This window comes from Bos mutus, chromosome 13, assembly GCF_027580195.1.
Source record: "Bos mutus isolate GX-2022 chromosome 13, NWIPB_WYAK_1.1, whole genome shotgun sequence".
Taxonomy (NCBI): domain Eukaryota; kingdom Metazoa; phylum Chordata; class Mammalia; order Artiodactyla; family Bovidae; genus Bos; species Bos mutus.
In genome coordinates this window covers 37,520,163-37,592,251 of record NC_091629.1, presented here as the reverse complement: position 1 = coordinate 37,592,251, position 72,089 = coordinate 37,520,163, and the positions used below count along the sequence as shown (strand labels likewise).

At 42.7% G+C, this 72,089-nt stretch overlaps 1 long non-coding RNA gene across 1 annotated transcript; it reads right to left on the bottom strand.

Annotated features, from left to right (window-relative positions):
• Positions 1–32,238: 32,238 nt before the first annotated feature.
• Positions 32,239–71,351, bottom strand: LOC138990422 (uncharacterized). The gene is made up of 3 exons (XR_011466525.1): positions 71,259–71,351; positions 43,638–43,734; positions 32,239–36,795 (listed from the first exon to the last, which is right to left on the bottom strand). It is a non-coding gene; the product is annotated as an uncharacterized lncRNA (long non-coding RNA).
• Between the last annotated feature and the right edge of the window lie 738 nt (positions 71,352–72,089).

Genomic DNA, 72,089 nt, shown 5'->3' with positions numbered 1-72,089 from the left:
TTCCAATGAATATTCAGGACTGATTTCCTTTCGGACTGACTGGTTTGATTTCCTTTTAGTTCAAGAGACTCTCAAGAGTCTTCTCCAACACTGCAGTTCAAAAGCATCAATTCTTCAGCTCTCAGCTTTCTTTATAGTCCAACTCTCACATCCATACATGACTACTGGAAAAAACATAGCTTTGACTGGATGGACCTTTGTTGGCAGAGTAATGTCTCTGCTTTTTAATATGATGTCTATGTTGGACATAGCTTTTCTTCCAAGGAGCAAACGTCTTTTAATTTCATGGCTGCAGTCACCATCTGCAGTGACTTTGGAGCCCAAAAAAATAAAATCTGTCACTGCTTCCCCTTCTCCCCTTCTATTTACCATGAAGTGATGGGACAAGATGTCATGACCTTAGTTTTTTAAATGTTGAGTTTGAGGCCAGCATTTTCATTCTCCTCTTTCACCATCATCAAGATGCTCTAGTTCCTCTTCACTTTCTGCCATTAGAGTGGTATCATCTGCATATCTGAGGTTGTTGATGTTTCTAGCAATCTTGATTCCAGCTTTGATTCATCCAGCCTGGCATCCAGCCTGATTTTAGTTATGGTTATATAAAAATTACATATATTACATTACATGTTATAAAAACAGTATATCAAAAAAGTGAAAACCATTGTATCCAAAACATTTGCTAAAGTTTCAAAGACAGAAAACTGTAGAGCAATATCACGAAGTTCTGAACTATAACCCTATACTTTTATACCCAGCTGTTTTAACTTGTGTGAATGAAATGGCAACACACAGACAGTTTCAAGTGTGAATCCAAGAAATGCAGGAGAATAAGACGTTGTTGAAAAAAGACTCATTTATTAAATCCGGCCAACAAAGAGATAAATCAAAATAAAAAATTCAGGAAACAAAAGGACTAGTGGTGAGCACAGAATTATTTAAATATGTAATTAAAATTAAACAGCTCTAGTAATAATTATGATTGCCAAGATATCAACATTCTAAATCTTAACAATATAAAAATAACAAAAATTTGCAAGTTTGAGAAAAGAAAATGAAAAGAATTTTAAGGGTGCTAAAGCTATCATGTTTCATAACAGGGAGTAATTCCATACTGTCTAGGAAAATAGTAACTAAAAACTAATCTCTTGTATTTTATAATTTTTTTCTTAGCCTTAAACTGATTTTTAAAGTCTTTTATTTTGAAACAATTTTAGAATTACAGAAAAGTTGAAAACAATCATACAGAGAATGTGATATGCTCTTCATTAGTGTACATGACCACAGTACAATGATCAAAACCAGGAAGTCAACACTGATACAACATTACTAATGGAACTACAGACTTTATTAAAATATCACCAATTTTTCCACTAATGTGGGAAAATTTTCAGTTCAGAATCCAATCCAGGATCCCACCTCATATTTAATTGCTCTTATATCTCCCAAATAATTCTCATAATCATTAAGAAATTATAACCCTCAGGTGAAGAAAAATTACTTGAAAATCAGCAATTACTTCCATTTCATTTCAGTTTCTTTTTTCTTTAAATTCAGGTAAAGTTAAATTATATTTTCATCTAAAACACCAAGGAACTCTATTGTAATAACACCAGTGTCACATGAGTTGAAGGATTAATATATCAATATTCATTAGGAAAAAAACTGATCAAGGTGCTGAGATGTTTTCTGAAAATCTAATCTTTACTAGCCACACAGTGCCCAGGGACAATTGTAGGTGATGGGAAAACTTGGAAAAATTTTCAGCACAGGAGTTACTGAATTTGTATCATTCACAATATACCTTGGCTGCTGTGTAGAGGATGAATTAGAGGGCTAAGTCTGGAGGAAGCAAGTTGAGAGGCTGTTATAATAAAAATAGGTAAACTATTTAGGAATCCATTTGGCTCTAAGTAACAGAAAATCCAAATAATGGTGGCTTATGCAAAAGAGAGGCTTATTCTTCTCACAAGAAAATCAAGGGACAGCAGTTACTGGTGTTCACTATTTCACCAAGGAGCCAGGTGGTTTTTGTTTCTTATTTGTCTTTTTGTTTTATTACATAGACAGTCATCTTCACAGTTGTCACTTCATAGTCCAAGTTGGCTGCCACAGCTCCAAACATCACATCGATGTTCAAAAAAAAAAAAAAAAAAAAAAATTCAAAATATATATAAGGCTCTATGTCTATTTCTTTTAATCCAGGAGATTAAAAGAATGTTTGCTTTCATCTCCTTGGTCAGAACGGTCACTTTTAAGGGCAAAAGAGGCTCAGAAAGTGAGTACTTAATCTGAGATTAAGCACATTATAGATGCAAACAAAATCATGATGTTTTTAGAAAGGAAGATGGAGGGAAGTATATGTTGGGTAAGCAATTAACAATGTCTATCAGATAGGTATGAGTTTAATAGCCCCAAACTATGTCAGTGAATGGGGACTGAAAGTGAGCTGATACATTTGAGCTACATAGAAGACTGAAAGGGCAGACCCTGGTGGCTGATTGGCTATCAGGTATGAGAAAAAAACAGGAATGAAGGAAACCTCTCAGGTTTTTGAGTTGGTGGAATAGGAGGATAGGGATGCCTGGACTGCAGGGGAAAATGTTACTTGCTATTTACTTGGGGCTCCCAATGTATTGAACACTAAGAAAGTGTTCCTTAATTAATGTAAAAAAACATTTAATAAGCACAAACACTGGACTAGGCATATTACCAAAAGTTTTATATGTGTTATCTCATTTAATCTTTATAACAACTCAGTGAGTTTAGTGTGTTTTAGTCATTGGAATTGCACCAGTGTCCAGAAAAGCACCTGACACATAGTAGGTGCTCTAAAAATATTGAACAAAATAAAAAAGAAAAGCAGGATTATTATTATCTTATAGGTGAAAAATCTGAGGTTCAGAGAAGTTAAATGGCTTGCCTAATCTAAAGTCATACATTTGTAGAATGGTAGAGTCAAGATTTCAGCTTAGCTCTGTGCTTTTCTACCATGGTCTATCATCTTTCTGTTAAATAAAGCTATGAAACTCCCATTTCTTCAGAAAAAAATGGAACCACTGGGAAAACTGGACCCTTTCCAGAGGCCAACTCCTTCCGTAGCTTCCCATACACCGTGTAAGCTGGTTTCTCTCTACCTCCCAATCCAGTGTCCTGTCACTCTCCCCATCTTGCTGCCCTCAGGTCACTTTGCTCCATCCAGCAGTTCCCAAGTGGATGGATGGCTCTTTCTCATCCATCAGCATTCAGAGGCTTCCCCCAATTGCAAAACTAGATCAAGTTCCCCAGATCCCCTGGGTATCTTAACACCACCTATCCCTTCTATAGCACTTCCCTGAGCCTATGGCTAAAAAGATAGGAACATGATTATCTGTCTAAACTCAAGCTAGAATGTAAGCTCCATAAAGGCCAAGTATCTGACTCTTTCACTCTATAAATCCCCAATCTTCAACACAGTGTCTGGCACACAGTAGATTCTCAGTACATATTTTATGCTTGAAAGGATAGATAAATGAATGTGATGGATAGGTAATTAAATGAATGGATGAATATGATGGATGGATGAGTAAACAGACAGATTGATGTTATAGATAAGCAGCCAGATGCTATGGATGGATGGATAGATGGATGGGTGGACAGACGAGAGGCTTTCTCTAGACCACTATTCCTGATGCTTCTCATCTCATATTCCCATGTTTCTTGGCAGGCTGCCTCCTGCTACAGCTTTTGATGACTCCTCCTTCTTTTGCTGGCAAAAAGTTCCTGGTTGGATCTTACCTGGGCCCACACTGCTTGGCAAGTAGCCAAGAGACTCCAGATCTGACTTGATCTGATAAGACATTGTGGGCTGGTGTGAAAATATCCTCTCCCTGGGGAGAAGGTGGGCCCAAGGCAATTATGCAACAGAAAGAGCTCTCAAAGTAAATCTGTCTTGCACAAACAGGTTAGAGTTAAATTTGACCTGAGCCATGAATCATGCTGTCAGTCTCCCATTCAACTGCATCACTGAGCCAGCAACCTTTGTGAGCGCTACTATTTATATAGATACAAGTATATGTATCTATACAGAGGTATGTGCGCAACTGAAGTGTTCTGATTAATTGTATCCTTGGTGAGAAAGACTTTTTTCATCACTCCTCCTATTGTGTTTAGACAAAGCTGGTTCAAGGATGTGGAGATGAAGGCCCTTGAAGGACTGGGAGTGCCAGGAGTGGGAGGAGAGATCAACGATTCATTCATCGAATGTTTCCTGATTCTGACTATGGGAGGAGCACTTGGGAATGAGAGTGGGGTGTTGGAAGGTTCGAAAGTTAATACGACGTGCTTTTCGCCCCCATGTTATTCAAAGTCTGGTGGGGCTGCTGACTGACAGGAGGAAGGATGGTAGGTGGTTAAGAATTTAGACTCTGAAATCAAATAGATGGAGATTCAAATGCCAGCTTCATCATGTACTTGCTGCATGACCTTGGCAAGTTATTTAAAGTTTCTGAGCCCAAGCTCTCACTTCTATGGGTAAAAAAATATATATATATATATATATATATATATATATATATACACATACACACACATACATACACACATATATGTATATTTATCCACATATATATATATATATATTTAGTCCAAGGACTCACAGAGAGTTGGCCACGACTGAGTGACTAACACTTTCACTTTCTTTCATATATATATATATTTTTTTCTGTCTTCTGGAGTTTGCGTGAGTCTGGAACAAGACAATGCCTATAAAGCCTGGCACAGAGTAAACACTCAAGAATCATCATCATCATTGGCATCATAACTAACACTTTTTCAGTTTTCAGTATGTGCCAGGGACAAGAGGTATTTATGTGTATTTACTCACTTAATCCTCCCACAGGCCCTAGAAGAGAGATATTATTATTCCCCTCCCCACACTCCCCCCCATTTTTCAGATGAAAAAAGGTGTGACATAAAGAGGTAAAGTGATTTGTCCAAGGTCACGCTTCTACTAACTGGTGGAATCAGGCCTCAAACTCAGAATACAAACCCAGATCCAGAGGGTTATGGATCCACCCCCAGGATTCCTTTAGCACCCTTCTGGTACCCTTTTCTTAACTGCAATGATCCCCCTGGCCCAACCTTGAGGATAGAGGGAAACTGCTTCTTTGATCATCAATTATTGTTGAGTGCCAAGTTTTTTTTATATAGAAGGTACAGTGTTGTACAGTGTTTATGGACCGAATCCATGCTCTTCTCTTACGTAGAAGAAAAGATTCATAACAACAGTTACCAGATGAACAATCTAACTTGAGTTCATGGGGAGGGGAGGGGTCCTGAAGGGCTGGATGGTAGCTGGGAACTGCCTGATCCTGCAGGCACTCCAGGAGGAGGGGAGGGAGAGAGAGAGAGGACCATAAACACTGATGGTCAACCTCATCACCTTTACTAATTTACTTCAGAACCAGAATGTACTCTCCCCTTAGTCTCAGTGTCCACACCTTAGCACTCACCTCCTGACCCTAAGCCTTGGTCTGAAGGGTCCCATGTTCTATCCACCTACCCCAAGGAGCTTATCAATGTAGTCTTTTAAACAATTACAGGGCTCTCCAGGCCCCACACAGTCCAATACAAACCAAACCTGTAGGGGTAGGACCCAGGTGTTGGTACGTTTCTTAATCCCACCACCACAACCACCACTATCCATAACCATTTCCACTCCCCTTGAGTGGTTCACTCTCACTGGCCTTTTCAGTCTCACTTCCTCCAGGAAGCCTCCCGGCTGTTATTCCACAACTCCTAATTGGGTACATCTCCTCTGAACTCCCATGGCACATTCTGTGTCTACTACGTTCAAACTCATGATCTTGGTGAAGTTGTGCATTTACTTTCTCTTCCACTCTGAACCTCGAGTGTTACATCCATATTGTATCTTATTGTGGGCATCTCCCCAGACATTTCCCAAGTCTAGTACAAAAGTCTACCCCATTGTAAAAAAGCTTCAGTAACTGTGGAATAAATGAGTGATTGAACAGTGAGGATGCTTCTGGCTTTCTGCGCTTAAAAATAATAGTGAATATATCCATAAATATGTTCATTATTGTGTTTTAGAATATTTCCCTTAAAGTAGGGCTGCTGGAACAAGGGCATAAAGATTCTTGTGTCTATTTCTGTAGGTATATGTGTCAACAATACCCAGAGCGTGTCACTCATAGAGTTTAGATGGGATTGACCCAAGCCTAATCCCTCAAGTAAATCTGTGGTTTAGTCCAATCAGGATAACCTACCACTCCCTACACGCACTGCCACAACAGTGATGGATGTAGGATCATCACCAGATCCGAATTTTTTTTCCCCACTATTAGGAATATGTATTCTTCTGACAGGAGCCAAAAAGCATATAATAACCCTGGTGTTGGTGACTCCAATCCTGTGGCCAAAAGGGAAATCTAAGGATTAGCACATACCCCTGCCTCTACAAAGAAGCAGAAGAGAAAAATTCAGAAAAAGGAACTGCTGTGCTCACATTGCTGCTGGATTAAGCCTCACCTGAAACTTACCTCTCAGGTTTTGAGTTATGTGAGTCAGTAAATTTCCTTTCTTGTCTAAGACACTTTAAATTCGATTTTTTGTTGTTTGTACTTATTTTCAAATTTACTTTCAAAAGCATCTTAACTCATGTACTACAGTACTGCCAAACTGTTTTTCAAAGAGTTGTCAACATTTGCAACTAGGCTGAAATTGTCTTTATCTTGTTAGATAAGACAGCTGCTTCTAAGAATTCAATAATTCAGGATATCAGGGGTCACAAAGACTCTAGGAGTGATTCAATCACACTGCCGCCCCTTCCTCCACCCCAGTGAGCAGTAGAGTATAAAGTCAAGTGATGTCTGTCACCCCTAACCTGGAGGAACAGTAGAGGAAAGACAAATTTCTGTTCCCAGATGATGCTGTGAATTTTTTTTAACGCCTAAAGATTTTAAGAATAATCTTTTCTGTTTTTTTTTTAAACATAAAACAACCCTTGCTCATTACAGAAAAATCAGAAAATACTATATTTCAACTACCTACTGCTTTGTAAGGAACCATTCCAAAGTTGAGCAGCTTAAAATAACAATTTTTTTAAGCTACCACATTTTGTGGGTCAAGAATCTGGAAAAGGCACAGTGGGGATGGCATGTATTTGCTCCACCATGCATTTATTCAACTGGAAAGACCAGATGTCGGGACTGACTTGATTGTTCGGGCAGAAGTATGCATGCGTGCATGCTAAGTCACTTCAGTCGTGTCTGACTGTTTGAGACCCCATGAACTGTAGCCCACCAGGCTCCTTGGTCTATGGGATTCTCCAGGCAAGAATACTGAAGTGGGTTGCCATGCCGTCCTCCAGGGGATGTTCCTGACCCTGGATTGAACCAGCATCTCTTACGTCTCCTGCACTGGCAGGCAGGTTCTTTACCACTAGCACCACCTGGGCAGAAGTGTATCTAGAGGTAACTAGACTTGCATGTCTGCCTTTGATGCGGCTGTTAGCTGGCACTTCAGTTGGGGCTGGAATACATACATATGGACTGTCTGTGTGGCCTGGGCTTCTTTGTGGCATGGCTGCCTCAGAAGTCTTACATGGAAGCTCAGAGCTTATGTTCTAAAAGAACTGGACCAAAACTTTATGGCCTTTTCTGACTCAGCTTTGGGAGTCACATAGCATCACTTCTACCACATCCCAATGGACATTCAGTCACTAGGGTCACTCCAGATTCAGTGGGAGAGACCACAGACCCCATCTTTTGCCAGCAAGGGAATCAAAGAATTTGCAGACATATTTAAAACCACCATAATATTCATGTGAAAAGACCATAGCAACAACTCAACCGTGCCCACTCAGGGAAAATCACAATCAAAATCTTCGTGGCTACCTTTATGGATACTTTTCTGTTTTTGACTTTATAACACTGGTTTAGTTTTAAGTCAATACTCTTTGCCTTAAAAGTGGGAGAAATCCAATTTAAACTAATGTAAGCAATAAAGAATTGATGCTTTTGAACTGTAGTGCTGCAGAAGACTCTTGAGAGTCCCTTGGACTGCAAGAAGATCAAACCAGTCAATCCAAAAGGAAATCAAACCTGAATATTCATTGGAAGTGTTGAATTCATTGGAAGGCTGAAGAATTCATTGGAAGGCTGAAGCTGAAGCTCCAATAATTTGGCCACCTGATGCAAAGACCTTACTCACTGGAAAAGACCCTGATCCTGGGAAAGATTGAAGGCAGGATGAGAAGGGGCAACAGAGGATGACATGGTTGGATGGCATCATGGACTCGATGGACATGAGTTTGAGCAAGGTCTGGGAGATGGTGAAGGACAGGGAAGCCTAGTGTGCTGCAGTCCATGGGGTCGTAAAGAGTTGGACATGACTGAGCAACTGAACAACAACAAAGCAATAAAAGACATGTATTGGCTCCTAGAGGTGCAAATCCCACAGAGCTGACTTCAAGAGATGGTGGATCCTGAGGCTTGATGAGTGTCACCAGGATCTATCTTATTGCACCTCCTGGTTCTTCTTTCTCTTAGTTGGTTTCATCTCAGGCACACTCTCCCACATGGTGCCAAAAGGGACACCACAGCTCTTGGCATGCATGGTCCTCAGTCTTTATGCTTGTAGAAAGAGAGTTGCTTCTCTCCTGAGAGATTTATCACCATTCTAGGGATGACCTTCATTTGGCCCAGCTTGAGGTATGATCCCAGGGCATCCTTTAATGAGTAGCCTGCCCAAGAGCGTCCTGAGGAGATGAAAAGCTCATGTCCACCATGGGCAGCTTTGTTCTCTGCTTTTTTCCTGATTAACTTTATATTCATGCCTATTAATATGCTTCCAATAACATCATTTAGAATAACTGCTTTGTAGCCCTATGAGGGGATGCACCATTATTTAATTTAGTTCCCTGTTGTTGAGCATTCTGATAGTTCCAATTTTTCACTGCAACCGTCAGTACAGTATGCCTTTTAACTAAATCTGTGCAAACATCCACTAAATATTATTTCTAGATGTGGAATTGCTAAGTCAAAAGACATGCATGTTGTTAATGCTCTTGATGCTTTTTCATCAAATCATCTTCACAAAATGTAACAACTTATACTCCCACCTACACGATTTAAGATCGCTGATTTCCACCACTGATACTGGGTACTAACACTTTAGCAACAAAATCTTTGCCAAACAGACAAAATGATACTTTGTGGTTTTAATTTGCATTTCTTTCATTGCTAGTGAGGCTCAGTGAATTCCAATTCCTCCTGTACAAATTGCATTTCCTGGTAGAAAAGCAAAATGCCAGTCAGAGTGGCCAGTCTCAGAGCCCCCAACCCCTGAGAGGCAGTGGGGAGTAACAAGACTGCTAATTGTAATGATAATTGAAATAATCATAAGGCCTGTCAGAGACAATTTACTAGGATCAAGTTTTGTGCCCAACACTCTCCAGTCACCATCACAGTTAGCCTCCATGTTGATTGTTGATTACCACATCCATTAGGGTCTTGAAGACCTGGAGCTTTGCTCAGGGACCCCAATTTCATGGTTATCAAATCTCCCTCAAAACTTCTGCAAAGGGATTTTCTTTAGTGTGCCCTCTGCAGAAAAGTCTAGGTTTCATCCTCTGTCTACTCTGCTTTTTCATGTATTTGTCCAAGATCTCTACTCACACAGAGCACTTTTTAAGTTTTGTCAACATGAATAAAGATGGGAGCCACAGGAAGCAGTCAAGAGGCTTATTGCACACTGTCTGGGCAACCTCATTGATTCTTATTTTCTCTGTCCCTCTGAGGAGCAGAATACATTCCTCTCTCTCTCTGTACAGCAGCATAGAACCGCCTTAGTGGTTCAAATATGCCCTGGTGAGGGTGAGTATGTGTCCATCATCCTCCATAGACTTATCGAAGTGTTTATTTCCATACAAATAACAGGAGGGAAATGGAAAATAAAATTTTCTCCCAGGCTTTTAACATCTAGAGGGCCAGTAGAGGGCTGGTGCTGCTTCATTTTATAGGTGAAAAAAAACTGAGGTTAGAAGAACTGCAATAATTTGTTTGCAGTCCTACCCTTTCACCATCTCAGAAACTCTAAAAGATGCTGCCCTGCAACAGGAACTATCTACTGACCCTGAACTTGCAGCACATCTTCCTGCCCCCATGCCTTCCCTCCTGCTGTTTTCTGTGCTTCTCACTGACTGTATGTACAACATTCTTTCATTCTCCCAGTATATACTGCACAAATAGACCCTATCACATCCTCCAACCTGCAGAACAATGCTCAGCCTGTAAGGGTTGGAGAACTCCAGCACAGCCACACACCCACGTCAGCTTGAAAGGTAGGAAAACGTGACCTTGAGACCTGTTTCTCCAGCCCTCCCAGAGCTCAGCCTTGAGAACAAGGAGGCTTGAGCACCCTTGAGTGGGGCACAGCTCCCTGGGGCCAAGGAGCAGTCTGTACCAAGGCTGACGACTGACTCATCCACCCAGATCTCTCCCATTTTCTCAAGGCAGGCAGTTTCTGATGCAGAGCTGAAAATTCTCTGCTACCTCATTGTGTGCCTGTACTTGAGGGCGGGGGCTTTGGGTAGATTTCTGAAAAGCAATTATGCTTATTACTGGTTAGGATTTCAGAAACCTTCTCTGTTTGCTGAGTGCATTAATTTGCAGCCCTTTCCTTCACTCATGCTTCCTGACAGTTCCATTTTGCAGGTGGGAAAATATGCAGATGGAGAGCGGTAGAAAAAGGCTGTAACAAGAAACCAAAAAATGGAAGAGAAATTCGAAGATGGAAAGAGAGCAGGCTAATGACATTATCAGTGACTGGAGAGTTCCCCGGACTTCACCTTGGGCATTTCCGCTATGTAAGTCAATAAATCCTCCCCTTTACTTAAACCAGCTTGAGTTGGATTTATTTCTCTCACTTGAAATTACAAGTCTTCTGATTATTATGCCCCTTGTATATAGTGTCTTTAAAAAGAAGGAAAAAGGTTTCCCAGATGGCTCAGTGGTAAAGAATTTGCCTGCCAGCCAGGAGACACGGGCTTGATCCCTGGGTCAGAAAGATCCCCTGGAGAAGGAAATGGCAACCCACTGTAGTATTCTTGCCTGGCAATTCCCATGGACAGAGGAGCCTGGCAGGCTACAATCCATGGGGTCGCAAAGAATCAGACATGACTGAGCAACTAAACAACAATATACATATACACTGAATGTTATATATATAACATTTTAGTTCTTGTTTTACAAATTGCTCATTTAAAAAACTGAAATCATACAGAACTATTTAAGGTATAGAGTTGGGGTTAAGCAACTCTATGGTTATATGCACATAACCAGTGAAGCACATGGGCTTCCTCTGACCCTCCTAAATTCCCACTACAATTAAAGAGGTAAAAGATGTGGCCCACAGGGTGGGGAGAATGAGGATGAAGATGACAGCAATAACACTTAGACACTCTGTAGCAATGGGCAAATGGTGACTAACAGCCAGTCTAAGAAAGTTGAACCCTGTACAAGGCCGCAGAGAAGCAGAAAACCCATCAGATTTATGCTCTGGATCCTCCCAAAGGCTCAGGAATTGGAGATGTCATGTGCCTTTTAAAATAGGGAACAGAGAGGGAAGGAAATGGCAAGTTTATTCAAAGTCCTTAAAAGAAGTGATTAGGCCTACGTGTGAGGACCTCTCGGTCAAGCAGATTAGACGGTGTCTTTCTGGCTTGAAGCAAGAGACTCTGGCCTTGGGATTTCCATCTGGAAATCAGGGAGAGGCTGAGTTAAGAGAGAGGTATAATCTGAAGGCAGAGACCTCATTATCCTCTCTTCTCTGAGAATCAGGCTTTTACTCCACCAGGCAGGTAACTGGAAGGTTTCTAATATGGGAAAAATGAGCAATCCAAGAGAAAAGGCCTCCAAGTACTCAGAGTTGAGGCTTCCCTCAAATAAACAGCCCAGCCAATCAGGATTTTCCCAATCATCACCTTTCTCCTATGCATTTATTTACATATATAATACTTACACCGTGGGCAAGGCTGTAATTATCCACATTGTTCTGACACTTGTTTTCTTAATCTAATTATATACTTTGGACACAGCCTGGGTATGTTGTACACTTAAGCATTTATGTGCAATAGACTTATATGTATGAAGAACAGGATAGTCATGCAGTCTCCAAATGTCACTGCAGAGGTTCCTTATTTACCAAAGTTGGTGTGGGGGGGATCTTTTCCAATAAGAAATCTGATGAACAGTGGTTTAACCAAAGGCTCAACTTTGGCATCACTGATACCACGTGTCTTTTTATGTGTTGCACGACCAAGGACATATTACTTCCAAGTCTTTCCTACGGAAAACACACATCCTGAACCTAACCCAGAGGAAACAGATAAATCCAGAATGTGAGAAAGTCTCCTAGATGCTTCAAAAAAGTCAATATTATGGGAGCAGGGGGGAAAAAAGTTGGAAATCTCTTTAGCGCTGCCTTCTAGATTGAAGGCAACTAAAGAGACTTGGCAACTAAATGTAGGGGAATTTTAGACTGGGAAGAAACTAGCTAAAAAGGAACTCTGAGGGACAATTGGAGAAATTTGAATATGGAATGTAAAGTTGAATATAGAATGTATTAATGTCGAATTTTCTGAGTGTAGCATAAACGGTGAAACCAGGTAAAAGATGAATGGGCATTCATTATACTTTTCTTTCAAGTCTTTAGTAGGCTTGAAAATTTTCAAAATAAAAAGCTGGTAGATAAGGCAGTTGACTCTGGAGTCTGATCTACACGATCCATTTGGGAAGGTGACTCAACTTTTCCAAGAGCTTCTCTGTCACAGGGTGATAATAATAAAACCTACCTCATGAGCCTGTTGAGTTAAATGAGATGATGCCTGCAAAGTGTTTTTCAGAGTTCCTGACATAGTAAATGTTAACTGTCATTATCATCTGCCTCCTTCTTTTTAATGGATACATAATTCCATTGTCTTGAGTTTCTCTTGATTTAGCAGGAAAGTCATCACCCAGCTAAAGAGTGCTGCTTTCTTGTCAGCACAAGATAAGGTGGTCACAGTTTGTGCTGTGGGGTGGAGCAGAAGGAGGTCTCACTCCAACTGTTGAATCTGGGTGCCTGACTGCTGGACACCTGTGGTTTAGGGCCCCTTCCTCCACCTGTTTTGATTAATAAAAACCCGTTTATAGCTGGGAATCAACTCAATGTGATTTGAGTTGGGTTAACCCTGCTTCCTCTACTGCTACCAGAGCAGCCACCCACCCAGGTTCACATAAAGCTCCTTCCTCCAAGCCACAGTGCTTACTTTAAGGATAAGAAACATCTTACCCAGGGTTCTTCCTGGGAAACCTTTGCCGCCACAATCCAGAAAACACCTACGGTGACCCAGAAATACAGAAGTGGATATATCCCAGCCCTGGCCCCAGGATCCCCTTGAGTCTAGAAGTGGAGACTGACAAGCTGCAGATCCAGCTCTCCAGAATCCCAAATCCCCAAAATATCAATGGCTTTCACTTCTTTGTCATTTTTTCAAATGAAGCAACTGGATTTTGAACTTCTCAGAAACGGGCTTTATCGGCAAGGCAGAGATTTAAGGTTCCCTCCAGAAGACCCTGAAGGTAATTTCCTCCCAATTACCATGAGTTTCTCATCAACACCATTCCCTTGGGAGGCATTACTAAAGGGGAGATGGTACCGGATGATAATGTCAGAGAACCTGCACTATTAAATAACTTCTGAAAATTCCCAAGGTTTAATGGCAATGCTTTTCCTTTGAACTCCTTACTTCTTTTTTTAATGCACTCTTCATTTTATTGTGTTCAGGCCATCCTTTGACGCAAGTGGAACAAATATAGTCATATCCGTTCCTCTGAAAGCAGAGAGGATAGTGCAGTGTCGCAGAGGGAAGCGTGGGCTCTGGCGTCAGACTGCCTGCAATCACTCTTGGTGCTGACAAGTAGCAGCTTTGTAATCTTGGGGACTCTTTCTTTGAGCCTCAGTTCCCTGATCTATCAAGTCAGGTGAAAAGTACTTTCTTCATAGTGTTGTCATAAGCTCAAATGAAATAATGAATGCAATAGCAAAACCTGGCACACAGCAAGGGCTCAATAAACAATAGCTATTACTATTATTGTTCTTACAGACAGTCCTGGGGTGACAGAGGTGGACGAGCAATCGGGGAGATCTGCATGTGGTGTTAGACATGGAGATAGACACAGAGGCAAGAAAACTGTCCTGCTCTTAAGGATCTCACCTTTAGATTAGGGGAAGGGCAAATGCAAATTAGGGCAAAATGCAGCAGGAAGCAAAACAATAATGCAAGCAATTAAAAAGGAGTCCCCTATAAAAGATGTTTTGAGGTAGCACTGATGCTCATGCAAATAGTAGGCGTTGGAGTGAGCTCCACAGAGTGAGAATGGAAACCGCTGCTGCTGCTGCTGCTGCTAAATCGATTCAGTTGTGTCCGACTCTGTGCGACCCCATAGATGGCAGCCCACCAGGCTCTCCCATCCCTGGGATTCTCCAGGCAAGAACACTGGAGTAAGTTGCCATTTCCTTCTCCAATGCATGAAAGTGAAAAGTGAAAGTGAAGTCGCTCAGTCGTGTCCGACTCTTCGAGACCCCATGGACTGTAGCCTCCCAGGCTCCTCCGTCCATGGGATTTTCCAGGCAAGAGTGCTGGAGTGGGGTGCCATTGCCTTCTCTAGAGAATGGAAACTAATTCATCTCTAACTGGGAATCAGCCTAGAATCAATCTCATGCTGATGCTCAGGTGAATACAAAGACATCTGTTACAGACAAACATGTTTTGAGATGTGTCCTGCCGAACTCTCGCAGGAAAGTAATGTTAGAGATCATGGAATTGGCCTGGTCTAGAATTCAGATCTACCTGATGCCAAAGCTCCTAATCTTTCTATGACATCCCATTGTCTTCACTGATTTCTCTCTACATCCTCACAAGTTCTGAAGCATAACAGCTGCCCATCCTATATTGGTGGAGAGGATGGAAGGATGGATAGATGGTGTGTGGTGGGTAGATTGTGAAGAGATGGATGGAACATGAATAGGATGTAGAGGAGAGATGAAGGATGGTAGATAGATGGATGGATGGTGGCTAGATAGACGTAGAGTGGATGGATGGGTGGATGGGGGCTGGAAGAATGGTAGGTGGATGGATAGTAGGGTAGTTGAAAGATAAATTGATGGTGAGGAGATGGATGGATGGAAGATATGTGGACAGAGGCACAGACTTGCTTTGTACTTATAAGCTCATGACAGTAGCCCAGGGTAAAGTGCAACAAAGTGCAGCCAGGTACTTAACAGCTCTGTTGCTCCTCGTTAAAACAACATCTACTTAATGGTAGTTGATAAATACTATAGTTCAGTACTTGCTATGTGCCAAAACCAGTGTTAGGCCCTTTACAGAGATCATTTCACAAACGTCCTGAGGTCATTAATATTATTCGAAAAGGAACTAGAGCTTACAGAGCTGCTCCAAGATATACAGCAAGTAGCTGGCAGAATCAGGACTCAGGCTGCTAAAAACTCCAAGCTTCTGTTCTTAACCTGTGTGGTCAGTTTCTGTGATAGACTTTTTCTTTATGAGGAAGCTCATAACACCGTCTAGGAGTCAGGAAATATCTATCAGAGAAGGAGACACTTGAGCCAAGTCTTAAAGGCCAGGAGAATAAAGGGCTTTCAAGACAGAACAGAGAGCCTAGTGCTGTATCAGTTCCTTCCTACAGGTGATAAGGAAGCAGGAAAAAAGACAAGATAGAAAAGGTAGGCTAGGACCAAGTCATGGAGGGTCTTTGAATGCCATAGACAGAATGATTAATGGTGATATTAGTAGCAATGAATGCTATGAGTCAAGCTCTTTGCTAGCTGCTTTTACTTGTATCCTCTCATCTTAACCTCTCAAATATGTGAGACTAATTGCTACTTTTACCCTAATTTGCAGCTGAGAAAGCTGAGCATGTGATTTAATAACTTACTAAAGGTTACATAGCTAAAATGGCAAAGTCAAGACTTGAACCCAGGTCTCTCTAACTATAGAGTTCATGCTTTTAACCACCATGCTATACTGCCCTGTGTGAAGTTGAACTTTATCCATTCCATAAGAATTTTATTTTCATCCTGTCCAATGGGAAGCCATTGAAAGCTTTTAAACAGGAAACTACCTGAATAATGTATGCATTAGAAATATCCCCTCTGATGACTATGCAGGTTGGACAGAGTAAGACAAAACTGGTCTCTTCTGTAAGTCCACCTTTTCTGCATGCCTGCCTTTGCCTGCTGCTGCTGCTGCTGCTGCTAAGTCGCTTCAGTCCTGTCCGACTCTGTGCAACCCCAGAGATGACAGCCCACCAGGCTCCCCTGTCCCTGGGATTCTCCAGGCAAGACATGCATTTTACCTCCCAGGTCCCTGAGTCTGTTTAGTGACTGGATGAAAAGCCAAGACAGCTAACTTGCTGTGTGACCTTAGATAGCACCTGACCTCACTGGACCTCAGATTTTTCACAGGATAGGAAGGGGCTGGCTCATAGATTCTTAGGGCTCTCTCCAGCTCTGACATTGCACTTCCCTCTGTTCTCTGGGATTATGTGACTAAATGTGCCACATTTTGCCACTCATAACAACCTCAGGAAAGTTGACATCTGCAATTTTTTTCTGCACTATCTTGAAGTTCCAAAGCATAGAAGAGTTATTTTTGGTCACTGTTCAATATAAAGCTTTGTTCTCCTGGCCCTCTGACGTCATTGCCAGCTTGTCTCTACACAATCCTCTTCAAGACACCTTGGCCTTCCAGACCCACTGACTCCAAGGAAGAAGCTATTTATAAACCTCTGACAGGGTATAATTGCTAACTGCATCTAGCTGAGGAGTTACCAACAAGTAGCATTAGACCAGAGATTGGCTCCCCAAATGCCCACAGACGTGTCAACAGTCACTTCCTTGAGAATTGAGGAAAGTTCACACTCCATTTAAATGCAGTCTAGGAACTAAGCTGGAGAAGGCACTGGCGACCCACTCCAGTACTCTTGCCTGGAAACTCCCATGGATGGAGGAGCCTTGTAGGCTGCAGTCCACGGGATCGCTAAGGGTCGGACATGACTGAGCGACTTCACTTTCATGCATTGGAGAAGGAAATGGCAACTCACTCCAGTGTTCTTGCCTGGAGAATCCCAGGGATGTGGGAGCCTGGTGGGCTGCCATCTATGGGGTCGCACAGAGTTGGACACGACTGACGTGACTTAGCAGTAGCAGCAGCATCAGGAACTAAGCAGGGTGGGAGGATAGTTGTAAACCAAATAATGAACACGGCCTCTGGCTTGTGCCCTGAAGAGTACTTGAGTAGGACTGACCCCTCAGTCTTAGTGGAAAGACAGGTACTAATGAGCGTGGGACTAGAGTGTGGGCCTCATGGATGTGGACTTCGGAGTCAGACTGCCTGTATCCCAAGCTTGCTTCCAGTTCTTACAGGTGATACAACCTTGAGCAAGTTACCTAACATAGCTGTACCTCGGTTTCCCCATGTGGATGTGGATGTGGTGTGTTTGAGTGAGTCATTGTGTGTGACATCATAAGAACAGTACATAGTACTTAGTACATAGTACATGGTACTGTACATAGAACTTAGTACATAGTACATAGTACTTAGTACATAGTACAGTACAACAGTACAAGTACATAGTAATTAAAACTCAACATTCAAAAACCTAAGATCATGGCATCCGGTCCCATCACGTCATGGCAAATACATGAGGAAACAATGGAAGCAGTGACAGATTTTATTCTATTGGGCTCCAAAATCACTGTAGATGGTGACTGCAGCCATGAAATTAAAGATGCTTGCTCCTTGGAAAAAAAGCTATGACAAACCTAGACAGCATATTAAAAAGCAGAGACATTACTTTGCCAACAAATGTCTGTATAGTCAAAGCTATGGTTTTTCCAGGAGTCGTATATGGATGTGAGAGCCGGACCAAAAAGAAGACTGAAGAACTGATGCTTTTGAACTGTGGTGTTTGAGAAGACTCTTGAGAATCCCTTGGACTGCAAGGAGATCAAACAAGTCGATTTGAAATCAACCCTGAATAATCATTGGAAGGACTGATGCTGAAGGTGAAGCTCCAATACTTTGACCACCTGATTCAAAGAACTGACTCATTGGAAAAGACCCCGATGCTGGGAAAGATTGAAGGCAAGAGGAGGATAAGATGGTTGGGTATCATCACCAACTCAGTGGATGTGAGTTTGAGCAAGCTCTGGGAGATGATGAAAGACAGGGAAGTCTGGTGTGTTGCAGTCCATGCAGTTACAAAGAGTCAGACACAACTGAGCAACTGAACAACATAGTAATTGCTAAATAAAATGTTGGATTATCATTATTATTGGGGCTCCAGGGGCCATGAGAGTCCCCACTAGCCTAAAGAAATAAGTATACCATAAGATTGTGATCCTCAAAGTGTGTTCCCATCCCAGCCTTACCAAGCTTGTTTCTAACAAGGCAACTTGTTAGAAATGCAAATTCTCAGGCCCTACCCAGACCCACTAATTAGATGCTCTGGGGGTGGGGACCACAGATTTGGGCTTTAACAGACCCTCTGGGTGACACTGATACATGATAAAATCTGAGAGCTGTAAGCATGCCTCCTAAAACACCCCTCATGGTGACTGCTTTAAGACAGACAAACATAGTTGCAGTGGCGATGACTCAGGTGGGTCTTTCTCTCGCCTGAGCCATTGTAAAGTGTAAAATGGATGAAATGGGTGAAAACACAGGGTTGTTGTGCAGAGCCACCGAAGTCAGGGAAATGACAAGCCTGTTGTTGGCCCATTCTACCTGCTTTGTCTTCCTGGAAGTCCTTAGGAAAATGTCCCTGGGGAGGTAAGGTAGTCCCCTGCTAGTTTAACAGTTTAGTTCACTGGCTTTGGAAACATGCATATCTTTATAGTAAAGGGAACTCCAACAGAGAGGAAAGGCTCTGAGTGACTCCTGCAGGTGGCTTCCTCCTCTCTCAGCTCCGGTTCCTCCCAGCAATTTATAAACCTGGGAGCAGAGGACCTCCAAACCAGATGACTGAGGGGAGAGGAATGGCTTCCACATGACCAGAACTCAAATCTTGGCTCCAGGTGAGTGACTTGGGAGCTTTACCACACCTCTCTGAGCTTTTCCGTAAAGTGATTATCATCATCTTCCCCATTCAAGGTTGTGGAGACAACTAACTGAGATCGCTTGCCCAAGAGACTCTTATTAAGAACCTACTATGTGTAGGCTCTGTTCTAGCCCTTCAGATACAGTGATGACAGTGATCATGATCTGCCCTCATGGGGCTGATGTTTTAAAGAAGAAGATGAATATTCCATGTCTAGCTACAAAGTTAATTTTCTTATTATAATTGTGATGCAAACATGATGACATAAAGGGACCTAGTCTGATATATTGGAGAAGGCAATGGCACCCCACTCCAGTACTCTTGCCTGGAAAATCCCATGGATGGAGGAGCCTGGTAGGCTGCCGTCTGTGGGGTTGCACAGAGTCGGACATGACTGAAACAACTTAGCAGCAGCAGCAGCAGTCTGATATATGGGGTAAAGGGCAGGTGAGGAAGTAACGTTTGGTCTGAGAACAAGCCCGACCTTAGCAAAAATATTCTACAGCAAAAGTATAGAATATTTAAGGCCTCTTTGAGAATTTTGAGTGATAAGCAATAAAAGATTTCAGCAGGAGTGTGAAGTGATCAAATAAGAATTTTTGAAAGAATCCTCTTAATAAAAAAAAACACAATAGACCATTCCAAGAGCTGGTAAGGATGCGGAGCAACTGACCTCTTATACAACTCTGTGCAAATGATCACAACTATTAATACTTTGAAAATCATTACACTGTACACTTGAAATTAATATAATGGTGTATGTCAATTATACTTCAGTGTAAATAAATAAACAAAAAATAAGAAAAGCAGTTTGACAGTTTTATATGAAGATAAAAATACTCTTACTATGAAGCACAGAAATCCCTCTAGGTATTTACCAGGTGAAATTAAACACATGTTCACACACATCAAAAAAATAATAGAGATGAATGTTTGCAGTGGTTTTATGTATATATAATCACCAAACACTGGATGCAATCCAGATGCCCATTTACTGATCAAGGGATTAACTAACCACAGACAGCCTTTCAATGGCATGCTCCTCCACAACAACAATACACATGACAACATGGATGAATCTCATAAGAATTATACTGAATGAAACAGACTCAGAAGAGTACCTACCGTATTATCCTATTTACAGGATACTTCAGAAAAGCCATAACTACATGGATAGAAAAAGGATCAGTGGCTGCCAGAGAGTAAGGGAAGAGGGTGGGGTTGACTGAAAAGGATCATAGGGGAACATATTGGCTTGACAGAACTGTTTTATATCTTGACTATAGTGGCAGTTACCTGACTCTGTGTGTTTGTCAAAATTCACAGAACTGCACACTATTTAGTGTTCAGTGAATTTTATTTTCTATGGATGTGTGTGTGCTCAGTCACTCAGTTGTGTCTGACCCTGCAACCCCATGGACTGTAGCCCAGCAGGCTCCTCTGTCCATGGAATTCTCCAGGCAAGAATACTGGAGTGGGTTGCCATTTCCTTCTCCAGGGCATCTTCCCAAGTCAGGGATCAAACCTGCGTCTCCTGCATTAGCAGGCAGATTCTTTACCACTGAGTCACAAGGGAAACCCTATTTTTTTTAAATGAATAATACCTTTTAAAAATAACACATTTGCTACCAAGAAGGAATAGTTCGGGTTGGAGGACAATTAGAAGGCCTTTACAGGTAAAAGATGAGAAATGATGGTGCCTGTTTTGGCACGTGGTGGTGAGGATAGAGAAGTAGGCAGGTTTAAGAGCCAGTTCAGGCTGCTCCTTCCAGGTCAGCCCACTTCCATGTCACAGGAGTGTACTCTGCTCTTTTTAATAAAGGATTTGTCTGCTTGAGCTGTAACTGAGCTATAACTAGTCTGTTGTTTTGAATCCTTGCTATGATAACACAGGAGCCTAGGAATCCTGTCTGAGCTGTAATTAGTCCATCATTCCAAATCTCTGTTACAATGAGGCAAGAATCCACGGAGAGAAATATACTGACCTGATGATAATAATGTATCAATATTGGTTCATTGACTATAATAGATGTACCATCATTCAGTTCAGTTCAGTCACTCAGTCGTGTCCGACTCTTTGCAACCCCATGAATCACAGCACACCAGGCCTCCCTGTCCATAACCATCTCCCAGAGTTCACTCAGACTCATGTCCATCGAGTTGGTGATGCCATCCAGCCATCTAATCCTCTGTTGTCCCCTTCTCCTCCTGACCCCAATCCCTCCCAGCATCAGAGTCTTTTCCAATGAGTCAACTCTTCACATGAGGTGGCCAAAGTACTGGAGTTTCAGCTTTAGCATCATTCCTTCCAAAGAAATACCAGGGCTATTCTCCTTCAGAATGGACTGGTTGGATCTCCTTGCAGTCCAAGGGACTCTCAAGGTCTTCTCCAACACCACAGTTCAAAAGCATCAATTCTTCAGTGCTCAGCCTTCTTCACAGTCCAACTCTCACATCCATACATGACCACAGGAAAAACCATAGCCTTGACTAAACAGACCTTTGTTGGCAAAGTAATGTCTCTGCTTTTCAATATGCTATCTAGGTTGGACACAACTTTCCTTCCAAGGAGTAAGTGTCTTTTAATTTCGTGGCTGCAGTCACCATCTGCAGTGATTTTGGAGCCTCCCCGCCCCCCCCCAAAAAAAGTCTGACACTGTTTCCACTGTTTAACTAATGTTTAAAAAAAAAAAAAAGAGTTAGAAGGGGAGGCAGCTGAAGGCTGGCATCTTGCAGGCTCATTTTTGTTGCTCTCTTTGTATCATATATATGAGCCATAAGCATACAGAGTTGTTTAATTGTTAAGTCACGTCTGACTCTTTTTGACCCCATAGACTCTAGCCCTGCCAGTCTCCTCTGTCCATGGGATTTCCCAGGCAAGAATACTGGAGTGGATTGCCTTTTCCTTCTCCAGATCTTTCTGATCCAGGGATCAAACCTGCATCTCCTGCTTGGCAGGTGAATTCATTACCACTGAGCCACCAGGGAAGCCCGTAAGTAAACATAGGCAGCTTTCAAATGTATACTTACAATTCCTGTAATTTAGAGCATGCTAAGGCCTCATGCTATTTCAAATCCTGAAAGATGATGCTGTGAAAGTGCTGAACTCAATATGCCAGCAAATTTGGAAAACTCAGCAGTGGTCACATGACTGGAAAAGGTCAGTTTTCATTCCAATCCCAAAGAAGGGCAATGCCAAAGAATACTCAAACTAGCACACAATTGCACTCATCTCACACACTAAGAAGGAAATGGCAACCCACTCCAGTGTTCTGTCCTGGAGAATCCCAGGGACAGGGGAGCCTGGTGGGCTGACATCTATTGGGTCGCACAGAGTCGGACACGACTGAAGTGACTTAGCAGTAGCACACACTAGTAAAGTAATTCTCAAAATTCTCCAAGCCAGGCTTCAGCAATACGTGAACTGCAAAATTCCAGATGTTTAAGCTAGTTTTAGAAAAGGCAGAGGAACCAGAGATCAAATTGCTAACATCTGCTGGATCATCGAAAAAGCAAGAAAGTTCCAGAAAAACATCCATTTCTGCTTTATTGACTATGCCAAAGCCTTTGACTGTGTGGATCACAATAAACTGTGGAAAATTCTGAAAGAGATGGGAATACCAGACCACTTGACCTGCCTCTTGAGAAACCTGTATGCAGGTCAGGAAGCAACAGTTAGAAGTGGACATGGAACAATAGACTGGTTCCAAATAGGAAAAGGAGTATGTCAAGGCTGTATATTGTCACCCTGCATATTTAACTTCTATGCAGAGTACATCATGAGAAACGCTGGGCTGGAAGAAGCACAAGCTGGAATTAAGATTGCTGGGAGAAATATCAATAACCTCAGATAGAAAGTGAAGAGGAACTAAAAAGCCTCTTGATGAAAGTGAAAGAGGAGAGTGAAAAGGTTGGCTGAAAACTCAACACTCAGAAAACTAAGATCATGGCATCTGGTCCCTTCACTTCATGGGGAAATAGATGGGGAAACAGTGGAAACAGTGGGAGACTTTATTTTTGGGGGCTCCAAAATCACTTCAGATGGTGATTGCAGCCATGAAATTAAAAGACACTTACTCCTTGGAAGGAAAGTTATGACCAACCTAGATAGCATATTCAAAAGCAGAGACATTACTTTGCCAACAAAGGTTCGTCTAGTCAAGGCTATGGTTTTTCCTGTGGTCATGTATGGATGTGAGAGTTGGACTGTGAAGAAGGATGAGTGCTGAAGAATTGATGCTTTTGAATTTTGGTGTTGGAGAAGACTCTTGAGAGTCCCTTGGACTGCAAGGAGATCCAACCAGTCCATTCCAAAGGAGATTAGTCCTGGATGTTCATTGGAAGGACTGATGCTAAAGCTGAAACTCCAGTACTTTGGCCACCTCATGCAAAGAGCTGACTCATTGGAAAAGACTCTGATACTGGGAGGGATTGGGGGCAGAAGGAGAAGGGGACAACAGAAGATGAGATGGTTGGATGGCATCATCAACTAGATGGAACATGAGTTTGAGTGAACTCCGGGAGTTGGTGATGGACAGGGAGGCCTGGTGTGCTTCGATTCATGGGGTCTCAAAGAGTCGGACATGACTGAGCGACTGAACTGAACTGAAGGCCTCATAGGTTCACAAGGGGAAGGAGACAGGGCCAGTCAGGTGAATGGGCAGAGGCATCGTTGGGAACCCAGTGGAACAGAAATTCACATATGATCTCACTTGTATGTGGAATTGAAATGGTAATCATTTCACAATACATATAAATAGCAAATAACTATATTGTATACAATATATGTTGTATGTCAATTATACCACAATATATGTTGTATTAGAGAAGGCAATGGCACCCCACTCCAGCACTCTTGCCTGGAAAATCCTATGGACGCAGGAGCCTGGTGGGCCGCAGTCCATGGGGTCGCTAAGAGTCAGACACGACTGAGTGACTTCCGTTCACTTTTCACTTTCATGCATTTGAGAAGGAAATGGCAACCCACTCCAGTATTCTTGCCTGGAGAATCCCAGGGATGGGGGAGCCTGGTGCGCTGCCGTCTATAGGGTCGCACAGAGTCGGACACGACTGAAGCGACTTAGTAGTAGTAGTAGTTGTAGTAGTAGTAGTAGTAGTAGTAGTAGTAGTAGTATATGTTGTATATCAATTATATCTCAAAAAATTTATTATTTTTTAAAAGACACAACTAGGGTATGAACAGGGTCCCGAGTAATAGCTAGAGAGGATAACCAGCCCCTGTCCATGAGTAAGGACCCCAAGAATAGTGAAATATAATGCCATAGTGAGCAAATTCATTGACATAGTTGATCTTAATAGAGACTCCAGATATGTGTCATCTCATGCCCCTGGAGATGTCTCTGCTTACTTGGTGATTGACTAAAACAAACCAAGAGCGAGCGTCATTGAATGAGACTGGGATGCCAGAGCTGGGTTTATATGCCAGAATTATATGGAGGAAGAAATTCAGAGGCACAGGGACGTGAGAAGTTTGACTGGATTTATCATGTGCAGCTGTCACACCCACCCACCAACTGTGTTCATGAGAAGGCCTAGGAGACACTGCCTTGACTAAGGCCTTGAGACGGGAGCACCTGTGTCCCTGAAAGCTCTGTGGTTGATCTCTTTGAATGATAGGTTGAATCATGGGGAATGTCACTATTGATACAGCCTCCTTGATTTCAGTCAAAATGATGGAATCCTAAAGTAGCAGAAGACAAATGGTAAGACTTAATGAGGACCAGGTGGACACATCTATCTTAAAGGGAAGGAGGGAATGTTCCAGTTATTAGACTGTCTTGGTCCACAGAGGGCTTTGATAATGTTTAATTGATCATAGAGTCCTAGGAATGAAATAGATGGGTACCCTACTAGAAAACTATTTGATTTCTGTAACTGGAAAAAGTCTAGATCCAGTAGCCAAAAATCTGACAGTCTCCACCACGAAGAATCATGGCTTTCACTCAGTTTTGAAACCTACATCAATTTACACACCAGCAGTGCTTCAATTGTAAGGGAGGCTCGGTGTTATTGAAGAGCTGTTCTGTGCCATTGTCTCAAGAGCACACAGTAAATCTTCCTCTAAGCATTCCCCAAAAGGACCTGCAGCCATCTGCTAGAGTGACTATGTTGGGAGGAAAAAGAAATTTTCAGAGATTACATGAGCTCTGAACTGATGCTAATTCCTGAGGTTCCAAAATGTTCCTGTGGCCTCAAGTGGGGGTTGTAGTGTCAAGTGATAGCCATTCAGCTCAAGTCAGACTCGTGGGAGACCCAGCTTGTTCACATCTCCACCCTGAGCTCTGTTCTCGGTTTCTAAATTTATCATTTAAGTTGACACACTTGAAAACTCACAGAACCCGCATGTTGGCTCTCTGAGTAATAGGGTGAGGATCATTATGAAAGGGAAGACTACAAAGAAGTCCTTGCAACTTTCCCTTTTATTATTGTGGTGAACCTGAAGCAGTATCACATCACTGAGGAAACTGCAAAGATGAATGTCTTCGAAAAAGTAGGAATATTGTTACTTATTTTATCTCCCATTTAGCTCTCCAGTTTCTCTTAGGCAGAAGTCATATGGATCTGGAAAAAAAAGAGTGTGAACTATTATAAAACTAATCAGGTGGTGATTCCCATTGAAGTTGCTATTTCAGATGTAGTATCTTTACTGGAACAAACCAACATTGCCCTGGCACTCAATAAGCAGCTACTGAATTGCCTAATGCCTCCCTACCCCCCATACCAAAGTACAAGGACAATCAGAAGCAGCTTTCCCTACCTAGTAGGGAAAACAGTCTACCTTCTCAGTCAAGCTTCAATACATCAATTCTCCTGTTCTCTGCCATGGTCACGTAACCAACCATAGAGATCTTTATTTGTCTTAACATTCCATGAAACATTACACTGGGCTACTCCATTTTGCTCACTGGATCTCATGAGCAGAAAGTAGCAGGTACTTTAGATGCCTTAGAAAAACTTATATGAATAAAGAGTGGGAGATAAAGTGTTGAGGAGTCAATAGATTATCAAGGAGTCAAGAAGATTATCTCCTCTAAAGTGAAAAACAGGTTACTCTACCTTACCACTTACAATGAAAATAGATACGATACTTAGTAGGCCTTTTTTGGATTTTGGAGGTGATATATATCATATTTCAGAGTCAGACATGACTGAGCAACTAAGCACAACACACAGCACAGCGTATATCACCTTTAAGTATGAGATTAGACCCCTCTAAGAGTTGCCTGTAAATCAGCTTCAAGTGAAAGCCAGAGCACAAGAAGGCTCTACAGCAAGTCTAGGCTGCAATACAAGCCACTCAACCACTTTGGCCTTGTGATCTAGCATATCCAGTAATATCTGAAGTGCAAATAGGGATGCTCTGTGGAGCCTCTGGAAAGTACCAACAGGAGAATCACAGCCCAGACCCCTAGGATTATGGAGCAAATCTATGACCTTTTCCACAGATAACTATTCTCCTTTTAGAAATAGCTTCTGACTTGCCACTGAGCCTTAGTAGAGACTGAACATTTAATTGCAGGACATGAGAAGCTGAGCTTCTCATCATGAACTGGGTGTTGCCTAACCCATCTAAACATAAAATTGTGCTGCTGCTGCTGCTAAGTCGCTTCAGTCGTGTCCGACTCTGTGAGACCCCATAGACGGCAGCCCATCAGGCTCCCCCGTCCCTGGGATTCTCCAGGCAAGAACACTGGAGTGGGTTGCCATTTCCTTCTCCGATGCATGAAAGTGAAAAGTGAAAGTGAAGTCGCTCAGTCGTGTCTGACTCTTAGCAACCCCATGGACTGCAGCCTAATTGTGCATATGCAATATAAATCTACCATAAAATGAAAATGGCATATATGAAGCCAAACTCACACATGTCCAGAAGGTACAAGTAAGGTACATGAGCAGATGGCTCAGACTCCTTTGACATAAACTTTTATTGCATCACCTCCCCTCTCTTAATCAATGTCTTTGGCTTCTTGAGTGTTTTTTTTTTTTTTTTTTTTAATAATCAGTTGACTAAGGACGAAAAACCCAAATCTGTTTTACAGAGAGTATGAACAAAATTCTGGTACTTCCTGAATGTAGATAGTCATAGGACTGCAGCCCTACTCATGAGTGATCCTGAACAGCAATAATAAAGAAAAATCTTCCCAATGGGCAAAATTTCCAGTAGTACATCTGGTTGTCTACTATGTCTAGAGTGAGAGAAGGTAGACCATATGGTTTGGCCATATGGTCATGAACTTGGAAGGAACATAATTGGAAGATTGGTGACAAAGAAGTCTGAGGAAGGAACATATGAATAGACCCCCTCAGAATGGGCACGCACTATAAGGACATTGGTGCCCATAGGAAACTCTCCACAAAGAGGATCCACTGCAGAGGAGGTTCTTAATGATCAGGTAGACCAAATGATGCATTCAGTGAATGTTAGTCATTCCCTTTCCCAAAGCATCCCGTGCATGCTTAACGAGTCCATTAACAAAATTGCCATGGCAACAGAAATGGAGGCTATACATGGGATCAACAACTTGAATTTCCCCACAAGGTCAACTTGGCTAAAGCTCCTGCTGAGTGCCTGATCTATCAAGAGAAGAGATCACCACTGAGTTCCCAACGAGCATCATTCCTGGGGAAACCAGCCAAACAGCTGGTAGCAGGTTGATTACATTGAGTCTCTTTGATCTCGGAGGGAGCAGAGATCCAGCCTCCCTGGAAAAGGCACATTTTCTGAAGACACGTGTGCCTTCTCTAGCCATATTGCATCCGCTAGAACCATCATCTGTGGACTCACTGAGGGCTTTAGCTACCATTTTGGCATTCCCTGTAATATTAATTCTGATCAAGGAACTCATTTTACAGCAAAGAAAGTGCAGAAATGGAATCATACCCATGGAATTAATTGTTCTTGCCACACATCCTATCTCCTGCAAGTGGCTGGACTAATCAGAAGGTGGAATAACTTGCTGAGGGCTCAGTTACTGCACCCGTTGTGAGTCAACATCCTGAAAGGACTGGGTTCTGTCTTACAGGATACTGTATGTGCTTTGAATCAGAGACCACTGATCCTGGTTATGAAGAACCGTAATAATAAAGGGATAGACACAGAAGTGTCTCCTCTCACTATTATACCCAACAACCCACTTCCCGTCTGAGGAAACTTGAACTCTGCTGGGTTGGAGGTCTTAGTCTCCAGGTGGGAACACTTCAACCAGAGGACACAAGAACAGCTCCACTGAATTGGAAGATGAGACTGTCAACCTGGCAGTTTTGAGCTCCTTATGACACTGAAGCAATCAACACAAAGGAGGTTGTTTACAGGATGGAATGATTGATCTCGATTACCAAGAGGAAAGTAGATTGCAGCTAAAAAATGGGGACAAGAAGAACTATGTCTGCAATGCAGTGGATTTTCCAGATCATCACTTACTGTGTCCACGCCCAATAGTCAATGTTAAGAAAAAACTATAGAAAATGAACAGACAAAACGTAGTATAATTGGGGACCCAGACCCTTTGAGAGGGATGGCTTGGGTCACTCCATTAAATAAAAGAACTTTAATTAGCTCAGGCTTTGTCTGAGAGTAAGGAAAACACAGAATGTATAGCAAAGAAGGAAGCCACAGACATCAACCATGAGCCCCCGACCAAATACAGAGTGAAAGATTGTAATATGTGCAACTCTGCATATATTCTCTTTGCTTATTACACGCCTGTGCTTATTTTTATGTGCTACTTTCTTCTTATTTTTATTCCTATGTACAAAATTTTAACTTTAATTTTATATTTGGTCTTTAGGTAACAGACTTTTCAGTGGGATTGTGAAGAACAATTAATATAACTAGCAATGGACATGGAACTCTGCTCAGTAATCTATAATAATGAAAATGGGAAAAGAATTAACACATGTATATGTATAACTAAATTGTCTTGCTGTACACCCGAAACTAACACAACACTGTAATCAACTATACTCCAATATAAAAATTTAGAAAAGCAAACTAGCAGTGGATACCATGACCACAAGGCTGGTGCTTCTCCTCACCTTAGGGAGAAGGTGCGAACTTCTTCACTTGTAACAGGGATAACTATGTCTGATTAGATGAAAAGCTTAATCCTATTGGGAATTTTTGGGAGACAGTGCAGCCCTCATGTCTCAGGGTATTTCTGCACAAATTCCCATCAGTCAGTGGTTGAAAGCTGCTGGGAAGGGGGTTGTTAATGTCCCCATCCTCCCAGACAATCAGCCTGACAGCAACAGGAAATCCTTGGGCAAAGCAATGCAGGTGCCATCAGAAGTCAGTGAGGTAGCGAGAGCAGAAGGATACAGGCGAGGCCCTGAAACTGTCCACTGCACCCAAGTTTCCCTCTCTACAAAAGGTGAGGAGAATTTCTGCCTCACAGAGTTGCCTCTGTGCTGCTGAACTGCAAAGTCCAGGGGTTACTGTTGGTGACTTGGAGGCCCTAAGTGGCTGTGAAGATTAAAGGAGAACAAGCAAATATCTGACACAGAGGAGGCCCTCAGTATGAGTCCACTCCTTCCCCCTTTTCATTGAATAATTGTTTCACCATATCTGCTGGCTCAGAAGGTAAAGAATCTGCCTGCAATGTTCCCCTAGGTGGGGAACATCCCCTGAAGAAGGGAATGGCAACCTACTCCAATATTCTTGCCTGGAGAATTCCATGGACAGAGGAGCCTCAGGCTACAGTCCACGGGGTCACAAAGAACCAGACATGATTTTCACTTTTACTCTATGGAGGACTTACTTGGTGCCACGCACTATATCAATGCTACCCTCACCCATGATACAGTATTAACCAATACAGTATTAACTCTTCTGTCATATGCAGAAGAGAAACAAAGGCTCAGAGAGCTTAAGTCACTTTGGCCCCTCCCTGAGCACATAAGCACCGTGTCTGTCTGACTCCAGGCCCCTGCTCTTAAGCTCTACCTTGCCCCACGCTGCCAAGGGCTGATTCTGACACGCTGCTCAATTGCACTTATTTGAGAGCATGGATGCCAGATGTCTCAGTCAGCACCCTCCCTTGTCAGACATGACCCAGATTAGCTTTGGGAGAAGCGGCTGCCAGGAACTGGCATGTCTGCTGCTGCTCTGCCTTCTTAATTGGTGTCCCACCAAGATAGCTCAGGTGGGTGGGAGAAAGTCTTCCTCCCTTCTGCCTCAGGCTTTGCCTCTTTGGCCCACACATGTCCCAGAGGCAGGGGCATCTCGAAGCACCTGCTTGGGGGAATGAATTTTGAATCTAGGCCTCAAAGCTTGCAGAGACGAGCGACATGGCAAGGCTCTTTGTTCTGTCAAACTAGTTCATCCAAGCACAGAAGGAATTGACATCCTGCCCACTTTCTGTCTGTCTGCCTTGGAAGACCCAAGCCGTGGCTGCTCATCTTCTCCTCTTTGGGTTCTTGGTCTAGCAGGAGCAGGCATACTTAGGGTACCAGCAAAGCAGGGCACCCAAAAGACAGTAAATAGGTGCAAAGCATGGGCACTAAGCAGGACAAGTGATTCCTATATTTGGTGTGTTTCTGACATCACAGTTTGGCCCACTCATCTCCACTGGTACATGCTTTCAGTTCAGTTCAGTTCAGTCACTCAGTTCTGTCCGACTCTTTGCGACCCCATGAATCGCAGCACACCAGGCCTCCCTGTCCATCACCAACTTCTGGAGTTCACCCAGACTCATGTGCATCAAGTCCATGATGCCATCCAGCCATCTCATCCTCTGTCGTCCCCTTCTCCTCCTGCCCCCAATCCCTCCCAATATCAGGGTCTTTTCCAGTGAGTCAACTTTTCGCATTAGGTGGCCAGAGTATTGGAGTTTCAGCCTCAGCATCAGTCCTTCCAATGAACACCCAGGACTGGTTTCCTTTAGGATGGACTGGTTGGATCTCCTTGCAGTCCAAGGGACTCACAAGAGTCTTCTCCAACACCACAGTTCAAAACCATCAATTCTTCAGTGCTCAGCTTTCTTCACAGTCCAACTCTCATATCCATACATGACTACTAGAAAAACCATGGCCTTGACTAGACGGACCTTTGTTGGCAAAGTAATGTCTCTGCTTTTGAATATGCTATCTAGGTTGGTCATAACTTTCCTTCCAAGGAGTAAGCGTCTTTTAATTTCATGGCTGCAATCACCATCTGCAGTGATTTTGGAGTCCCAAAAAATAAAGTCTCCCACTGTTTCCACTGTTTCTCCATCTATTTCCCATGAAGTGATGGAACCAGATGCCATGATCTTTGTTTTCTGAAGGTTGAGCTTTAAGCCAACCTTTTCACTCTCCACTTTCACTTTCATCAAGAAGCTTTTGAGTTCTTCTTCACTTTTTGCCATAAGGGTGGTGTCATCTGCATATCTGAGGTTATTGATATTTCTCCCGGCAATCTTAATTCCAGCTTGTGCTTCTTCCAGCCCAGCGTTTCTCATGATGTACTCTGCATAGAAGTTAAATAAGCAGGGTGACAATATACTGCCTTGATGTACTCCTTTTCCTATTTGGAACCAGTCTGTTGTTCCATGTCCAGTTCTAACTTGCTTCCTGATCTGCATACAGGTTTCTCAAGAGGCAGGTCAAGTGGTCTGGTATTCCCATCTCTTTCAGAATTTTCCACAGTTTGTTGTGATCCACACAGTCAAAAGCTTTGGCATAGTCAATAAAGCAGAAATCGATGTTTTTCTGGAACTCTCTTGCTTTTTTGATGATCCAGCAAATGTTGGCAATTTGATCTCTGGTTCCTCTGTCTTTCCTAAAACCAGATTGAACATCTGGAAGTTCATAGTTCACATATTGCTGAAGCCTGGCTTAGAGAATTTTGAGCATTACTTTACTAGGATATGAGATGAGTGCAATTGTGTAGTAGTTTGAGCATTCTTTGGCATTTCCTTTCTTTGGGATTGGAATGAAAACTGACCTTTTCCAGTCCTGTGGCCACTGCTGCATTTTCCAAATTTGCTGGCATATTGAGTGCAGCACTTTCACAGCATCATCATTTAGGATTTGAAATAGCTCAACTGGAATTCCATCACCTCCATTAGCTTTGTTTGTAGTGATGCTTTCTAAGGCTCACTTGATTTCAAATTCCAGGATGTCTGGCTCTAGGTGAGTGATCACACCATCATGATTATCTGGGTCACGAGGATCTTTTTTGTACAGTTCTTCTGTGTATTCTTGCCACCTCTTCTTAATATCTTCTGCTTCTGTTAGGTCCATACCATTTCTGTCCTTTATTGAGCCCATCTTTGCAGGAAATGTTCCCTTAGTATCTCTAACTTTCTTGAAGAGATCTCTAGTCTTTCCCATTCTGTTGTTTTCCTCTATTTCTTTGCATTGATCGCTGAGGAAGGCTTTCTTATCTCTCCTTGCTATTCTTTGGAACTCTGCATTCAGATGCTTATATCTTTCCTTTTCTCCTTTTCACTTCTCTTCTTTTCACAGCTATTTGTAAGGCCTCCCCAGACAGCCATTTTGCTTTTTTGCATTTCTTTTCCATGGGGATGGTCTTGATCCCTGTCTCCTGTACAATGTCACGAACCTCCATGTGTAGTTCATCAGGTACTCTATCTATCAGATCTAGGCCCTTAAATCTATTTCTCACTTCCACTGTATAATCATAAGGGATTTGATTTAGGTCATACCTGAATGGTCTAGTGGTTTTCCCTACTTTCTTCAATTTAATTCTGAATTTGACAATAAGGAATTCATGAGCCACTGTCAGCTCCCAGGCTTGTTTTTGCTGACTGTATAGAGCTTCTCCATCTTTGGCTGCAAAGAATATAATCAATCTGATTTCGGTGTTGACCATCTGGTGATGTCCATGTGTAGAGTCTTCTCTTGTGTTGTTGGAAGAGGGTGTTTGCTATGACCAGTGCGTTTTCTTGGCAAAACTCTATTAGCCTTTGCCCTGCTTCATTCTGTATTCCAAGGCCAAATTTGCCTGTTACTCCAGGTGTTTCTTGACTTCCTACTTTTGCATTCCAGTCCCCTGTAATGAAAAGGACATCTTTTTGGGGTGTTAGTTCTAGAAGGTTTTGTAGGTCTTCATAGAACCATTCAACCTCAGCTTCTTCAGTGTTACTGGTCAGGACATATACTTGGATTACCGTGATATTGAATGTTTGCCTTGGAAATGGACAGAGATCATTCTGTCATTTTTGAGACTGCATCCAAGTACTGCATTTTGGACTCTTTTGTTATGGCTACTCCATTTCTTCTAAGGGATTCCTGCCCACAGTAGTAGATATAATGGTCATCTGAGTTAAATTCATCCATTCCAGTCCATTTAAATTTGCTGATTCCTAGAATGTCAACGTTCACTCTTGTCATCTCCTGTTTGACCACTTCCCATTTGCCTTGATTCATGGACCTAACATTCCAGGTTCCTATGCAATAGTGCTCTTTACAGCATCGGACCTTGCTTCTATCACCAGTCACTTCCACAACTGGGTATTGTTCTTGCTTTGGCTCCATCCCTTTATTCTTTCTGGAGTTGTTTCTCCACTGATCTCCTGTAGCATATTGGGCACCTACCAATCTGGGGAGTTCCTCTTTCAGTATCCTATCATTTTGCCTTTTCATACTGTTCATAGGGTTCTCAAGGCAAGAATACTGAAATGGTTTGCCATTCCCTTCTCCAGTGGACCACATTCTGTCAGACCTCTCCACCATGACCCATCCATCTTGGGTGGCCCCACACAGCATGGATTAGTTTCATTGAGTTAGACAAGGCTGTGGTCCGTGTGATCAGATTGGCTAGTTTTCTGTCATTATGGTTTCAGTGTGTCTGCCCTCTGATGCCCTCTCACAACACCTACCGTCTTACTTGGCTTTCTCTTACCTTGGGTGTGGGGTTATCTCTTCACGGCTGCTCCAACAAAGCACAGCTGCTGCTCCTTACCTTGGACGAGGTCGCCCCTCCTGACCTTGAACGTGGAGTATCTCCTCTCGGCCCTCCTGCGCCCCTGCAGCCGCTGCTCCTTGGATGGAGTACATGCTTTGCTGCTGCTGCTGCTAAGTCGCTTTAGTCATGTCCGACTCTGTGCGATTCCATAGATGGTAGCCCATCAGGCCCCACAGTCCCTGGGATTCTCCAGGCAAGAACACTGGAGTGGGTTGCCATTTCCTCCTCCAATGCATGAAAGTGCAAAGTGAAAGTGAAGTCGCTCAGTCGTGTCCGACTCTTCGTGATCCCATGGACTGCAGCCTACCAGGCTCCTCCGTCCATGGGATTTTCCAGGCAAGAGTACTGGAGTGGGGTGCAGACTAAAAACCTGGCAAGTTCAAGTCAAGGGTGCCTGATACACCTGTCTTTCAAAAATGGATGCACTGTTGCAAAGCCGGAAGTGCAGTAGAGAATGTATTTCCGTTCTCCGCTTTAGCAAGCATATGCTGTAAGCATTTGTTTTTTCCTGTAGTGGTGATAACAGAGGTCCAGCGATGGATGTTTCGTTCTGTATTACTGAGAGGAAGGTCATGCACATATGTTCTCTTGCCATCAACCAAGGCAGAGGCAGTGTGGCCCTGGAAACAACAGCAGTAACACAATTTCCTGATCTGTGCCTCTCAGCTGAGGCAACATGGTCATGGAGCCAGCAATAGGGACAGAGACTTCTTGAAATCCATCCTCCTCATCATAGAAAATTTAGAAGCTCCCTTGGTGCACCAATCTTGTTGATATATTCTGGGAGACATTCCTGAAAGTTCTTCCTAGAATTTGTTCATCCAACACGTCCAACAATCCTGCAAGCACCTAATCCCCTGTATTAAGTCTCTCTCAGCTTAACCGAGTCTGAGTTATCTGCTGCAGAATCTGACTAATACTGGGTGCTTGTGATATACCCCACCTGTGCTAAGTCTTTGTATTTAATCTTCACAGTGGCCTGAGTTCACTATAGTCCAGGACTTGGTGGCAAGCACAAGAACCAACTTTGACTAATTTAAGCAGAAAATGAACTTACTAAAAAGATATTGATTAACTCAGTGAAGTCACTGGGAAGGGGAAGCCTGGAGAATGAGGCTTGGAAACTCTACAACCAAAAATTGTGCCATAGAACTAGTCAAATGAGAACACGCTTCCATGTGGTTCCCCGTCCTGCACACTACTGCACCTGACAGAACTGCTCACAGGACACACTGCAGTCTTGGAATGCTCCACTTTCCCCAGAAACACGGCACTGTAGTCATGGCTGCCTCTGCCCCTCAGCAAGTTCGCCACCCCTCCCTCATCTCTGTGTTCCTAGCCCCTGATTCGAAGCGTAGCACACATCTTATTTCTGAGCCAGTGCAGATGCTCAAACTCAGCTCCAAAGTGCCTGAGACCCAGACACCAGTCTTTCTGGCTTCCTAGGCCATTCACAAGGTAAGCCCTGCTCTCCTTTGCTCTCTTCCACTCTACACTGCCTCATGTATCTTCATTCAGTGAGGACTGTTGTTCCCATCTGGGTTAAGCACTGCCCTTGCCTGTTGGTTCTGTAGAAATGAAAATATGCTAGATTTCCTGTTGGCAACTCAGCACCGCTTCCCCACTTCCATGCTCTCCCCCCGTGGCAGGGACTAGATGCGTAGAAGGGACATTCCCAGGACTCCCTGGCCAGCAGGTTTGTAGGTTGGATGTGCCAACAAAAGGCACTCACAGCAGTGCTGGGAGGCAGAAGAGAAGCAGAAAGCATGTGCTCCTCTGTACTAGTGGACAGAAACGTGGGCTCCAGTGATGGCCTCGCAGGGGCCTGCAGCAGCCTCTAGACTTTCTCTCACAAGTGTGGGAGCTACGGGCAGTTGTGGACCGACAGGCAAACAGGCAAGAAGGCTTACTCTGAAGGGAGTCCCGAGAAACACATACACTGCCTCATTTAATCCTCACGACAACCTGACGAGGAAAAGGTTATTCAAAACCCCATTTTACAGGTAAGTAAGTAAGGATTCAGAGAGGTTAAGTAGTTGCCCTAGGGCACATGCCTGTGTGACAGTAGAGCTCATGGTCACTTTCTCTTATCCCTGACATTCTGCCCAGCTCACCCCCATTCCTCATTTGCAAAGCAGACGGAGGAAGGTGCAGGAAAGGCCAGGGACCAGCAGGAAGGGCGAGAGGTCTAGAGCCAGGCTGTGCTCAAAGCACAGAGTATCTTTGGAATGTTGGAAAGTTCTACTGGAAAGTCCTTCTGAGCCTGAGGCACATTCTTCTAAAGAATTTTCTTGATTGGAAAAATCCTGTGCTTTGAGGATGGAATTAAATGTGTGGGAACAGCCAAAGGTCACTGGGGACCACAGCTGCAGAGTAAGGACGCAGATCAAGCTAAGGGACACCAACGAAGATTGAGAGACAGCCGTGTCTCATACAGACGGAAGCCCAAAAGGGCAGGCAGTGCTGTCAGGGCAATTGCAGCTTCAATGGAGGAACCCAGAGAATAAGTGGTTCAAAATCTCCCATTAGCTGTGCAGCCTTGGGGAAGTCACTTCGCCTCTATGGGGGGTCTTCTCATCAATCTTCTGTCAGAGGCAAACAATTACAGTGATTGGATTGCTGGCTTTCAAATCTGGTTATTGAGTCCTTGGCTCTACCACCTTCTGCATGGTTTGGGGCAAGTTCTTCCATTTCTCTGTTCCTGTTTATCTGTAAAAGGAGGATAAGAGTACTTATAAAAAAGAGTTATTAGAACAACAAAATTAAATGAATTGCAAAAGGATTTTGAATTGCAGTAGGCATATAGCATGCACTCAGTAAATGTTAGCTATTATCTTTCTTACCTTGGTGAGAAGTATGAGGATTAAAGGAGGCAGCATGTGTAAAAGGTTTCACATATAATTTGGCTTATTAGATCAGCTCAGAAAACAATGGTGTTCTGGTTATCTAATACTGCATAATAAACCATTTCAAAATGTAGCGGCTTAAAATAACAATAGTCAATTACTTTGCCCACAAATCTGTGATTTGGGCAGGGATTAGCAGAGTTGGCTCATCTCTGCTCCATGAAGCATGAGCTGGAGTGGTTAGAATAGAACTGAAGGATTCACTTCCAAGATGCCTCACTCCCGTGGGTAGCAGGTTGGTGCTGGCTGATGGTTAGGAGTTCAGCTGGGGCTATAGACCAGTGGCCCACATTATCTCTACCTGGGTCTCTCTACACGACTGCTTGGGCTTCCTCACAGCATGGCAGCTGCGTTCTAAGGGCAAGTGCAAACGAATGTGGAGCTTCCAGTCTCTTTCGGTCTCGGCCCACAAACAGACACAATTTCACTTCTACTGCATTCTGTTAGTCAAGTAGTCATTGAACCTGCCAGACTCCAGGGGAAGCACATAGATCCCTCCTCTTGAATGGAAAGAATGTCAAAGAATTTTCAGCCATCTTTAATTTATTACAGATAGTTTGTGTTTTCACTCCAGTACTGGCCCCAGGCACACGTACACAGACGTAAATGGGTGAACTCTGCTTTCCTAAACCATGCTCCAACAGAGATTAGATGACCAAAAGGGGAAAGAGAGAGACACACACACACACCCAAAAAACTGGATAAGTCCTACTTGCTCTTTAGGATTCCCCAGAAGAGAGTCTGGGAGTCTCTCATTTTCCAAGAACCCTGGGTGAAGAGTCTGCTCTGCATCCCCAGTATTCCTGTCTCCCCCTCCTCAGAGCTGGTCAGGGAGCCCATCATTGTATTAGGGGCTGTACGTCAGGGTAGAGAAGCTCATAGTTTATGGAACCTCTAGCTAGCTTCCTGCACTCCCTCAGCCTTAGATGTCTCACCTGGAAAATAGCATGATAAACTCTACATCATAAAGTCTCCCTGAGGATTAATTGAGGTCACAAATAGTTGCTGCTGCTGCTGCTAAGGCACTTCAGTCATGTCCGACTCTGTGCAACCCCAGAGACAGCAGCCCACCAGGCTTTGCTGTCCTTGGGATTCTCCAGGCAAGAACACTGGAGTGGGTTGCTATTTCCTTCTCCAATGCATGAAAAGTGAAAAGTGAAAGTGAAGTCGCTCAATCGTGTCTGACTCTATGCGACCCCATAGACAGCAGCCTACCAGGCTCCTCTATCCATGGGATTTTCCAGGCAATAGTTAGAGTAGGGTAAATTAACAAGCCACCAATCAGGCTCATCAGGGCTTCCCTGGTAGCTCAGGTGGTAAAGAATCTGCCTGCAGTGCAGAAGACCTGGGTTTGATCCCTGGGTTTGGAAGATCTCCTAGAGGAGGAAATGGCAACCCACTCCAGTATTTTTGCCTGGAGAATCCCCATGGTCAGAAGAGCCTGGCAGGCAATGGTCCCTGGGGTCACTAAAAGTAGGACAGGACTGAGCGACTAAGCACAATCAGGCTCATTATTTAAAATGTGGCATATTGTTCATTTCAGAAACAGATCTCTTACTCTCCAGGCCCTCAACCTACTAGGTGGTGTGAGTGGACAGGAGTCAGGAGACTTTTGATAGAAGTCTAAGATAGAAACTGAATATGTATGATCTCATCAAACATGGTTTGATCTCAACTATGTAAAAAGATAGAGGCTAGAAGGAAATAAGGCCAAGTGTTCACTGTGGTTGATCCTGGAGGGTAGGATTATAGCTGATTTTTTTCCTGCTGTTTCTTTATAATCTTGTTGAATGTATGTCCTCATGTCTTAGAGCACCTTCCTTGGTGGCTCTTCTTGGTAAAGAATCTGTCTGCAATGCAGGAGACCCGGGTTTGATCCCTGGGTTGGGAGGGTCCCCTGGAGAAGGGAATGACAACCCACTCCAGTGTTCTTGCCTGGAGAATTCCACGGAGAGAGGAGCCTGGAGGGCTATGGTCCATGGGGTCGCAAAGAGTCAGGCATTACTGAGCGACTAACACACACACAAAAAAAACATACACACACACCTAATATTTTATCAGTTTGTGTGTGACTTTTATGAATAAATATAGGATAGCACCCGTCCTACCTGCGCCGCTCCCTCCCACACACACACTGCCACACAAGTGTGTCTTTCCGTGGAGCAGGCTTTCCACAAGGTGACGCTGTCCGAGTTTTGGGTAGACAATTCTTCCCTGAGCTGAGGTGAACCCAGCACTGCCCCTCGCCCATGTTGCCTCCAGGAGCACTCTCCACTGTCGTCCAAGAATACCCCCGCATTATGCAGAAAAATGTCCTTATTTTTCAGAGATGTATTTGGGGTGAAATGTCAAACTGTTTGTAATTTACTGTAAACTACTTCAGAGAAAATAGATAAAACAATTATGGCCCCCCAAATCCCCATAACAATTGAGAGATCTAAGTGATGGATGTATGTGCATTTGTTCAATTATTCTTTTTACATTTCTGTTTGAAAATTTTCAGGACAAAAAGTTGTGGGGGGCGGGAATGCCCCACCTATTTCCAAATGTCCCTTATTGGTGTGTTAACATCTCTGGTTGAAAACCTATATTTTTATTTTGTATCAGCTTCATTTTCATAAATGTTGTGGTCTGGTTTTTAATTTTAAACTGCCACGGGGCTGCTATTTTTTCTTCAAATTGTTTCCTCTTTGGCTTCCTTCTCCTGAAGACATCTGGATGTAGGGTAATGTCCTCATGGCAATGGGGAGAGGTGGCCCTCCTCTTGCTTTTGAGTCCTTGCTGGTTTCATGAGGTACCCCTGCCCTGCCTGCTTGTCATGAGTTGTTACAGCCCGCAGCCACTAAAACTTATGATCTGTTCTCACTGACCTTGACTCAATGCCACCGCCTCTCTCCTGGGCACCTGAGCACCTCTGAGTCTCAGCTGCATCCTCCATCCAGCTCTGCCTTGGCTGGCTACCATACAGTAGCTCTTCACACTCACTGCTGTTTATGCCTCTCAGCAATCTCCTTCATTCCTCACTGTGAGCATATAAGGTCTTCCAGACCTCTTTCATGCTGTGTGCAACCTGAGATGATCCCTAACACAGGTGACAAAAGTGGGATGGGATAAGATGCAGTAACGGGGATTCCAGCCGTCCATCCTTACCTTACATGTATATGGCGTTTTACAGACTTCAGGTACACTCTCCTTTCAACACCAAACTCTTTCTGATGCCTACTCTATGCCAGACACTGTTCTGAGGGTCTAGGACTCCCCCACCCTACTACACATACACACCAAGTATCTGTTGATATATGAAAGGGCAAACAAGTCACAATGCAGCTGTACCAGTGAATATCAGATCAGATCAGATCAGATCAGTCGCTCAGTCATGTCCGACTCTTCTCAACCCCATGAATCTCAGCACGCCAGGCTTCCCTGTCCATCACCAACTCCTGGAGTTCACTCAGACTCACGTCCATCGAGTCAGTGATGCCATCCAGCCATCTCATCCTCTGTCATCCCCTTCTCCTCCTGCCCCCAATCCCTCCCAGCATCAGAGTCTTTTCCAATGAATCAACTCTTCGCATGAGATGGCCAAAGTACAGGAGTTTCAGCTTTAGCATCATTCCTTCCAAAGAAATCCCAGGGCTGATCTCCTTCAGAGCAGATGTTAAAAAGAATGAAATTAATTGGCAATTGGCAACCCACTCCAGTATTCTTGCCTGGAAAATCCCGTGGGCGGAGGAGCCTGGTATGCTGCACTCCATGGGGTCGCTAAGAGTTGGACACGACTGAGCGACTTCACTTTCACTTTTCACTTTCATGCATTGGAGAAGGAAATGGCAACCCACTCCAGTGTTCTTGCCTTGAGAATCCCAGGGACGGGGGAGCCTGGTGGGCTGCCGTCTATGGGGTTGCACAGAGTTGGACACGACTGAAGCGACTTAGCAGCAGCAGCAGCAAGGAAAGATATCCAAGATATGTTGTTCAATGAAAAGGAACGTTTCAATGTAATGAGTTGGGAAGACTATGATCCCTTTTCCATGAAAAAAAGTAATTATATTAATGAGAACTGAAAGCAACACACTTTTCTGTTCCATTGTTAAATAATACTAAGACCAAGTAATAGTTAAGGGGTTTGCTCCAAGAAGTATCCATTCTTTGAAGATAAGACAGAGAAAAATTAAACACTTTACTTATCAAAACAGAAAACTTGCTCATCTAGACTCACTTTAAGTGAGTCTAGGGGGCAAGTCTCCCTTGCCCTACTGTGTTCACCAATCTGAAGCTCTTATGTCACAAATTCTGCCCAAGCCCAACCAGTTACTTGCCTTGTATGACCCACCTTAAAACCATCCAGTGCAGCCTTCAAAACCCTGTAAGTATCATTCCTTAACATTTTCACTTGGAGATACTACTGAGACTTTTTTCATGATGTTATTCTCCCTTTCTGTGGTAAGTTTAATATACTTAGTTTTGTTCTATCATCAAGTTTTTTCTGGTGGTCTTTGAGGGAATTGGTGATCAATAATTATAATTTAATATGTGCTGAGAACTAAGCTGATTGTTTTGTAGACCAATCCAACTCTGTAAGACTTTTAATATTATTCCCATTTTACAGATGAAGAAACCGAGGATTTGAATTCGAGCAAGTTGCCAAATATTACCCAGGGAATAAGTGACAGAGGTCACATTGAAACCAAGAAGTCTAGTGCCACAGCATGAGATCACAACTTTCTAATATTGCCTCTATTCTAGTTATTATTACTATGTAACAAAGCACTCAAAATCTCAGTGGCTTAGAAAACACACACAACATTTACTGTGCTCACAAACCTTCCATCTGAGCTGGGCTTGATGGGGGTACATGCCTTGGCCCCATGCAGCATCAGCTGAAGTGGCTCAAAGCCTGGAAGCTGGGGTCATCTAGAGGCCCATTCTTTCGCTCATCCAGCAATTAACGCTGAATGTCAGCTGGGGCCTCAGCTGGCAACCGGCCAGAATACTTGCACGTGGCTTTTCATGTGCCCTGGGCTTCCTCACAACGTGGTGGTGTGTTCACGTGGTAAGCATCCCGAGAGAAAGAGATTTCTGGGCAAATCCATTTCGCCTTTTATGACCTGGCCTTTGAAGCCATGCAGCATCATTTCTGCCTCATCCCATCTGTCAAGTCCATCACAAGGCCCTCCCCAGGCTCAAAGAGAGAGCATACACATTGACTTCGTGATGGGGAGTGACAGTATCAGAAAGACCACACAAGATCAGAAATATTGCTGTGGTAATTTTTGGACATACAATCTTCCACAGACCCACATATTCAGTGTGCATGCTAAGCCACTTCAGTCATGTGCAACTCTTTGCAACCCCATGGACTGTAGCCCACCAGTCTTCTCTGTCCATGGGATTCTCTGGGCAAGAATACTTGAATGGGTTGCCATTCCCTTTGCCAGGGGATTTTCCCCACCCAGGGACTGAACCCACGTCTCTTACATCTCCTGCATTGGCAGGCAGGTTCTTTACACTAGGGCCGCCTGGGAAGTGTGCATGTACATTAAGTCTGAAATGGTATATAACAAATAGGTAGCTATTGTTAGTTCTCAGCATTATAAAGAAAGAAAGAGCACTAAGTCGTGTCTTTGTGACCCTATGGACTGTAGTCTGCCAGGCCCCTCTGTCCATGGGATTCTCCAGGCAAGAACACTGGAGTGGGTCGCCATTTCCTTCTCTAGAGGAACTTCCTGACCCAGGAAGTGAACCCAGGTCTCTAGCATTGCAGGCAGATACTTTACCGACTGAGCTACGCGGGAAGTAAGGGCCTTTTATTTTCTATGATATGTTCAGATTTTTGTTAACAGGTGTATGAAAAACTATGGCAACATTATTTTTCTGTCCTTTCTCAAGAAGCTTATGCTGAAGATGAGTATACTAATCAGTACCTGTTTCTTCTCCTATATCCATTCTCTGCCTCTTGCTGCTTTATTTTGTGCCCCAGGAGGCTGATCTCTACAACCATATCACTTGGACTCTTTTGCCTTCTCTCTCTGGTTGGGTTGACCGAATGAGAGCTGAAGGAAATTGGAGGATGACAGAGGGGATGGGGTATTTATTCTCCCCTCTCTAACTGCCCGTGGTTCTCCCAACAGCTATGTTCCCCTATAGCTCATAGCACCTGTCAGACAGCCCCTCCCCCATAGCTACAGGTCTCACTGTGTTCCAATAATACTTCCTTTATCTCAATCCTTCAGACCCAAGAATGGTAATGACTTGCCTCTGTGGCTAGTCCCTGGGGTTCCTCATCATCCTGTGCGGATTTCCTTAATCCTGTCTATTCCTCTATAATTGTCCCTTCATTAAACTCTCTTCAATTAAGCCCTTTAAGCGCACCCTCTGTTCCCTGATTAGTAAGGTACTGATGGAGACAAGTATGCAAGCAATGATATTACAGTGTACTGATCGCTTTGAAAGGCATGCATAGAAAAAAATATCTAGGAAGTTTTACTGGAAGAATCAAAAGAGACATCCCAAAGAAAATGATACTTAAATTGAGACAAAAAATATGAGTCAGAATTCACTAGTTTGTGAAAAAGAGAAGAACTTTCCAACCCTATGAGATTTCCATGGATAAGGAAATAGGCCCAGAGAGGTTAGGTGACTTACCATGGCCACACAGGGAGTAGCACTGATTCGAGCCTTCTACTTAATCAATCCATCACACCACAGAGCAAGAATGTTATATCACTTGGGATGTTTTTAGCTGCAAGTAACCAGAAAAAATGCCTTAAGCAGTAATGAAAAAATATATATTACATTTATATAATCTTGTTTATAATAAGAAGAAAAAGGTAAGGTAACTCCATGGTTGAGTAAATAAAATCAGATGTTCAACAAAGCCATAGAGAAGATCTAAATAAATGGATTGGAAGACAATCTTGTTAGATCAGTCCTCCTTACATTGACTTATAGATTTATTACAATCACAATCAAATTTCCTAAGTTTATATTAGAAATTATCAAGTCAATTCTAAAACTTATATCAGAATACAAAGGACCTAGAGCAACCTATACAATCTTGAAGAAGAATATACATCACCAGATATGAATGCTTAATATCAAGCTATAATTAAACCAGGGTGGTATTGATACAAGCATAGATAAACAGACCAATGGAACAGAATTGGGAGTCCAGGAATAGAGCAAAACATGCGTGTTCATTTGATTTACAGCAAGGGTGCCACTGCTATCCATACAGAAAATAATATGTATTAGAAAAATTAATCTTTACCCAACACTGTACCTAAAAATTAATGTGGTAGGGATCACCAACCTAAATATAAATGTTAAAACGAATCAGGCTTGCAGAGGAAATGAGGAAACTATCTCTATGATCTTAAGAGTAAGCAAATACCTCCAAAACAGAGCACAAAAAACACCATACTAAAAACATGGATCATTTGAACTTCATTAAATATAAGAACTTATACTCATCAGAACACATTATTAAGCAACTGAAGAAGCAATCTACAGACTGACAGAAGATACTTGCATTTCCTGTATATGACCAAAGACTTATACGCAGAATGTAAACAAATTCCTACAAATTGATAGCAGAAGACAAAATTTTAAGAAGAGGAAAAGACTTAAACAGGCACCTCTTAGGAGAGTAAATGACCAAAAGGCACTTGAAAAGGTCTTCAGAGAAATGCAAACTAAAACTATAATCAGATGAATCAGATTCATCCACCAGAACGGACAAAATCAAAGACTGACTATACCAAGTGTTGCTGAGATAGTAGAACAATTGAATTGAAAAATCCCACACATCTGGTGGAAATGTAAATTGGTTAAATGACTCTGGAAAACTGTTTGGCTGTATCTAACTAAAGCTAAATAAATAGCTGTTTACCCCAAGTCCTAGCAATTTCACTCCCACATATATGCACAAGAGAAACAAGGACAAAGATTCACTCAAAGACAGGTGCATAGATGTTCATAGCACCTTTAAAAAAAATAACAGCCAAAACCTGGAAATAAATGCCCATCCACAGGAAATGGAGAAATTGTGGTACCAATGGAATATCACACAGTGGTTTGATAAGCTATTGACATACATAAAAACATGAATGAACCTCAAAGAAAACATTGAGCAAAGAAGCCCTGTGCAGAATAATATGTACTGTATGAATCCATTCATGTGAAGTTCAAGAACAGTTAGATAATGTATGAAGATAGGAATCAGTACAGTAGGTGTTGGCTATTTACTGTTGGCTGGGAAGGGGCAGGAGAGAGCTCTCTGGGGTGCTAGAAATGTTCTGAATCTTGATCTTGTAGTGGTTACATGGATGTGTACAAACATAAAATTTCACCAAACTGTACACTTAAGATTTTTGTAATTTATTGTATGAAATTATATTTAAGGTTTAAAAATGTTACCAAGGATTTTCACCCTGTTATCCCTGCATATGGACTTTGTCCCCACATAACCATAAGATGATGGCTGCAATATCCAGGCATCATATATAGTCAAGAATATGTTTGGGGGAAGAAGAGACCCTTTTCTCATGAGTCTTTTTGAAAAGTAAAGAAATGTTTCCTAGAAACACACACCATACCCCCAGCTGATGCCTCCTGACATTTTATTGGCTACAACTGCATCATAGGTCGTGGCTTAACCCAATTACTGGCAAGGGAAATGAGACTGTCCAGATGAGAGTTTATTTTTCTCCTGGTCAGGTGGGAAAGAGAAGTATCCTTACTGGGTCAGTAATAAATTCTAAGCTCCTAGCAACAAGTTGCTGAACAAGAAACAGGGCTTGCTCCATAGCAGTTATCCCATAGAGGAAAAAACAGCATTTCATTCCTTACAATGGCTTTTTTTTTTTTCCCTTAAAAAAAAAAAAATGTTTTCCCCAAAATGCATGTATCTTCATTGTTTTCCTGATTGTGATTAATGTTCATGGTAAAAGTTCAACTAAGTAGAAATCAGCTATAATTAATTCTCTCCCTCATCACACCATGATAGTAACTATTAAAAGTTTGATCCATGGTCTTCCACAATTTTTTCTTGGCATATAGGACATATTATACACGAAATAGGGGCACACCCTAAATGTCAAACACTATTATTTGCCTACACAACAAACACTTTCCATCATTTTCCTTGCTAACAACCTTACTATTCTCCAGGTGTCTAATGCCACGTGCTTCAGGGAAAATACCCCTTCCCTAGCTCCAGAAGGTGAATTATGTTTAGTGTAAAAGAGTGGTTCTGACCCCTGCTGCCCATCAAAAATACCTAGGGAATTAAAAATACTAATATATACAAAGCCCCAGGTCCAATCCTCAGAGATACTACTCAAAACTGGCCTGCTAGGAGCTCGGGGTACTGCTAATATGCCCCAGGCATTGAGAACTACTGGACTCATTCCCCTTGCCACTGATTGGCTTAAGAGTGGGACACACGACCCAGTTCTTGCCATGAGCAATGATGGGAAAGCTTATGGAGGTTCTGGGGAAGTTTTCTTCAATCTTAGAAAAGGATATGCTTAAGGTTTCTGTTGCCTGTATGCACTAACAGCAGAATGACAATCCTTGTACATGACAGTCATCCTGAGATCATGAGGGGAATGAAACGAAGAGGATGAGGCAATGACCTGGAGATGGCAGAGCAGGACTATGGAAAGGATCTGAGTTCTTTATGATGTCGTTTTGTGGTGCCAGCTCAGCCAACTGCGGAAACACTCTACTTCTCAACTTGAGTGAGATAATCAGTTCAGTTCAGTTCAGTTCAGTTCAGACACTCAGTCATGACAGACTCCCTGAGACCCCATGGACTGCAGCACGCCAGGACTCCCTGTCCATCACCAGCTCCCAGAGCTTACTCAAACTCATGTCTATTGAGTCGGTGATGCCATCCAACCATCTCATCCTCTCTCGTCTCCTTCTCCTCCCACCTTCAATCATTCCCAGCATCAGCGTCTTTTCAAATAAGTCAGTTCTTCACATCAGGTGGCCAAAGTATTGGAGTTTCAGCTTCAACATCAGTCCTTCCAATTAATATTCATGGCTGATTTCCTGTAGGATGGACTGGTTGGGTCTTCTTGCAGTCCAAGGGACTCTCAAAAGTCTTCTCCAACACCACAGTTCAAAACCATCAATTCTACGGTGCTCACCTTTCTTTATAGTCCAACTCTCACATCCATACATGACTACTGAAAAACCATAGCCTTCACTAGACGGACCTTTGTTGGCAAAGTAATGCCTCTGCTTTTCAATATGCTGTCTAGGCTGGTCATAACTTTCCTTCCAAGGAGTAAGCATCATTTAATTTCATGGCTGCAATCACCATCTGCAGTGATTTTGGAGTCCCAAAAAATAAAGTCTCCCACTGTTCCCACTGTTTCCCCATCTATTTGCCATGAAGTGATGGGACCAGATGCCATGATCTTCGTTTTCTGAAAGTGGAGCTTTAAGCCAACTTTTTCACTCTCCTCTTTCACTTTCACCAAGAGGCTCTTTAGTTCTTCTTCACTTTCTGCCATAAGGGTGGTGTCATCTGCATATCTGAGGTTATTGATATTTCTCCCAGCAATCTTGATTCCAGCTTGTGCTTCATCCAGCTCAGCGTTTCTCATGATGTGCTCTGCATATAAGTTAAATAAGCAGGGTGACAATATACAGCCTTGAAGTACTCCTTTTCCTATTTGGAACCAGTCTGTTGTTCCATGTCCAGTTCTAACTGTTGCTTCCTGACTTGCATACAGGTTTCTCAAGAGGCAGGTCAAGTGGTCTGGTATTCCCATCTCTTTCAGAATTTTCCACAGCTTGTTGTGATCCACGCAGTCAAAGGCTTTGGCATAGTCAATAAAAGCAGAAATAGATGTTTTTCCTAGAACTCTCTTGCTTTTTCAATGATCCAGCAGATGTTGGCAATTTGATCTCTGGTTCCTCTGTCTTTCCTAAAACCAGCTTGAACATCTGGAAGTTCACGGTTCATGTACTGTTGAAGCCTGGCTTGGAGAATTTTGAACATTACTTTACTAGCGTGTGAGATGAGTGCAATTGTGCAGTAGTTTGAGCATTCTTTGGCATTGCCTTTATTTGGGACTGGAGTGAAAACTGATCTTTTCCAGTCCTGTGGTCACTGCTGCATTTTCCAAATTTGCTGGCATATTGAGTGCAGCACTTTCACAGCATCATCTTTCAGGATTTGAAATAGCTCAACTGGAATTCCATCACTTCCACTAGCTTTGTTTGTAGTGATGCTTTCTAAGGCCCACTTGACTTCACATTCCAGGATATCTGGCTCTAGATGAGTGATCACAGCATCATGATTATCTGGGTTGTGAAGATCTTTTTTGTATAGTTCTTTTGTCTATTCTTGCCACTTCTTCTTAATATCTTCTGTTTCTGTTAGGTCCATACCATTTCTGTCCTTTACTGAGCCCATCTTTGCAGGAAATGTTCCCTTGGTATCTCTAATTTTCTTGAAGAGATCTCTGGTCTTTCACATTCCATTGTTTTCCTCTATTTCTTTGCACTGATCACTGAGGAAGGCCTGCTTACCTCTCCTTGCTATTCTTTGAAACTCTTTATCCAAATGGGTATATCTTTCTTTTTCTCTTTTGCTTTTTGCTTCTCTTCACAGCTATTTGTAAGGCCTCCTCAGACAGCCATTTTGCTTTTTTGCATTTCTTATCCATGGGGATGGTCTTGATCCTTGTCTCCTGTACAATGTCAGGAACCTCTGTCAATAGTTCATCAGGCACTCTGTCTATCAGATCTAATCCCATAAATCTATTTCTCACTTCCACTGTATAATCATAAGGGATTTGATTTAGGGCATACCTGAGTGTTCTAGTGGCTTTCCCTACTTTCTTCAATTTAAGTCTGAATTTGACAATAAGGAGTTCATGATCTGAGCCACAGTCAGCTCCCGGTCTTGTTTTTGCTGACTGTATAGAGCTTCTCCATCATTGGCTGCAAAGTATATAATCAATCTGGTTTCAGTGTTGACCATCTGGTGATGTCCATGTGTAGAGTCTTCTCTTGTGTTGTTAGAAGAGGGTGTTTGCTATGACCAGTGCATTCTCTTGGCAAAACTCTATTAGTCTTTGCCCTGCTTCATTCTGTCCTCCAAGGCCAAATTTGCCTGTTACTCCAGGTGTTTCTTGACTTCCTACTTTTGCATTCCAGTCCCCTATAATGAAAAGGACATCTTTTTGGGGTGTTAGTACTAGAAGGTCTTGTAGGTCTTCATAGAACTGTTCATCTTCAGCTTCTTCAGCATTACTGGTCAGGACATATACTTGGATTACCATGATATTGAATGTTTGCCTTGGAAATGGACAGAGATCATTCTGTCGTTTTTGAGGCTGCATCCAAGTACTGCATTTTGGACTCTTGTGTTACAGCTACTCCATTTCTTCTAAGGGATTCTTGCTCACAGCAATAGATATAATGGTCATCTGAGTTAAATTCACCCATTCCAGTCCATTTTAGTTTGCTGATTCCTAAAATGTCGATGTTCACTCTTGCCATCTCCTGTTTGACCACTTCCAATTTGCCCTGATTCATGGACCTAACATTCCTGGTTCCTATGCAATATTGCTCTTTACAGCATCAGAATTTACTTCCATCTCAGTCACATCCATGACTGGGTGTTCTTTTTGCTTTGGCTCTGCCTCTTCATTCTTTCTGGAGCTATTTCTCCACTGATCTCCAGTAGCATATTGGGCACCTACTGACCTGGGGAATTCATCGTTCAGTGTCCTATCTTTTTGCCTTTTCATACTGCTCATGGGGTTCCCAAGGCAAGAATACTGAAGTGGTTTGCCATTCCCTTCTCCTGTGGACCACATTTTGTCAGAACTCTCCACCGTGACCTGTCGCCTTGCGTGGCCCTACACGGCATGGCTCATAGTTTTGTTGAGTTAGACAAGGCTGTGGTCCATGTGATCAGATTGGTTAGTTTTCTGTGATTGTGGTTTTCAGTCTGTCTGCCCTCTGATGGAGAAGGATTTGAGGGTTATGGAAGCTTCCTGATGGGAGAGACTGACTGAGGGGGTAAATGGGTCTTGTTCTGATGGGTGGAGCCATGCTCAGTAAATCTTTAATCCAATTTCCTATTGATCAGTGGAGCTGTGTTCCCTCCCTGCTATTTACCTAGGGTGAAACTATGGTGGAGGTAATGAAGATAACCTCCTTCAAAAGATCCCATGCATGTACTGCTACATTCAGTGCCCCAACCCTGCAACAGGTCACCACTGACCCACGCCTCTGCTATGAAGTGAGATAATAAGATTTCATTAATGTTTCTACCATTTTAAGTTGGGCTTCCCTGGTGGCTCAGAGGTTAAAGTGTCTGCCTGGAATGCGGGAGACCCAGGTTTGATTCCTGGGTCGGGAAGATCCCCTGGAGAAGGAAATGGCAACCCACTCCAGTACTCTTGCCTGGAGAATCCCATGGAGGGAGGAGCCTGGTAGGCTACAGTCCATGAGGTCGCAAAGAGTCGGACACGACTGAGTGACTTCACTTTTACATACAGCCAAAAGTCCATACAGCCAAAAGTCCATACAGCCATACAGCCACTCGATCATTGAAAAAAGCAAGAGAATATCAGAAAAACATCTATTTCTGCTTTATTGACTATGCCAAAGCCTTTGACTGTGTGGATCACAACAAACTGTGGAAAATTCTGAAAGAGATGGGAATACCAGACCACCTGATCTGCCTCTTGAGAAACCTGTATGCAGGTCAGGAAGCAACAGTTAGAACTGGACATGGAACAACAGACTGGTTCCAAATAGGAAAAGGAGTACTTCAAGGCTGTATATTGTCACCCTGCTTATTTAACTTATATGCAGAATACATCATGAGAAACGCTGGGCTGGAAGAAGCACAAGCTGGAATTAAGATTGCCAGGAGAAATATCAATAACCTCAGATATGCAGATGACACCACCCTTATGGCAGAAGGTGAAGAAGAATTAAAGAGCCTCTTGATGAAAGTGAAAGAGGAGAGTGAAAAAGTTGGCTTAAAGCTCCACTTTCAGAAAACGAAGATCATGGCATCTGGTCCCATCACTTCATGGCAAATAGATGGGGAAACAGTGGGAACAGTGGGAGACTTTATTTTTTGGGACTCCAAAATCACTGCAGATGGTGATTGCAGCCATGAAATTAAAAGATGCTTACTCCTTGGAAGGAAAGTTATGACCAACCTAGACAGCATATTAAAAAACAGAGACATTACTTTGTCAACAAAGGTCCGTCCAGTGAAGGCTATGGTTTTTCAGTAGTCATGTATGGATGTGAAAGTTGGACTATAAAGAAAGCTGAGCACCGTAAAATTGATGGTTTTGAACTGTGGTGTTGGAGAAGACTCTTGAGAGTTCCTTGGACTGCAAGAAGACCCAACCAGTCCATCCTACAGGAAATCAGTCCTGAATATTCATTGGAAGGACTGATGTTGAAGCTGAAAGTCCAATACTTTGGCCACTTAATGTGAAGAACTGACTCATTTGAAAAGACCCTGATGCTGGGAAAGATTGAGGGCGGGAGGAGAAGGGGATGACAGAGGATGAGATGGTTGGATGGCATCACCGACTCAATGGACATGAGTTTGAGTAAACTCCAGGAGTTGGTGATGGACAGGGAGCCCTCACGTGCTGCAGTTCATGGGGTCGCAAAGAGTCAGACTCGACTGAGACTGAACTGAACTGAACTGAACAGCCAAAAGCTTCCTGACTGGTTCAGTATAAAAGTTGTCTATAACCTGCTTTTTAACTTAGTTTTTAAAAAACTGTTATTGCAGTTTTGCATTTCTTACTCATTTGCTCCCAGCCCCCCATTCTGGGGGTCATCCATTAGAAGGGAGGATTAATAACTGGTCAGGTAGGGACTTCCCTGGGTTCCAGTGACTAAAACTCCACACTCCCAATGCAGGGAGCCTCGATTCTTTCCCTGGTCAGGGAACTAGATCCCACGTGGTGCAACTAAAGATCCTGCGCACTACAACTAAGGCCTGGCACAGCCAAATTAATTAATTAAAAAAAAACAAAACAAAAACTGGTCAGGCAACTGCCGGGCTCCAGCAGGGAATCTGGAAAGTAGCTACTCTCCCCAGATTAGGGCCACTGGAGGGCAGAAGGGAGAGATCCTAGAAAGGGGAAGGCCCCGCACAGCTGCAGGAGCAAGTGCCAGATGAGGTCAGGGTCTAGAGAGCACCTGCAAAGGCCAGCAGGTAGGCAGATCCAAGGCCCTGAGGGAGGGAAAGGGTGAAACTGGAACTGGGGACAAGAGAGCCTATGCAGATAGGAATTGGCTTCAGGGCAGCAGGGTCCCCTCCAGACCTGGCATGTCTCACTTAGTATCAGTAATCAGGTCCTAAAAAAAAAGGTATTCTTAATGACAATGCTGAAAGGAAACCTATTTCCATTATATTGAATAGGAAAAATCATACACATATTAGCTCAAACACTCAACCAATTGCCTGAAATTTTACTAAAACTCAGTAAAATGTATACACACACACACACACACACACACACACACACCACATACATTTTTTTGAACCTTTTATTTCGTATTGGGTACAGCCGATTAACAAAATGTGATGGTTTCAGGCGAACAGTGACACATGTTTTTTTAAAACTATACACATTAGGTTGTAAGACGCGTAGCATTACTTCCAGATCATGAACAAACTTGTTGTTAGACATTTGTTAAGGGTATGGTAACATGGCCTCCCTCTCTGCTAATGACAGCCAAGGTGCACAAAATGCTTTGTTATCACTCCGTTGACTTTTAAAATTATATCTTCTTTTATTTCATTAGCCAGATATATTTACTGGTGCATGATTTTTATCATCTGTTGTTAGAAAGGGAAAGAGGGAACTGGAAACAAGTGTATCGGGATCGTGTTTGGAAGTGTACGACAGAAGATAAGAAAAAAGAGGAACGGGGACTTCCTTGGTGGTCCAGTGGCTAAGACTCTTGGCTCCCAATGCAGGGGGCTGGAGTCCAACCCTTGGTCAGAGAACTAGATGCCACATGCACAGCTAAGACCCAGCTCAGCCAAATAAATAAATATTAGAAAGTAAATAAACAAGGTGAAGATTTTTTAAAAAGAAAAAAAGAGGAATGAACGACTGCAGCCTTGTATGTCTCATGTAACAAGGAGCCCTGGGTATGCCTCTCTTTCCTTCTTTCCCCTCTGTCAGAGTGCAAAGACTTTCGTCTTCAGCAGTGTAGCCTCAGAATTATTCGATGTTTGCTGTACCTCTAGGCGTCATGTCAGTGTTCCAGGCAGGAAGAATGGCCAAAGGGCTCAAGAAAGTGGGGTCTGTTCCTCTACAAAGGCCTTCCTGGGAGTCTCACCCAGTGACCTCTGCACTCATCAACCAGAATCTTCCGGTACTAGAGGTTCTGGGTCACTTGTCTAATTTTTCAATACTTCTACATGTAATTCTGAGCTATCAGTTTTATTTGGGATAAAACACAAGACATTTTTCTCCCAAGTAATTTGATTTAAAATGCTCTATTGAGTTAGAGGGATGTCAATAGATATGCTTTCCTATAAAAACATTTGCCAAAAAAAGTTGCTATAAAGAGACACATACACACTAAGTTTGTGTGCTATAAATGAACAGTCATTCTACTGGGCAAACATTAACCAGGAAAATGTTCTGCAGGATAAGCCTTAATACTGTGGAGGTTTCCCCTTACATACAATTCTACGTCAACTTTGGTAACAGTTCCAGAGTAAATATGTCATTGTTTATGCCATAATGGATATAAACTGTTCTCTATTGCTGGACATTTAGAATGTTTCCAATTTTTTACAATTATAAACACAACCTCATTTGAACATCTTTGTGCAAACATCCTTACCCATTTATCCAATTACTTCTTTGAGATAAATTAAATCCTTGAAATGAAATGGCTGGGCCAAAGTTTCTGCAAATTAATATTTTTGATCCATATTGCCAAACTGTCCTCCAGAAAGGTGGTACCAACTCCACTACATCTCCACTGCTGGAGCAATGAAAATGCATCACAGTGGCAGGCTGGCCCACCTAGATGGGCAAGAGGATGGGTGGCTCTGTAAACACAGCATTTGGAAGCAGAGAGCTTCCTAGTTACTTGTCAATTACATTTGGAAATGAGATTAGTACATGGAATCTTCCCACTCATCTCTCTGGAGTTTCAAGGTTCCATTCCTGGGCAGATGAAACAATAAAACAAAACTGCTGGAATGAAGTTAATGTGAACCTACCACATTTACACTCATAAATGTTTCCATTTAGGACAGACTTTCAGGGCAGATTCCTCAGCTCTGACTTGAAGAAGCATCAACATCACAGTCCCCAGTTTTTCCTGATCACTGACCCTTCCTTCTTAAAACATGTTGATCTCATCAGCTCCCTTCAAAAAGTATGTTATGATCAGTTCAGTTCAGTTCAGTGTCTCAGTCATGTCCAACTCTTGTTGACCCCATGGACTGCAGAATGCCAGGCTTCCCTGTCCACCACCATCTCCTGGAGCTTGCTCAAACTCATGTCCATCGAGTTGGTGATGCCATCCAACCATCTCATCCTCTGTCATCCCCTTCTCCTGCCTTCAATCTTTCCCAGCATCAATCTTTGCCAATGAGTCAGATCTTCACATCAGGTGGCCAAGGAATTGGAGCTTCAGCTTCAGCATCAGTCCTTCCAATGAATATTCAGGGTTTATTTCCTTTAGGATTGACTGGTTTGATCTGCTTGCAGTCCAAGGGAATCTCAAGAGTCTTCTCCAACACCACAGTTCAAAAGTGATCTATTCTTTGGTGCTCAGCTTTCTTTATGGTCCAACTCTCACATCCATACTAGATGGACCTTTATCAGTAATGTCATGTCTCAGCTTTCTAATATGCTGTCTAGCTTTGTCATAGCTTTTCTTTCAAGCTTTTCCATAAAGTGATGGGACTGGATGCCATGATCTTAGTTTTTTTAATGTTGAGCTCTAAGCCAGCTTTTTCACTCTCCTCTTTCACCTTCATCAAGAGGCTCTTTAGTTCCTCTTTGCTTTCTGCCGAAAGAGTGGTGTCATCTGCATATCTGAGATTATTGATATTTCTCCCTGCAAACTTGATTCCAGCTTGTGCTTCATCTAGCCCAGCATTTTGCATATGTACTCTGCATATAAGTTAAATAAGCAGGGTGACAATATACAGCCTTGACATACTCCTTTCTCTATTTGGAACCAGTCTGTTGTTCCATGTCCGGTTCTAAATGTTGCTTCTTGACCTGCATACAGATTTCTCAGGAGGCAGGTAAGGTGGGTTGGTATTCCCATCTCTTTCTTTAATTATGATGCCCCACTCCAAATGTTCTTGAGAACGATGCCTAACAACCTAATAGAACAATTGCTGTTTCACTACATAATCTGATGAAGGTGAAAGAGGAGAGTGAAAAAGCTGGCTTAGAGCTCAACATTCAAAAAACTGAGATCATGGCATCCAGTCCCATCACTTTATGGAAAATAGGTGGGGAAACGATGGAAACATTGTAAAGTGACAGACTTTATTTTGGGGGCTCCAAAATCACTGCAGATGGTGACTGCAGCCATGAAATTAGAAGACACTCGCTCCTTGGAAGAAAAGCTATGACAAACCTAGACAGCATATTACAAAGCAAAGACATTGCTGACAAAGGTCCATATAGTCAAAGCTATGGATTTTCCAGTAGTCATGTATGGATGTGAGAGCTGGACTATAAAAAAGGCTGAGTGCTGAAAAATTGATGCTTAAAGTGTGGTATTAGAGAAGACTCTTGAGAGTCCCTTGGACTGCAAGCAGATCAAACCAGTCAATCCAAAAGGAAATCAACCCTAAATATTCTCAGAAGCACTGATGCTAAAGCTGAAGCTCCAATACTTTGGCCACCTGATGCAAAGAGCTGACTCATTGGAAAAGACCCTGATGCTAGGAAAGATTGAAGGCAGGAGGGGAGGGGGATGACAGAGGACCAGATGGTTGGATGGCATCATCGACTCGAAGGACATGAGTTTGAGCAAGCTCCAGGAGATGGTGATGGACAGGGAGGCCTGGCATGCTGCAGTCCATGGGGTCACAAAGGTCACGCTCAGACACGACTGAGCAACTGAACAACAACACTACATAATGACAACAATAGCATCAAGACTAATATAAAAGCCAGCACTTTATATAACAGGGAGTCATTGCTTAATGAAAACAGGGTTTCAGTTTGGGATGATGAGAAAGTTCTGAGGATGAATGGTGGTGACAGTTGCATAACACTGTGACTGTACTGAACGCCTCTGAATGGGTCACTTGAGAATAGTTCAAATGATAAGTTTTATGCTACGTGTTTTTTACCACAATGAAAACAATGTAAAAAAAAAAATCACTGATTTCGTTTCCAGTCTAGCACACAAGAAACTCAGAAGTTGTCACTGTCCTAACAGAAAGTAAAAAGCCAAAAAATCAACATGTCTTCTTAGGTCTGTACGAGAAATGAGGTCACAGGGAAAATTTCAGCCCCTAGAATTGAAGAGACAGGCAGATACAGAGGGTTAGACTTACTGGAGCAGAAACCTCCACAGAAACCTTGGGTAGGAAAACCTGAACTGTAATCGACAGATAGCTGGAGACTCCGCATGGATGAGACTGAGAGATACAAACTCTAGTGGAATCTAGTCATCAGGAGATCCCTCACTTTTGTGAACTTCACCTCTGGGAGCCTGACCAAGCTTTCACAGTGAATACTGGAACTTCAATGAATGTGAGAGAGAAATTCCTTAACGCCTCTGACAGGGGAAGAGGAAATATATGGTATTTTTAAATATGCTAGAGCATTCTGTTCTTCTTAAAAAGACCTGCCTTCAGGAGAAACTATTTTACCAGAGCCTAAAGGGATTGGATCATGGAAAAAGCAAGAGAGTTCCAGAAAAGCATCTATTTCTGCTTTATTGACTATGCCAAAGCCTTTGACTGTGTGGATCACAATAAACTGTGGAAAATTCTGAAAGAGATGGGAATACCAGACCACCTGATCTGCCTCTTGAGAAATTTGTATGCAGGTCAGGAAGCAACAGTTAGAACTGGACATGGAACAACAGACTGGTCCCAAATTGGAAAAGGAGTTCGTCAAGGCTGTATATTGTCACCCTGTTTATTTAACTTATATGCAGAGTACATCATAAGAAATGCTGGGCTGGAAGAAACACAAGCTGGAATCAAGATTGCTGGGAGAAACATCAATAACCTCAGATATGCAGATGACACCACCCTTATGGCAGAAAGTGAAGAGGAACTAAAAAGCCTCTTGATGAAAGTGAAAGAGGAGAGTGAAAAAGTTGGCTTAAAGCTCAACAGTCAGAAAATGAAGATCATGGCACCTGGTCCTATCACTTCATGGGAAATAGATGGGGAAACAGTGGAAACAGTGTCAGACTTTATTTTTCTGGGCTCCAAAATCACTGCAGATGGTGACTGCAGCCATGAAATTAAAAGACACTTACTCCTTGGAAGGAAAGCTATGACCAACCTAGATAGCATATTGAAAAGCAGAGACATTACTTTGCCAACAAAGGTTCGTCTAGTCAAGGCTATGGTTTTTCCAGTGGTCATGTATGGATGTGAGAGTTGGACTGTGAAGAAGGCTGAGTGCCAAAGAATTGATGCTTTTGAACTGTGGTGTTGGAGAAGACTCTTGAGAGTCCCTTGGACTGCAAGGAGATCCAACCAGTCCATTCTGAAGGAGATCAGCCCTGGGATTTCTTTGGAAGGAATGATGCTAAAGCTGAAACTCCAGTACTTTGGCCACCTCATGCAAGGAGTTGACTCATTGGAAAAGACTCTGATGCTGGGAGGGATTAGGGGCAAGAGGAGAAGGGGACGACAGAGGATTAGACGGCTGGATGGCATCACTGACTCAATGGACATGAGTCTGAGTGAACTCTGGGAGTTGGTGATGGACAGGGAGGCCTGGCGTGCTTCGATTCATGGGGTCGCAAAGAGTTGGACACAACTGAGCAAATGATCTGATCTAAAGGGATTGGGGGCAAGAGGAGAAGGGGATGACAGAGGATGAGATGGCTGGATGGCATCACTGACTCGATGGACGTGAGTCTGAGTGAACTCCAGGAGTTGGTGATGGACAGGGAGGCCTGGCGTGCTGCAATTCATGGGGTCGCAACGAGTTGGACATGACTGAGCGACTGAACTGAACTGAACTGAACCTATTGCGGTTTTATCAGAGTCTAATTGGCCTGGGGGAAGGAAAATACCCAACTCCAGTCCTCTCTACCCATTCTGCCCCATCTAAGGGAGGGAAAAACAGACATGCTTATGAAGCTCATGGCCCAGAGACACAGGCTCACTAGAAGACTGAGACCCATTCATAAGACTGTGGAATGCTTCCCCTCACCCTACACCTTATCACCACTTCACTAAAAACCTGTTTACTAGAGTTCCTTTTATGCAGCTTGGCTTTCAACCAAAAAAACTACAAGGCATACTAAAAGGCAAAAACACAGTTTGATGATACAGGCAAAACATCAGAACCAGACTCAGAAAGAGCAGGGATGTTGGAACGACCAGACTGGGAACACAAAATAACTGTGATTAATATGCTAAGGATTCTAATGGGAAAAGTAGACAACCTGCAAGAATAGATGGGCAATGTAAGAAAAGAGATGGAAATTCTAAGAAAGAATGAAACAGAAACGTTAGAGATAAAAAAGTCTGTAACAGAAATGAAGTGGTCTCTGCCCTCCATGAAGACGCATAACATAAGAAACTTTCCAAATAGAACAAAAGAGTTCAGATAGAGGGCAACCCCCCGATAAAATGTCTGTTCCACATATCATGTGGGTTCAGGCTGGACCAACTCAGACACGTCTCACCCTTCTCCTGACAGATGCTAGAAGGGCTGAATCAGAGGATGGAGGTATTGCCTTGACCTTGATTTTCCTTCATCAAGTTTAAGTTCATGTTCACAGTATTCAAAAGAGGCTCAGTAAGCCCAGCCTAGTAGGTAACCTAAGGACAGAGGCAAAAAGAGTTTTAATAATTGTCCTATCTCTCCCTGTTCCTTTTTCCAGTCAGCTCACTCTGCCTTCTGCTGCACTTTGAAGTGTATCACAAAGGCTGGAGCTGATTTACTCCTGAGCATCCATCCAGTCCAGCTCTCAACCCAATTAACAAGTGCTTTGCCCTGGGACTGGGCAGGCGGGTGCTGCTAGGATATTATTACTCAGCTCTCCAGCCAGGCTCTTGAGAGAAGAGCAACCTTTGCATCCAGAAGCAGCAGACACATCTCTTTAAGGGAGATGAGGACAGTGTACAGAGGTCTGAGGAAACCCAAGGGGTCGGTCACCCAACCCAGAAGGGAGGCTAAAGTCAAGGAAGACTTCCTAGAAAACCCAATATTTCTGATAAGTCTAGAAGAAAGAATAGGAATTAACTCCATTGTGAAGGAAAAGGTACTCCATTCAAAGTACCCGTGTGTGCAGAGTTCCCGAGGTGTGAGAGGGCAAAATATACTCAAGGAATAAGTGCTGGGAGAGAGCTCAGAAATCCAGTCAATAGGTGGCTTATCACTTCTTAGTGCATCTCAGACCCCCTGGGGACCTGGTGAGTGCTACCTCAGATTTGAGCTCATACGCACACACACAGAAACTGACATCCACTGTCCAAGGATCTCCAGTTAAGAATTCTTTATGTAAGTCAATTCTTCCTTCACAGATGCCCAAATAGGCCAAGAGAATGTCAAGGTGGCAGTCACAGCAAAGCATTGCCTCTGCAGCAGTATTTTCTTTGGTCTCTCTTGTTCAGACTCGAAACTCACCTTAAGTGACTAATGATCTTTATTTCAAAGCGAAGCAGGTGAAAGCTGACTGCAAGCTTGGCAAGCATGGAGACAGCTTGACAGCTGATGTGCTTCACTGCGGGGTAATTAAGTGCCAAGTCAGATTTTTCTGAGAAGCCCCAAACACCACAATAGCCAGTCTTTTCTCTGAGGCTGTTGGTTTTCTTCATATAGGGAAGCTCAAATGCCCTCCTTGTGGCAAGGGGGTGGGGGTGGGGGTGGGCAGGGCATGTTGCAGAATAAGCTTAGGAGTAAATATTCTGGAGCTTGTCTGGGAATGAACTCAGGGTGTCATCATTCAGGGTGCAGATTTCCAGTTAATCCCTAAGTCGCAGTCCAGCCTCTACCACACCCTCACCTTTTCCCTATACTGTGGCCACTAAATCTGGGCCCTCGCAGGTGCAGTTTCTGTAGATATTCGATCCCGGTATCCTCTGAGGGGTGAGTGCCTGACTGCAATGGGTCAAAATGCCACAGAGGCTTGGGGTCAATCCTCTGCCTCGTCTTCACTTCCTCCACTACCTGGTTCTCCCAGCGCCTGAGCCCTCCGGGGTTCCGGGGTGAATGAGCTGTTCCTGGATACATGCCCCTCCTTAGGTAGGACGGTTGACTCTCCTCCATTTTGCCAAATCGTTTGCCACTCCCCAGCCAACTTACTGTCTCCATTTGCTGTCTCAGGGTTGGAGCTGTCTCCTGGTTTCATCAAAGATAGAGAGGGTGCTTGCACGTTCTCCCTGTGGTCTGGAATGGCTTTTATATTTTATAAAGAGAGAACAGCATAGACATAAGACTCAGCTACTCTTAAATATGCTTAACAATACTGAACTGCACACTGAAGAATGGTGAAGATGCTAAATTTAACGTTATTTGGTCTTTTGCCAAAATTAAAAACAAAACAAAACTCAGCCATCTTAAAACCAGAAGTCTCCCTGTTCGGTTTTCTATGAATTTTGAAAAACAAAAACAACAAGCCATTTCCTTGACCATCTACTTACGTGTAGAATGTGGATACTTTTATTCCTTCTATACAATTTATTGAGATAATTACAGGGAATATCTAAAGCTGTGGTTCTCAAAGTGTGGTCTTCAGACCAGCTACATCAGCATCACCTAGAAATTTGTTGAAATGCAAATTCTCTGGTTCTACCATAGACCTACTAAATCAGAAATTCTACAGTCTGTGTTTTAAAAGCCTCTCCACAACTAAATATTGAGTGTTAGCTTTGTGACTGCTGATAAATAGTTAAATTGTGAGAATCACTCATCTAGAGCAATATGGGGGGAAAGAATGAAATTAAGCATAGGTTGAACATCAAAGGGAGGATATAACTCCATCACATGGAGAAAAGGTAAAGGAAATCATGAAAGTGGGGTAGTAGGTAATTCATAGACTGGCAACCATGTGTCAGGCACCATGCTTGCCCATTTACATATTTATGTAATCTTCAGCTTCCTTGAAAAGAATTATTCCCCCACTTTGCAGATAAGAAAACTGAGGCTTAAGGAAGGTAACTTAGCTTCTTAAGAAGGATTTCAACCAAGATCTGCCTGATTTCTTAGGTCCTTCTCTTTATTTTCCACATCTCCCTCTTTTAAAATTAACCCCAACACTGAGAATATCTCTGGATATGGGAGACAGAGAAAACCAATAACCCTATCCATCCTTCAAAGTAGAACTCAAATGTCACCTCTTTGGGGAAGTCTTCCAATACTACCTTGCTCAAAGTTAACCTTCCCATAGCTCTTTGCACTTACGTGTTTCAGAGTATCTTATATACCTTATTGTAGAAGTTCTCAAATCTTTGGTCCCAGGATCCCTTATGAATTATTGACATTCATAGCAAATGAAGCTTCACCTAAACCCCACAACTTATGCAAAAATTAACTCAAAATGTATGAAAGATTGGATGTAAAATGTTACACTACAAAACTTTTAGAGGAAAAAAAAAAAAATCTTGAGGACCTAGGGCTGAGTAAAGAGTTCTTAGATTTAACACCAAAAGCATGATTCATTAAGAAAAAAAAAAAAGATAAATTGGATCATTCAAAATTAAAACTTTTTGTTCTGAGAAAGAGACTGTGAAGGGGATAAAAACACTAGGAGAAAATATTTGCTGATCACATAACTGAAAAGGTCTGGTATCTAGAATATATAAAGGACTCTCAAAACTCAAGAGTGAAAACAAATAATCCAACCAATTAGAAAATGAGCAAAAGACATGAACAGATATAGCAATGAAAAGGATATACAGTTGGCAAATAAACTCCTTCCTGGATCATAGCCTTGTTGTGGCAAAGGGGCTTGCATAACCCAATGAAGCTATGAGCCATGCCGTGCAGGGCCACCCAAGACAGTACCAGAGCACCTTACCTGTGTCCTGAGAAACCTGTATGCAGGACAAGAAGCAACAGTTAGAACTGGATATGGAACAACAGACTAGTTCAAAATTGAGAAAGAAGCACAAGAAGGGTATATAGTGTCATCCTAATTATTTAACTTATATGCAGAATATATCATGTGAAATGCTGGACTGGATGAATCACAAACTGGAATCAAGATTGCCAGGAGAAATATCAACAACCTCAGATATTCAGATGATACCACTCTAATGGCAGAAAGTGAAGAGTAACTAGAGCCTCTTGATGAAGGTGAAAGAGGAGAGAAAAAGCTGGCTTAAAACTCAACATTCAAAAATCTAAGATCATGGCATCCAGTCCCATCGTTTCATGGCAAATAGAAGGGGAAAAAGTGGAAGCACTGACATTTTATTTTCTTGGGCTCCAAAATCACTGCAGACAGGGATTGCAGGCATGAACAATAACGCTTGCTCCTTGGAAGAAAAGCAATGACCAACCTAGACAGAATATTAAAACGCAGAGACATCACTTTGCTGACAAAGGTCCCTATAGTCAAAGCTATGATTTTTCCAATAGTCACATATGAATGTAAGAACTGAATGTAAAGGCTGAGCACTAAAGAAATGATGTTTCCAAACTGTGGTGCTGGAGAAGACTCTTGAGAGTCCTTTGGACAGCAAGGAGATCAAATCAGTCAATCCTAAAGGAAATTAACCCTGAGTATTCATTGGAAGCAGTGATGCTAAAGCTGAAGCTCCAATACTTTGGCCACCTGATGCGAAGAGCAGCCTCACTGGAAAAGACCCTGATGCTGTTGCCAAAATCTTGGCTCCCTGTCCACCAATGCCAAATTGAAATATGGAGACAGAGTTTGGAGGAAATAGAAAAGAATAGGTTTATTATTTTTACCAGGCAAAAGGGAAACATAGCAGGATAACACCTCAAGAACTGTGCCCTCCTTTCTCAGGAAAAGGAAGAGGTTTTATATCCTCTTGAAGGTCTTGCTTAATTTTCTCTCCTGCAAAATTTCTGAATGGCCACAGCTGGCATCAGGCAACTCAGCAACTGGTTCTTGTGTCCCTGAAGTTATTGGCCCATGACCTTGCCAAAATGCAGAATGCTACAAGAGAGTGTATGGAGGAAAGTATGCCAGGGACAGAGTATAATATATATGGAATCAGAGAGTAATTAGCTTTGTGAAGGACAAATCCAACTACAAGTATTTGTTTGTAGTAACAGTTAAAGAATAACCAAGATTGTTTAACTCTCTTAGGCCTGTTTGACTTGTATGTGCCAAAGATTGTTCACTCATTTCTGTTTTGCTGCAACAAATTCCCCCCGTTAGTTATTGCCTCTGTTATCAGTGGAGGAAAGGAAACAGGCATTGTTCTTGTCTGACTGCAGACAAAAACTTCAGTTTTGCTCCATTTGACAAACATCAGCTGCCTGGCCCAGGGGTCCATCCATCTCCTACAACAATGCTGAGAAAGATTGAAGGCAAAAGGAGAAGGGGGAGGTAGAGAAAGAGATGGTTGGATAGCATCACTGACTCAATGGACATGAATTCGAGTAAACTTTGGAATATAGTGAGGGACAGGAAAGCCTGGTGTGCTGCAATCTATGGGGTGGCCAGAAGCCAGACACAACTTAGGGAAGGAACAACATGTGAAGGTATTTTCAACATTATTACCATCAGGAAATACAAATTAATATCACAATGAAATATCCCTACACGACTATCAGAATGGCTAAAATAAAAAATACCAATGACACTATATGCTGGTAAGGATGCAGAGAAATCAGATCACTCATAAATTTCTGGTAGGAATGTAAATGGTATAGCCACTCAGGAAAAGTTGCTGTGATCTGTTACAAAATTAAGCATGTGCTTACCATACCACCCAGTAACTGTACTTTGGGGCATTTATCCCAGAGAAGAGAACTTAAGTTCATACAAAAGTCTGTACATGAATTATGAACATTCAGGTACTTTATTCATAATAAAGCAACTTTATTCATAATAGCCAGAAATCAGAAACAACCCTAATGTAGAACAATTAAACAAACGGTGGCCCATCTGTGCCTGGAACAGTCCTAAGCTGTAGCAGGAAACACGCTATTAACACTTGCAACAACATGGATAGGTTGCAAAGGAATTATACTGAGAAGACCAACCTCAAAACGTTACATGATGTAAATGAATTATTCCATTTATATAATATTCTTGAACTGACAGAACTACAGAGTGGGAGAATAGGGGTTAGGGAGGGAGGGAAGGAGGTGGCTGTGTCTGCAAAAGGGCACTGAGGCACCCTTGTCACGGAACTGTTCTGTGTCTTGACTCTGGGGGTGGTCACACCAATCCCCACACACGATAGAGCCGCACAGTACTGAACACACTCACAAATACAAGGAAAATGGGTGAAATCTGGAAAAGATGGGTGCAGGGGCCAGTTTCCCATTTGTGATACTGTACTGAAGTTATACAAGACATTACCATTCAGGGAAACTGGACGAAGGGTACTCAGACCTCGCCATATTATTTCTCATGATTGCATGTGAACCTACAATGATCTCAAAATTAAAAGTTTAAAAAAAGAACTAAAAGCCATAAGAGTCTTTTGTTTATTTAGGCTCTGCTCTGCTGTGCTTAATCGTGTCTGACTTTGTGTTACCCCGTGGACTGTAGCCCACCAGGTTTCTCTATCCATGGGATTCTCCAGGCAAGAATACTGGAATGGGTTGCCATTTCCTCCTCCAGGGGATTTTCCCAACCCAGGGATCCAACCCAGGTCTCCTACATTGCAGGCAGATTCTTTACCGTCTGAGCCACCAGGAAGCAATATTTAGGCTATATTACCAAATTTGAAGTTAAAAAGGGGGACATTTTAACAGTATTTATTTAGTGACTTATCTTTGAAACAATAATGTGCATAAATTTAAAATGTATAAATACATAACAAACATTCTTGTAAAATACAAGTCTATTTTCAAAAATATTGAGAATGACCATATTTTACAAGTTGACAAACCACTTAAAAGTCTGACTTCAGAGACAACTGGATTCTCATGTCCATTTCTATATGCTGTGATATCACTTATCATGCAGCTTCTGGAAAATTCCATTGTACACACATGGAAAATTGAGAGTAAAAGGGGCAAACAGAGTCAATATTCTTATGAAAATAATACAGATCCCCTAAAAGGGTCTCAGGGACCACAGCTGAGAAACCCCTGCACTTGTGTGACACATGTGTTCCTGGACGGAGTGAGGACCAGAGAACATCTTCATCTCTATGTCCAAGCACCTTGCACGGTGACTGGCACAAGGCTGACACTGAACAACTATTTGATGAACCAATGGAATGGTAACGATTTGTTAGCCCTGCAGGGCGTGGGGGACGGGGTAGGGAGGGGGTGGGGAAGAGAGGAGGGGAAGGAGAAAGGAGGGGCCAGGGGACAGATATCGCCAATCTGGTCGACCGTGTATTACTTCAGACATTCAGTTGAGTCAGAATAAAGGTCAGCATGTTCTGGTGTAGCTTGGCCCCACGGAACAAACATTGCTCTGAGAAATCAGTTGGCTCCTGGAGCATGAAACCTGGGTCTACAATGACTGATTGGCCTTTTGAGAAAGGTCTCGCAGTGTCAGTTTCTCACAGTCTTGAACTTGAGGTCTCTCCACGCTGCTTAGCCTTAGCATGAGGACATGGCTAAATGGGCTGTGCAGAGACACAGTAAACACTTCTCTCTTGCCTTCTTTCTTTCCCCTCGTGCTCCTGACTCCCTAGGTCACCCCCCCACCCCCACCAGCATCCTCAGTGGCCCGTCTCGGTCCACTTGGTCCACAGCTGCTCTGGGGAGAGGAAAACAGCTTCTAGTCACTAGGCTGCCAATTGTTCTCAGTCTCATCCAAGGTATTCACCAAAGCACAGTTTATCAGAGAACGTAGAAAAGGCACAGGCTGGCTTAAAACTGCCTCTAAAAAATGCTTTTTGGTATCTGCTTTGTGCCAGACACTCAATCAGATGGTGGGATAGTTTCAGATGATGACCCTTGCCCCCATTTCAGGAAGCCCCGGCTCTAGTGGGGATATGACTTGACTCCACACTGGCTGGGAACAGGGACTCTGAAGTGAAACGAGTTCCTGGTGAGGAGAAATCACCTCTCATAGGATCCAGGAGAGAGGTGGATTGTGTCCTTGAAAGGAAAGAGAAGACTGTTGCCAGGCAGGTGGAGGAACAGCACACCAGAAAGCATTGTATTAGGGAAGATGGTCGATGGTGATCAAGCCAACCTCAGGGAACAGTGGGGTAAGTAAAATGAAAGTCTATCCCTTTCTACCATCACAGTCTAGGCTTAAGTGGTCTTCTGGCCCCGATAGTGACCCCACAGGGTCAGGGACCCAGGCCTATCCCTCCTGATGCCCCCAACACCTGAGGCCTGGCCCTCATCTGTTTTGTGGTTCAGAACCATCAAGTCAGCCAGTGGGAGTGCACAAGCAGAAGGTAGGCACGCTCCTTCCTTCTGAAGGCACAATTCGGAAGTTGTACACTTTACTTCCCATTTGCCAGAGCATAGTTACAAAGGAGTCTGGGAAATGCAATTTTAAAATGCAACCGTCTATTGCTCTATAAGAAATTGGGAGACAACTAGAGGTTCCTGCCCCAAGCACAGAGGTGAGAAAGTGGAGGGAGTTTTGAGAAGCCAATAACTAGGTGTGTTTAGAAGTTGTAGGACAGAATAGGAAAGGTAGGCTTGAGTCACAAGTTAGAAAGGGGCCACTTCATTCTGTAAGTCAGGGGTTTCAAACTTGAGCTCACAGCAGCATCACTTGTTGGAGCTTAGCCCCTCTTCCAGAGTGTCTAATTTAGTAGGTCTGCAGAGGAGTCTGAAAATGTACATTTCCAACAAGTTCAAGGGCACTGCTGGTTCAAGAACTTTGGTAAATGTGGAGCCACGGTAAGTTTAGACAGAAGAGCAAGAGAAGAGCAAGAAGAGCAAGTCTGTATTTCAGAAAGCTGATTCTGTTACAGTGACAGGGAACAAACTGTACCAGAACTTCCCAGAGTACTAGAGCTTCTCACCCTCTTGATCCTTAATGTTCCCGAGAAATTTCATTCAAGAAAAATGGAGATGACAAAGAGCCTGCAAAGCAGAGTTCATGGAACTCCAGTGCCCAAGTGCCACTCCCACACCTAAGTTTTTCCATCAATAATAATAATGAGGACCATTTATGTGCCCAGGTTGCCAGATGAAACAGATCAAAAAGTTGGACAATGTCCCGAGGCTGTAGGGATTCGCACTTATCTATCCCATAGGTTGGAGAGAAAAGCGGTACAACTCTTGAAAGGCAGTTGACAATCAAACCAGAATTCTAAACGCCTATACTCTTTGACCCAATGGTTCCATTTCCAGGAATTGAGCATATAGATACACTCAAGTTTATGTGCAAAAGACAGGTTATTTAATGCTCATTGTACTGGCAAGAGATGAGAAACAATCTGAATATCACCCACAGAAGGTTGGTTAAATAACCCATGGTGCATCTAAAAATGGAATAATGGCAACCCTTAAAAATAACGTTAGGGCTTCCCTGGTGGCTCAGTGATAAAGAATCCGCCTATCAATGCAGGAGACATGGGTTCAATCCCTGCTCTGGGAAGACCCCACAAGCCACGTGGCAACTAAGCCTGTGTGCCATAACCACTGACCCTGTGGTCTAGAGCCCGTGAGCTGAAGCAAGAGAAGCCACCGCAACTAGAAGCCCATGCACTGCAATTAGAGAGTAGTCTCCCCTACTCAAAGAAACTATAGAAAAGCTGGAGCAGCAATGAAGACCCAAATAAAAAATAATTAAAAAAAAACAAACAAAAAACAGATCTTAGAAGCCAGTTTAGAATAATCACAGTTAGAGATAAAACATATGTCTCAGTATGTGTGTCAAGGGGCAGAACACACACACACTGAGACATATATTTTATCTCTGTCTGTCTGTGATTATTCTAAACTGGCTTATAGATCTACATTTGTATACATGTCTATATGCTTATGGGCTTCCCTGGTGGCTCAGATGGTAAAGCATCTGCCTGCAATGCAGGAGACGTGGGTTCGATCCCTGGGTCGGGAAAATCCCCTGGAGAAGGAAATGGCAACCCACTCCTGTACTCTTGACTGGAAAATTTCATGGACGGAGGAATCTGGTAGGCTACAGTCCATGGGATTGCAAAGAATTGAACACAACTGAGCGACTTCACTTTCCTTTTTCACTATATGCTTATAAATGCAGAGTACATTTCTGAAAGGATTTCAAGAAACAGTCTGCCTCTTAGGATAGGAATTGGAATGGAAGTCCAGGTTGGGAAGGAAACTTACTTTTCACTGTAGCCTTTTTGTTTGATTATTTCAACCCTGCATATGCATTATTTATCTAAATAAATAAACATAGAAGCACTGCCATGTTTTATTTCACTAAATCTTCAGAAAACCTGGAAAGAAAGTACTCTTACTATTCACAATGTACAGGGAGCTTAAATCATTTGGGGAAGGGGCAGAGGGGGAATGGAAGGACTTCCTTTGTAAATATTCCCCCTGGCTGATTTCCAGCTGCCACCCTGACGTCACTGTGCAGAGCTTGGGAGAGATGTGCATGAACAGCTCTCATGAGCCTTGAGGAAACAGCTCCAGCACAGCCTTGTAGGGGAACTTGCACCCCCAAACCAGGCACCATTGACTCTTCCCACTTCATACCTGAAGTGATTATTTTACAACAACAAAACAAATGTAAGCAAATAAACCATTTCGGGACCTAAGAGCAGCTTCCAGGGATCTTTATAGACACTAGGGCATTTACTTACAGTATAAACAACCTGCTTGCACTAAATTTGAAACAGAAACCCAGAAATTAAAATTAAGCATCTGGGTTTTATATTTGCAAATTGCTTTGCCATTCTCTTTATGAAATACTGCACACAGCTATATAAACATAAGGCAATAAGAGAACAATAAATAAATCAGTGTTAGTATTCTGTCAACACAGCCCCACATTCTTACCAGGGCCAGCCATCTAAATTAGGAAGTTGGTTTAGAAACTCTCCCGGTGGCTTTATTTTTTTTCTTCTCCGGTGGCTTTAATGGGAGAGGGTGAGTGAGAGGATCAGACAGACTCTGGTTTGAGTTGTGTTTCAGCTCTGCCATTTGTGAGGTCCCTCGGGCAAGTCACCTCACCTCTGAGTCTCAGATTACTCATGTGTTAAGTGAGGACAGGGCCCACTATACAGATTTGTACAGGCAAGTTTGCCAAGTTTAATAGATAAGGTTAATGTGTGGTCTACACCTGGATATAAGGCAAGTGGTTTTCACCATAAATTATCCCTCAGAGGAAAGTGGGAATTGCTTTGTATTTCATTTTTTACAAAGCCTCACAGTCTTTCGTATTACCTAGACTATCTCACGGAGAAGGCAATGGCACCCCACTCCAGTACTCTTGCCTGGAAAATCCCATGGACGGAGGAGCCTGGTAGGCTGCAGTCCATGAGGTCGCTAAGAGTCGGACACGACTGAGCAACTTCACTTTCACTTTTCACTTTCATGCATTGGAGAAGGAAATGGCAACCCACTCCAGTGTTCTTGCCTGGAGAATCCCAGGGACAGAGGAGCCTGGTAGGAGGCCGTCTATGGGGTCTCACAGAGTCGGACACGACTGAAGCGACTTAGCAGCAGCAACAGCAACAGCAGCAGCAGACTATCTCAACTACTATATTTTTTAAGTTATTTTCTATGTATTTGTTTGTTCAGCTTCACCAGGTCTTAGTTGTGGCACGCAGAATCTTTAGCTGCAGCATGCGAACTCTTAGCTGTGGCAGGTGGGATCTATTTCCCTGACCAGAGAGTCTTAGCCATTGGACCATCAAGGAAGTCCCTCTTCAATTACTTTAAACAACAAAGTATTGTTTGCAAAAGACCAATTTACAGAAGTCACCTGACGAAGGGGTTTAAAAAGAGTTTTTGACACAGATGTAGTCATTATACTAGAGAAGGCAATGGCAACCAACTCTGGTACTCTTGCCTGAAAAGTCCCATGGACGGAGGAGCCTGGTGGGCCACAATCCATGGGGTCACTAAGAGTTGGACACAACTGAGCGACTTCACTTTCACTTTTCACTTTCATGCATTGGAGAAGGAAATGGCAACCCACTCCAGTGTTCTTGCCTGGAGAATCCCAGGGATGGGGGTAACCCTAGTGGGCTGCCGTCTATGGGGTCACACAGAGTCGGACACGACTGAAGCGACTTAGCAAAGATGCAAGCCTCATAAAGAGGACTTTAAAAAGGATGTTGTGATCACAAATATCAACCAATAGGACACACACAAAAAAATACTGTGCTAAGATTAAGTGAACTGGGACTTTAAGTATAAAATATCTCAGTGACAACATCATATAAAGCTCAGAAAGTTCTGGATAACAAACAAATTATATAGGAGTGAAATGTATGTCATCTAGAAAGTGAGTTGGGTGATTCAGAAACCATCTGCCCATGAAATTTTCCAGGTAAGAATACTGGAGTGGGTTGCTATTTCCTATTCCAGGGGTAATAAAGATATGAGGTCAAAGATGCACAGGATGAGATGCAATAAAGATGTTTTGTAAAGTGTCAGATTGGGGGAAAAAACAGTATTTCTAAATTAATATATAATCTATGTAAATAACATTTAAGTATATTAACAATATTTAAAACATGTACATACCTAAAATAATACATATTATACATAGACATTTGATAATTTCATCGATGTCTTAAGAATTTATACATTCAAGATGGGCCTCCAAATATTTTCTTTTTTGCAAACTTCTCATTGTGAAAAATGGGAGGATCATTTTATATTGGGGATCACCTATCATGGAGACATGTATTCAGAAGCACTTAAAACTCACAAAGCTCTGTGTGGTTGTGACAGGTACTATTAGGGCTGATAATACAATTTTTTAATCATGATTGTTCTCCCACACATTGGGTTCTTTAGTTGTGCTCTTCTAAGCACTTACCTGGATTGGAATTTCCTAGTCTTCAGTGGAATTTCTTAGTTGTGTGATCTTGGGTAAGTTGCCTAAACTCTTCTGCCTCAGTTTCCTCATCTGTAAAATAGAGATAAAGACAGTATCTCAGAGGGTTAAGAATTCAGCAAATTAGTATATGTAAGAAATGTATGGGGAGTATGGAGCATAGGTGCAAGTTATTACACATAAAATGGATGGACAACAAGGTCCTACTGGGAACTACAGGTCCTACAGAGAACTATATTCAGTGTCCTGGGACAAACCATAATGAAAAAGACTACAAAAAAGAACGCATATATAACTGAGTCACTGTGCTATGCAACAGAAATTAGCACAACATTGTAAATCAACTATACTTCAATTTAACAAGTGGTGCTGGGAAATCTGGTCAACCACTTGTAAAAGAATGAAACTAGAACACTTTCTAACACCATACACAAAAATAAACTCAAAATGGATTAAAGATCTCAATGTAAGACCAGAAACTATAAAACTCCTAGAGGAGAACATAGGCAAAACACTCTCCGACATACATCACAGCAGGATCCTCTATGACCCACCTCCCAGAATATTGGAAATAAAAGCAAAAATAAACAAATGGGACCTAATTAAACTTAAAAGCTTCTGCACATCAAAGGAAACTATTAGCAAGGTGAAAAGGCAGCCTTCAGAATGGGAGAAAATAATAGCAAATGAAGCAACTGACAAACAACTAACCTCAAAAATATACAAGCAACTCCTACAGCTCAACTCCAGAAAAATAAATGACCCAATCAAAAAATGGGCCAAAGAACTAAATAGACATTTCTCCAAAGAAGA